This window comes from Melospiza georgiana, chromosome 4 (genome assembly GCF_028018845.1).
Source record: "Melospiza georgiana isolate bMelGeo1 chromosome 4, bMelGeo1.pri, whole genome shotgun sequence".
In the NCBI taxonomy this organism is placed as follows: domain Eukaryota; kingdom Metazoa; phylum Chordata; class Aves; order Passeriformes; family Passerellidae; genus Melospiza; species Melospiza georgiana.
Window position 1 is genome coordinate 10,129,175 of NC_080433.1, and position 61,268 is coordinate 10,190,442.

Here is a 61,268-nt window from a genome sequence, read left to right on the forward strand (position 1 = left end):
AACTCCTACCCAAAGAAAATGGCTTACACTTACTGTGTACCCAAAAATGCAAGTCCTAGCAAGAAATGCCATTTATTTGTCTGCTCTTTTAACCTGTTCTTTCTGCTTTCCACTCATGGTTTGAACAAATGTCTTTTGGGAAGAGAAAGGGCAAATGAAAGGGGGAATAGGACATGAAATGTGTCTGGCAAGGCAGGGTTGAAGAAGGAATGGGCAAATCCTGACCCCTCTGAGCTCTCAAAGAGTTTGGCAGGCATCAGAGAGGGTCCTGAGCATCTCTGTGCCCCTCACCTTGTCCCTGCTCTTCAGTGCCCAGCAGAACACACCCCTCACACAGGCTTCAGAAACAGCTTTATTGCACCAAAAATCTGTGAGCTGGTGCCCTTGTGCTCCTTCTTTTATGAAAGAGGAATGTGTTTTGGCTGCTGAACAGGAACAGTAAAGATGGGTTGTAACAGATACAGTTAAACCCCTTAAACCAACTTTTTTCATTTTATCTCTTTGCCCTATCCCCCTCCATTCAATTCACATAACAAGCAAATCCACCCACTGAACACAAACATAAATAGATTTTCATGGGAAAGTTCATTAAAAAAAACCCCTCAAGTCTTTTTTTTTAATAATTTAATAGATATGTCAATGAGCCGCTGTAAGCTAAAATCATTGTCATTCTCACTCTTCTAACAAAATCAAAACCAGAATCTTCCTGGGTAATTCCCATCTTTGCATAGGTCAGATGCATAAATTATGTTATTTTTCCCTAGGCCTCCTCCACAGCCAGCACTAAGGATGAGCAATAAATTTCCTCACTAGATGGAGCAAGAGCATCTAGATAGTAGAAGGTGTGCCAAAGTTCTGTAATGGGACTTTCAGAACTGGGACAGCCCAATTTCCTTTAGAGGCCTTGGAGAACCACAGAGCTCCTGCCTTTTATTCCAGCAAGGTCAGTGCTCTGCTTCAGTGGCTGAGCAATGCTCAAACATCACAGGGATTTACTCTGATTTGAGCAATATTCAAAAGGGGGAATTCCTTGATATGGTAAATGTCTTCAAACAGAGAAGGGTTCTTGCCACCCTGGTTCCCAGCCTAAGCAATGCTGTGGCTGACAGACCTACACAAACCATGCTCAGGCTGCCTTTGTTTCTGGAGGAATTTTTGGTGTCTCTTGTCCAGCTCAGCCCCCATGGGCAGGTTTGAGTTACCAGTGGTGCAGGTGTGGCACTCACATTTTCTGGAAAAAATGCCTTTGCCCAGGATTTTTCTCCCGGGAACCTGAGAAGCCTCAGAGAAAAACGAAAGCAATAATTATCTGATTTGCTTCTCCTGTGTTTTGCTCCTTTGGAATGTGGTTGGACATTGTTGGCCAACAGGTGATTGTTCCATTGGATTCTGGAGTGAGTTGATTTGACTCAATGGCCGACTGGGGCCAAGATGTGTTCAGGACTCTGGAAAAAGTTACAAGTTTTCATTATTATCTTTTTAGCCTTCTGTTCTGTATTCTTTAATACAGTTTAGTATAGCATTCTTTAATATAATATAGATCATAAAATAATAAATTAGCCTTTCTGAGAACAGAGAACATCCTTCCTGCCGCAGGGCACCCCACAAATGCAACAGTGCAGGGACACCTCAGCTACTGCAAACCCATGGCAGGAAGCTGATTTGATTCTTGTAGCCACTGTTGGTTCTCCCTTGCTGAAATAAATGCCATTTTCAGTCCCTGGTGAAACTCCTCCTGGGTATTACCAGCACAGAGGGTTTAGTATGGATTTCCACCATTTCAGAAATACCTGGAGAGCTGCAGGGTCTCTTGGGGTGGGAGCTGCTGGTTGTACTGATGGATGGAGTGATATTTTCTGCAGGTTGTCTGGCAGCTCCAGTTCAATCCACACTGAGAGTTATTCCTGTTTTCCCATATCCTTAAATCTGTGGCAAAGTGTCAGAGTTTAACCCCAGCTCCCTGCCAGCCCCGGCACTTCTGAGGCAAACTGCATCCTCTCCTCCTCCTTCCTGAGACCTTACAGTGGAAAACCTGATTATTTCCTAACTGGAGATTCAGCAAGCCCTTTGTGACCTGGCATTTGGTATTCTATTCTGAGAAACGCTTCTGGTGCGGGCAATAACACCACCATTCTCTAGGGCTGAAGTTCAACAAAATTATTAACAAAACAATATAGGATGTACACAAGCCTAAGGATTTATTTTTAATGTTTGGCAACCTTAATTATCAGCCCTGTTGCCACCAGAGGAAATGACAGGACAAAGGAAATCCAACACACAGGCACAGAAAGTTACAAAGTCCTACAGAAACTGTGTCATGTTAGCGACAAATCCTACAACAAGGATCATTTCTCCCCAGTGTTTGATAACTGAGGATTAAAACAAGTTTTTTGGTGCAACATGAGGATAAAAAATCCCCTTTCTTCCCAGCTTAATCCACCCCATAACCCAGCCCCACCCTGAACTTTCAGCCTTTGGAGAACTGCAGTTTTACACAGAGATTTGCAGTTTCCCAACACGGGAATTATTACATTAATTTAATTATTGGTGTGAGAACAATCATTTGGCGAGATGACGTACGTGCTGTACTTCTGAGGAAAAGACAACTCACAGCAAACATTCCTAGTGGGATGAAATTCCTCTGTGACATATTTCTCTGCCTTCCAGAGAGCTGCAGCGCAGTGATTTTCCCCCAGGAATGCTGTCTTGGGACAGGAGCTGTCCTTTTTGCCACCTTCCTTTCAGAGCGTGACGTATTTCACAAAATGCCTGGGTAAATAATATTGCATGAAATTACAACGAACAAGAGGCAGAGCAAGATGCAAACAAAGGCATAAAAATGTTCTTAAAATGCCAAGTATTTTTGTAGCAGATGACAATGGCTTTTTTTCCCCTCCATCTTTGTGTCCTCACTAAATGTTTTCCTGTTGGACAAAAAAACTGAGTTTTTTCCTGTTTTCTTAGATGATTTTCTATTTAAAAAGAATTCTGGAAAAAAAAATAAAAACCCTTCCCAAAATAATTTCCAGCTTTTATAAACAAAATATTTATACCCCAAAGTTGTGGTTTCTCATTTCATTTTTTTTTTAATCTGTGGGGAAAAAAAGAAAAAGAACAAAAATCCACTTTTGTCTTCTGAAATACTCTAAGGAGGAAAATAAAACCATAACCAGCTCTTCACAATAGCAGCACATGATTGTTTCTGCATTCTATTATTTAGAGATAGGCACACCTTGCTGCAGGATTAGATGGGAGACTCCCAGGTCACACAGGAGGATTTCTGCAGCAGAGGGCAGCTTGCACACCTCAAACTGCTGCATTATCTCTTTTATCCCAATAAATATCTGTGCACACACTCAGGCTGAGGTCTCTGACTCAGATTTGCTTGGGTTCTCACTGTCAAACTTTGTGCTGCCTTTATGCTCCTGCATGGGGAAGAGGTACCTATATTCATTGTCATATGTATGCTTTTTCAGGAAATACCTTTTATCTCCACCTACTCATATTTTGCCTGTTTTATGTGGAAAATGGGGTTGTTGGTTGTGCAGTTTGCCCCTGCCCCTGATATATTTTGAAGCCCCCTCCATTCCTGCATGTGTCTATTACAAGTTGCTCCTCATTATCCTAATTAATTAACCTCTGACTTTGAGCAAAGCAGCTCCCAAGCATAAACCATAGTATCACAGAATGGTTTGCCTTGGAAGTTAAACTGACTGCAAAGTAATGACTGGATGCTGACATTAATACTGCAAAATGTGTTTTACAGTTGCAATTGCATCAATGAGAACTGTAATACACCAATTTCCTGAGGCTGTTTTATTTACTTCAAGTGGTTTGAGCTGGAGAAACATAACTGGGAAAGCATAACAAATGCATATTTCTTGGTGGTTTGCCTAGATTGGTTACAAAGTTGAAATCTAGACACTGGTCGAATGGTTCTTTATGGATATTGGTCATAGGTCTTTCTTTTTTACTTTAATTTCCTGTTACATTTCTATTCAGAATTTGAAATTGTCTGTCCTGAGAATTTCCCTTGTGGTTGCTCCACTTCAATCAGAGAAATTCATGTGGGCATTTTCTGGGAGCTAAGTATGCAGGTCTGAACTTTTTCTCAACTGTTCAGGTTGCAGCTTTCAACAGCAGAATTCTGCAAAACATTTAACACTCCAATAATGAGAGAAAAGAGCTCCCTCCTCCACTTTGACCCGTCTCCCCCGCAGGACCTGCTGGAGCCTGGAGAAAATGAAAAGCAAAGTTCTGTGAAGCATTTGGCTTTCTAAGCAAAGATGTGTTCCTCTCCTGGGCCTGATGAAATCCTCCTGGCTTGTGCAATCACAGAACCAGGAGCAGGGTCACATCCCCAGGATGGCTTTGAACACTGGATTTGCCTGTGCTGCAGCTGAGGAGCAAAGGCATCAGCCTGCAGACATCCTCTCAGGGTGGTTTTGGGCAGCACAGGACACTGCAGGAAAGCCATGGTCCTAAATGGGGTGGAAAATAAGCTAAAATCATACACAACACCAGGTTTGCTGGGTCATCTTTATGAACAACAAAATCCAGCTTTGGGACAAATTATTTCAAAGGGTATAACTGTATAAATCCATGGGTTTGTTTGCATGCTATGTGTATCACCTACCAAAATCAACTCTGCAGCTCAGAAACCAATTTGATCAGGCCTGGTGGTGCCTCTGTGCAGATAGAGGCTTCTGTAAAACACATCCTAAATCAGATCTGGTCACACTGGAGCACCCTGAGTCACTGGAGAGAAGAAAATAGAGGGAGGCCACTATAAATCTCACCTAAATGAAATGTCTAAAATAGGTCTGGTGATTCACACCCTAAAAAGGACTGCTAGTCCTTCTTATCAATGGAAGGAGCAAGGGAGAGCCTTGCACAAGTGGGGATATTTGTGCTGCAGCATGTCCAAGGAGGTGAGCTAAAGCCTGTCCCATCCGTGTTAACACACTGTTAGCAGGCACAGACCTTGAATTGCTTCATCAAAACAGGCAGGAACTCTTCCTCCACTTCCAACTTGGCATCATGGATGTTTAAATTGAACTTGGAAAACTTCCTGGCCATGTGCAACAGCATTACAAGAACTTGTGAGAACAATCTTCATGCCTTTTGCAGAGCTGGAAGTTGCCAGGCTGTTTTTGGACATTGATTTACTTGCATGAATGAACTCTTGCAGAGACACCCATGGCATGGTTCTACCAAAGCAATGTGAATTGCCACTGAAGACTCTTGAGCTCTAGCCTCTCTACAATTTTTACAGAATAAATGCTTATTACAGCTCTTGTAGCATGACTGAAGAGGCAGGGAAACTCCATTTTAAAAACAAATGAACTTTTAAGCACATTGCAAAGATAAAATGCACAAAGCTGTTGTAAATAGAAGGTCAGGTGAAAATCTCAAGCTTTCCCAGAAACCTCATTTTATTACTCAGAGCTCCATTATGTTGATGAGCAGGCTAGAATTCAGGATTATTCATGCTTTGCAATGTCTAGCCCTCTTCCTGTCTGTCCATGGAGGCTGCTGTCGTTAAGGGCCCTCTCAGGAATCTTGCAAGAAATTCTCTGACAAGATACAAAGGTTGCATTTCAAAGGCTGCTCTTTATTTCTGCATCCAGGGGGAAAAAGAGCTGGTGGGGAGTCTGTCCCTCTCCCTCTGCAGAGCTGGACCTCCACAATTTACTGCAAGGAACACAAGGATCAGGGTCCCAGGTTATAAGAATCCAGGTGAACATAGCATACAGCTTTTCACAGATTCAGCTTTGCAATATCTGATGGGAGCCCAAAAGAAAAATGGAGAGGGACTCCAAGGGCAGGTAGTGACAGGACAAGGGGGAATGGCTGCAAGCTGAAAGAGAGCAGCTTCAGGCTTTGTTTTCCCTAAACTTCCAAGGCAAACCATTCTGGGATTCTATGATTTATGCTTGGGAGCTGCTTTGCTCAAAGTCAGAGGTTAATTAGGATAATTAGGAGCAACTTGGAATGGACACATCCAGGAATGGAGGGGGCTTCAAAATATATCAGAAGCAGGGGTAAGCTGCACAACCAACACCATTTTCCACATAAAATAAGGCAAAATATGAATAGGTAGAGATAAAAGGTATTTCCTGAAAGACCCTACATACAAAAGGAGAGTACAAAGAGCTGAATTTAGTTTTGTGCTTCCAGTCAGGAGTTCTGTGGTCACCAGTGGACACGTTGAGCACAGGAGGGCTGAGCACTTGTCCAGCAGCTGCTCCTGCACACCAAAGGCTCCTTCTCCTTTCCCTGGGCTGTGTCAGAGCTGGACACCATGACACATTCACACTCTGCATCCAGCTGAGACAGCTCTTCAAGTGACCTGCTTTTACAGAAATGCTGAGCTCAGTGGAAATTATTGTGCATAACACTCAAAACCAGGGACATGGGAGGCAAACCTATTAAGCACCTTCTGAACCAAGACCAAATAACCAGGGTTTGTGGAGCATTTTTCCTCATCTCCATGAAAACCAAGTCAAAGCTACATAAAACTGGAAAATAGATTGCCCAGTGTTTTGACAGCCTTTAGCTGATCCTTTGGGGAGCACAGGCATATCTAATACAGCACCCCTAATATTTCTGTAATTGATTTTTCCATTCATTAACCCAACCAATCCTTCTTCATTCCTGGCACGCCACCCTTGGACACTGAAGGAATTAACATCAAGCAGTGCCTGTTGAGTATGATGCTTTTTTGGAGGGGTATCATTAACAAAAGACCTGATCCATGAGGTGATGAACAACCACAGATCTCAGCAGCAGTGGTGGAGGCACACACTGCTCCTTGGCCAGCCACAGCAGCACAAAGCCATTTGTCATGCAGCACCACAGAGACACACTGCAAGAGCCCCTGGGCATCGTGGTGGGGGAGAGCTCCACTGCAGGAACACAGAACAGAACAAGCAGATAAAAACTGCTCAGAGGAAAACAGGTCACTCAGTGCTTCTCTCACGTGGGTGGCTTTTTCCAGCTCAAATATAAAAATCCTTGTTTTCCCCCGTGCATCGTTGGAATGCAGACAGCACTGTAAAATACAAAATGCAATCCAGCTGGAAACCCATACCTCAGCACAGCAGCTCTCAGGCTTTTTCACATGTATCTCCCTCTCAAGCCTTTTCCACACTTGACCCTGTCTCCCCCCATCTCAGCACCTCGGATAAGCAGCCTGAAGCTGGCAGGACACCCCAAGGAGGAAGGTGTCATGGAAGGAGGTGTGTGGGAGCACCTGGAGGTGCTTTGTGGTTGGATGGAGAAGTTCAGGGCAGGGTCACATCAGGGAACAGGGAAAAAACACAAAATGTGAGAAACACAGTAGCCAAAAGCATCACCCAGAGCCAAGTGATAACTCTTGTCCCCAAACAAACATGAAGGACCACATGAGTTTTCAGCCAACTGGAATTTGTTTCCTCATTGTGCAGACAGCACCTTTCTACGGAAAAGAAAATTCCTATTTGGTACTTCCCAGTGTTCTTTTTTTTTATTTTCATTGTTCTGAACAAAGATGTCAGTATTCCTGGTGGATTCTGACCAAATCTGACTCATGCTTTCCAAGCTAAGAGAAAAGGACCAAAATCCAAGCTCCTGTGGAATTTGAGTTCTAAGGTATCAGAAGGGAAGGGCAGAGAAGTTAAATAAGGAACTAGAGGACAATAGGATACAAAGTACTAGTGCTAGTTAAAAGGAGGTAATTCTGGCCCTGGAAAACATTCAAGCCAACCACACAGAAGGGAAAGCACAGAATATAAGATTTCCAGTATTGAAACAAAGTACTTTTCATATCTGTAGGGCCTCCTAAAGCTTTCACCTGAGAAAATGAGCTCTGGGAAAGTTTATTCTGTTTTGCTGTTGTCCAACAAAAATTACATATCTATTCCCACACCATCCCATGAAACTGAAATGTGTTTGCTACTCAGAAAATTCCTTTAGAGATATGGGTTGAAATATACACCAAGTGCAAACACAAAGCTCATGAGTTTTGTATCAGTAACAAGCACTTTTCACACTCATGTATTTGGGGAGGCTGCAGAACAAGAATGAGAATTCACTTTGCAGGAGTCTTTTTTTCTATCAACTACACCTACAGGCTCACTCTACTTGGATAACTCACATCAGTCTACATATTTCAAGATATGACAAGATGTAAGGGGGGGTCTGAGCTGTTCTTCTCAAAGCTCAATTTGACAGCATGCATGCAAAATGCTTCTAAATTTCCACAAATTCTGACAGGGAGAGAGAAGAATAAAAGAGGCCTTGGAAAAAATTAGTACAAGAGTATCTGAACTCAGATCCCTGAAATCCAAGGCAGCTTCCAATTCATGTTCTTTTTGATTTGGCATTTGCTCATTGCCGAGCACCTTTTCTCACGCAGCACTGAGTGCTCTGGTGAAGCTGCTGATGTTACACTAAAGTAGCATTGATCTGCACAAGCAACCCCAGATGTGCTGCCTCTCAGGAGAGGCCGATGACACCTCTCTGTCCCCATGTGCACACAGGAGTGTAAAACCCACCCCTTCTCCCGTGCATCCTTCACCACAATGCACTTGCTCCACCTGTTGTCCACTTGCTTTCCTACAAGCCCATCTGCAGCTGCAATTTCTGCAGTTGCTTTTCCTTCAGGGATGCTCAGGGATCTTTGTGCCTGCTTTCTCACCCCTAGCACAGCCACCATCACTGCCTTCCATAGAGATTCTGGAAAAAAACAACCTGCAGTTCAGGAAGAGCTGAGGAACCACAGATGACTTAGAGTCTAGCTCGGGTTTAATCACAGTAGTTACTGAAAGCCAGGCAAGTGCCTGTCAGGAAAGCAGGATGCATTGGGGAGTTAATTAACAGCAAGGCATCCCCAGTCTAGGTTAAGGGATTAATAGCACATGTACATTCCCACTTTCCAGCTCTTCTGCTAAGTTATCACCAGGAACAAGGAGAAATAAATTAGTTTTACTGCAATAAACAGGCACTTCCACTAAAGAGCATATTCAGTTGTGCCATTTGCTCCTCATGGGCAGACATGACCAAGCTGGAAGGTGGCAGCAAAGTCGTGCCTGGCTCCTCTGAGGCCAGCAGCAGCCCAAACTGACAGCATCTGCTGCCTCTGGATTCACACTGCTTTCCTAGGAGACAGAATGCCTTTTCCCAAATTTCATGCAAGAACCAGACCAAAGGTGAGGTGCTGTGCAGAGGGGGTGCTGGGACAGACCTGAGGAAGAAGGCTCTGTTAATAAGGCAATAATGCCTGCAGACACAACATTTGTAGTGCTGGGGTCCCATTAGAGCCACAACTGCTTTCTGAAGCCTGACAGGAGTAACTGCAGCAGCACAGCAACAAGCACAGAATAATCTGTGTTGGAAGGCAGCCACAAGGATCATCCACATTGTCACCTCCAACTGAGCTGTGGGTCAATGTCTCTCCTTGCAGAAGAGCCAGCAGAAAGGAGAAAAAAGGACCTAAATCCAAGCTCCTGTGGAATTTGAGTTCAAAGGTATCAGAAGGGGAAGGGCAGAGAAGTTAAATAAGGAACTAGAGGACATCCAGGCCACTTCATTGCCCTGGGAGGGACAGCACAGCTCAGCACAGCCTTAGCCTGGTGTCTGCTGCCCTCCCCTGCTCTGCCAGCAGAATGGGAACAGCAAGGACAGGGAGCCTCCTCCCCTGATGCCTTTTTCTCTGCAGTTTGGGGACACAACCTGGCTGCCAAACTCTGCTGGAACAGCCCCAAGGCTGGAATAGCTGCTGGGTGACAAGGGATGAGGCAGTGAGAGGAGTGCCATGGCACAGCCATCCCAAACTGTGCTGAACTGCACTTCCCTCTCATAGCACACACACCCAGAGCCTCTGAACACCCAACACAAGGAAGAGGCAGCAACACCTGCTCAGCATAGCTGTCAAAGAGATCCCAAACCCTTCTGCACCCTCTATTTGAATCATCAGTCAGCTCCCACCGCAGCTCTGAGCTTCCTTGAGCAGCAGGGTTGTCATGTCAACCTCCTCTCCTGCCCATGGGAATTTAAAGCTGAGGAGATGCAAAGACAGGTAATGCAAGTGTCATTTATTGTGAACTTTGAGCACTCCCCACAAATTAAAACTAAAAAAAAAAAAAAAGGAAGTAAAAGAAGAAAAGCAAAGTTGTAATTTTGAAAATGTGGCTAAGTAGAGTCAGTCTCTCCTCAGGCTGTGCAGAACAGGCTCATAGCAAAGTCCTTGGCACAAAAGTATGGCAGACTGAAACCAAGCTGGTCTTCAGATGGTGTTCTCCCAACACAAGAAACAGTGGAGATGGCTCTGGAACAATGTGAGGCATTACTAAAGCAAAGTACAAAAGGTGACTGTGGGAAAGGGAGGGAATACACCATAAAATACCAGAACAATTTTGAATTGGTTGGCTTTGTCTCCAGAAGCCACAGCTTTAAACACACCACCAAAAGTGATGCTTCTTACTAAAAGGAAATGCAAGCATGGGAATCAGTAAGAATTTGTTTAGATACACTGTTCTGGAAGTAAAGATCCTTGTTCCTAAGGAAATGCCCCCATAGTTTTGAAGGGGTATGTATTCCCTCCAACTTCTTTACATGTAAACACAAGGAAGTGTTGGCTCCAGCACTATTTTAACCCAGCTGACTGCATGATGTGTGATAAACAAGTGTTTGAGAAGTTTTGGAATACTGAAGGTCAGTTTTATTTACTTACCAGCCCTGAAAAGGAAACAAAGGGGATAGGAGCAGAAGAAAAAAAATTACTGAAGCCAAATTAAATTCTATTTCAGGTGAATTTATTGAGTTAAAAAGAACCTGCCAGCTCCACCATATTTACAAAGGTTTTCAAGAGGATCTAGAACAATTACTGCTACTGGACCACACGTTAAAAATGCATAAACAAACCAAATCAACCACATCCATTATGTTAAAAACACCATTTACCTTATAGGACTGTGAGGCACACTCAAACATAGGGAAAAATGCTTCCCAACCACTGATCTCTACAGCAAGATTCTCATTTCTCCCTCTGATGTAGCTATGCCTGAAGATCTTGGTGTCTGACACCTTGGAACTTGTGTCTGTTCTTCACTAGACATGGTTTATGAATCAGGATTTTAAATAAAAGGTTACTTGGAATTGCAAGGCATTAAAATAATCCTGAAGAGCAGAATGAAATCCCCAATTCCATTTGATACTTTTGCAAGGTGTTATTGCTGCCAGATGTGCACATAAAATCCTGTCATCACTGCAGAGCCACAGTCCAAGCAAACAAAGCCAAACTTCCCAGAGCACTGTCACAAGCAGCACTGCAGAAACAGCACCTCCTGCAAACATCACACTGCTGCTCTCCTCATCCTGGCCACGACTCAAAGGATGATTTCAGCTGCAATTAATGCTCCTTAAATTCCCTCACCCACCTTTCCATTCCCCTCTCCACCCACAGAAGAGACCATGGGTTCTAAGGGGAGGACAGAGTCTGTCTCCAGCTGAGCTGGGGTCATTTCCAAGGACATTGCAGCTGCATGTCACATCCTGAAGCAGCTCTGCATTCCAATTCCACAGTGCCAAAGGGATGTGGACATGGCCTGTGTGCTCACACACCTGGGTGCACCCAGCTCCCACTGGCAACAGGTGGCTCTGCTTACAAGCCACAAGCCTACAGTAGCATTTACTTGATATTAAGCTTCACACATTATTTAATGTTTGGGGAAGAATTTACTCACTTGAGTGCCAGTGACCCTTCCCAGGGTTTTCACAGGTGAACTTTTGCTGATCAGCAATCTAACACTGTAACACTCACTTGGAAACTATCAACTAAGAGCCAGAGTTACTCCAAGCACAGAAACTAAAACCCCAGAAACTAAGTCAGTATCAAATCAAGTAGCAGAGAAGCTGCTAATAGCATTTCAGAGGGGGAAAAAAACCAAAACAACCAAAAAACACTGAAATATGTCTCTTGTACAAAGAAAGATGAAACCTACCAGCTTTATGTTTAAAAGAGAAACCTGTAACTTTGTTTCACAAAAACAAAGAGAAGCCCAAGTACCATTCATGCATGAGAAACTACTCTCTAGCAAGAAGTCTTTTATGGAGTAGGTGCTACTCTAATGTGAGCTGGCATCAGACCTGCAAAGTCTTGCTCCACACATCAGCAAGACTGTCAGAGGCACACCACACTGTCACACTGCTCTCTTCAAAAGGAAAAAACATCCTCTCACCTTACAAAGCAAGCTACAGAGCTGCTCACTGCAAAGCAGGATTTTAAAACTTTATACTCATATCAAGGAAACTCCCATCAACACTGAGATTTGTAGCTGGGCCATGCTGAGAACACATCCAGCTCAAGCAGCACACACACAGGTGCCTCCCATGTTGGTATCCAAGGTCAGAATCAGGTGCTCAGGTGTTGGCACAGTGGGTCAGATGTAAACTTTTTATCAGTTTCATACCTGCAGGTAAGATTGGGAGCAACTCTTCAGAAGTGGAATTACCCTGGTGCTGATGTACATGAAGAGAACACCAGGCTGCCACACTGCACCCAAACTCAGGGTGAACTGGTGACATCCAGTGCCAAACACACAGCAGGAATCAAGCTGTGATTGTAAGGAGAGCTTTACAGAACTCCTTCAGGCATGGCAGAATAGCTTTCCTTACCAGCAGGATGGCTGAACAAGCTGCAACACTTGTGACATGCTGCATGCACCTCTTCCAGCTCTTCAGAGAACTGGACACAGATAATGCCACATTGATGTTACTGTGGAACACATTTATCAAGATACCTTTGCAACTCAGGAAAGCTTAGAGGGGTTTTTCCTATGTCACTTTGGCTGAGGTGAGCAGGAATTATTTATCAAATGACTAAGGGGTGATGAAACCTCTGGTGCACCTTACCAAAGTGTTTCAAAGGTATTCAGGTCCCTCACTAGGAGCTACATAATTTAAAATTTGAGCAAAAGAAAACCTTTGTGCTTCTTTTGTGGACTAAAGTCTGACTCAAATCCTATTACTGCAAGCCAGCAAAATGCAGTGATGGCTTTGCAAAGATGGTGGAGGAAAAGGGATTCCATCTGCATTCCTTAAAAACCAGAGTGTAAAAAAAGGTAACTATGATAACTCTAGTAGTCAGAACATCTCTACAAAAGTCTCTGGATTGTGAACTGGCCACAGAAGACTCAAAATAACAAAGGCAGAGAGTTGTCGAGATGAACAAACTGACACAGCTACTGTGACACAGAAAAATCCTAGTTGGTAACAGTGACATTTTTGTCAGTGACAGTTTCAGTGCCTGTAACATCCTGGACTTAAATTAGTCCAGTAAGCTGGTGCTTTTCTCCTTACCAGATCAGGACTGATTCCTGTTGACACCAGTATCACGTCCCTTTATTCCTCTGGGCCATCCTCAGTGTGGATCAGGGGCAGGCTGCCCTGCCAGATTCCTTCACCTGAATCATCTCTTCCTTTTCCAGTATTGAAAACCTCACACACTGCAATCCAAATTCCAGTTTTTGAAAAGGCAGAGGGATAAGCTACCAACCTGAGACTCGACAATTGTCCCTGCCAATTATTTAGTGCTTGAGACATTCACACAGTGCAACCTAGCAGTCATTCACACATCCTCACACACTGAACACAGCTGTGTTAGACAGTGGGATTTAACTTCTCAGCAGATTTCACTTTCCCTTGATCTTCCACTTTTTTGATGGCAGCTTGGATAGCTTCCTGATCACCCAGAAACTGGTGAGGGCCCAGAGGGTGCAAATTCTCATCAAGTTCAAGCAGTATGGGCACACCAGTGGGGAGGGTGACGTTGATGATGTCCTCATCGGAGATGCCTGCCAAAGAAAAACAAAGCAGAGTTACACCTGCAGCCTCCTCACTGCCTCCTGCCTTATTTCTGAGGTTACCCAGTCTAAAAACAGTCAAGGACACCTTCCAGCCTCCATGGACACCACCAGCCACTCAAGGGTCAATTCCCAGCTAGGCCACAGCTTGCCAAGTCCTTTAGGAACAGCTGAAGAGGAGAATTCCCATCCAGGTGAAGAAGTGTCTTCACTTTTTCAGCCCCCATGTGTGAAATAAACAGGAAGAGATTGCCCAGGAGACTACACTGTTCCTTTCATACAGGACATGGAGCACAATAGGTTCCCCTCCATCATTTCCCAACTCACACATCACAAAAGATGGGAGCCCACATGTGCTACTCCAACATGAAACAACCTCTGCTACACAGCCCATTAAAGAGGCAGGGTAACGAGATTCATTTTTCTCTTAAATTTTCTGGGCAACTCTTATCACACAAGCTGTCACAAAAAACAGTATTTAATTCTACTTGTGTGAGAATCACTCCTTGCCCACATCTGATTTCTCACAAGCAAGTCCACAGTACTGTTCTCAGAATTCCTGCACATAAGATATTCATTTCCACTTTCAAATGAGGGGAAGAAAAAGGAGGCAGAAAGTCAACTTGTACAGCTTGGAGCATTCTTTTTTTTTCCACTTAACTAAAGGAATGTGTACCTGGAAAATAATATTTATGTTATGCAGACATGTAATTAAAATATTCTGGGCTCTCATCTCAATGAAATTGCTGTTTATTTTTATATCAAACACACATCCAAAGCCTCCAAGACCAAACATCCTGGTGAAGCTTCCACGCAAAGTTTAAATAATTGAATTAAAAGCATTGACTGCAAAGATATTATCCTTTAAAAAAATCAGGCAAAAGCAAGCTGGTGTCATTGGGAATGTCAAGATTTCCTTTTCCACCCCTTTTTGGAAGCACTAGGGTCCCAGCAGCAGCCTGCTGTTGTGAGGCAGGGCAGACTTGAGTAATTCTCTCAGAAAATGCACACCACGAGCTGCTGAAGTGATGACACCACATGGACCAGAGCAAGGTGCAGCAAGCAAACATCCTCCTGCAGCAGCTGACAAAACAGATGGTCCCCAGAAGACAGGGGTGTAAATTTACCAGAGATTTGCACATTAAGTAGAACAGCAGAGCCATCACATTAACAGGAAAACACACACGAGTCAAGCAACTCAGCAACAGTGGGGTGACAACAGGCCAGAAAAAACAGAATTGTTCATGAGGTGAGGATCATGTACCCCTGCCCAGAGACTGCACCAGCACCCAGCTTTTGGGGTGATCTATTCTTGCTTCATGCTCAGCACTTGGGTGAGCCCTAAGTTCCAGAAGGGCATGGAGCACCAGAAACAAACGTTGGCAAAGAACTCACACCTTGATACATATTGAGCATCAGTCCACTGAAACAAGTCACACTCAGATAGCTCAAGCAATTCTTGCATACAAGGGACAAATAATTCACCTGGTGTAGGCCACAGAATCAGACCTACAGGGAAAAACCTCAAAGGATACCTAGAATTTAAAATGGCACAGAAATGGATGGGGAAAATAATGCATCCATTTACCAGGCCACTGTTCTCAAGGACTTTGTTTGCAAAACAAGCTGCCTGAGCTCTTATTTCAAGGATTCTGAAGCATTAGATTTTAACACCCACATCCCCATGTATATTCCCAGGGAATCCATGCCTAGGAAGTGATCTGGCCACCTCCTAAGCTCAGTCTCCCAGACTAAACCAGTCACATACACACACAGCAGATGAGGTCATGCAGGAGAGTTTAGGCAAACCACATAATGTGGTCAGGAGACATGATATTTAAAAGTTTCCTCTGGAGACGGATTAAACAAAACTAGCTGTAGCTACACGGATTCAGAACTGCATTTTGCTGTTTTTACAGAACACAGAGTGACCACAATGTCAACTAGCATTGATTTACAAAGCAAAACAGTGCAGCCTAGGATAAACACACAGCAGCAAACATGATGGTTTTCTCCTCAGGAGTTTTCCCCACAGCCAGAAGTCTGGAAACACAAGCTGAAGTCAGATGAAAATCCTAAAGAAACAACAGTGCCTGTTTCTGTGTGTGGCATTTCTGTTCTCCAGGAAGCAGGAGGCTGAGCAGGCTGGTCACACAGGCTCTTTAGCTGCAGGAGAGCTCCCCAGACCAGTCCCCAGCCAGCAGGACAGGAGGACACCAAAGGGATCACACCAATGGCTGCAGTGTGAGCTGAGTGCTATCCAGTTACCCCATGTGCTGTAACCAGAACCAGCTGACCTTTTCCTGAGCTCCATCTGAGCTGGCCTGAGTCACAACCCAGCCCATGGCACAGGGAAGAAGGGTGAAATCAGGGCAAGACCCCAACTGCTGGCTCCAAGGTGCAGTGGTAAATAAGACCACTGAAGACATAACATGCTTCCCTCCAGTTTAATACCAAAGCCTGGCTCTCAGCACTGCTGAAATATTGAGCTGCTGGAAGCAGCTTTTACCCAAGAAGGTTTAAAAAACAGGTCCTACCTACTTATAGTTGTGAGAACCCACAGACATTAGTGGAATACTCAAGATGACTTCTTGAGGAGCCCAGGTAAAATGCTGTCTAGGCAGCTGCACCCTCAAGTGAACATATCCCATGCTCTGTCCTGAGAACACTGCTCCCCACCTGTGAAGTCAGGTACAGAAACACTACAGTAACCTGGTACAGCACTTTTTATAAAAGAGACCTTTCAAAATCACACTCAGAATTCCTCCCCAGCTCACTTACTCTCCATTTAACCAAACTGGGTAACCAAACACACAAATTGGAAATAACTCCAGGCAAGTTTAAGAATTCACCTTCATGTGGTAGCCCATGGAGTGTTTTGAAATATTTGGACCTTGCAAAGTCCTACAGAGACAAATCCCAGATTTTGAGCACCTACAGCACTTGCAGAGGGGCTGGTTCAGCTTCTCCTTCCCTCTCACCTGTTCTTACCAGGTTCCTCCCTCCTATTCTTATGGTCAGAGGAAGCCAAAACCCACAAGAGCTGTTGAGAATAACAACAGCCCTCCTCTCTGCATGTCCAGATGATTCATCCAATAAAAGATCATACACAAGATCAAATGCATCAATTCAGCCACAAAAGCTTGTTTAATACTGGTGCTTTGTAACTGAGTTCTAAACCAGGTCATAGCATCCCATATGCTTAATGAAAGCACCAAAGCTTTAGCCTGGTAAGGAAAATATTCAGAGCCACTTTCTGCCCTCCCTGCAGGCTGAACAGATCTAACTTCAACAGAGCAGAGGAGGGAAACAAGCACAGTGTTAGAATCTGGCTTTTCATCTTGACAGACTCTTACCTTGCTGTGCAAATTTTAAGTAAAGAAAGATGGGTGGGCTACAACCATGGCTGTAGTGTATAATTTACATTTGTTCCACTCATGTCTGCCAAGACTTTCTGTCTGTATCAGGTTTGCACACCAGGCTTTAGTAGTAGGGGGCTGCAGTGGGGCACCAAAAAAGAACTGTGGTGGGTTGGTGGTGTGGCTGCTCACCAAGCTGCTCTATCACTCCCATCCTCAGCTCTATGGGTGGGGAGAAAATATGCAAAAATAACTTGTGGGTCAAGATAAAGGCAGTTTACTAAAGCACTAGTAGAGGCCAAGCACAGAAGCAAAGGAAAGCAAAGGATTTATTCTCTACTTCCCATCAGCAGGCAATCCAATCACTTGCCACTAATCAGGGCTTCCGTGTGCACAGCTACTGCTTCAATGCCATCACACATGCCCTTCCTCCTTTCTCTTAGCTTTCCCTGCTGGGCAGGCATCATAAGGGCTAAGGAATATCCCTCTGGTCAGTTTGGGTTATCTCTCCTGGCTATGTCCCCTCCCAGGATCTCTGCTGGAGCCTACACTCAGCTGTCACCATGCCACCCCCAAAGGGCTTGGCCAGCATGGTTTCATGGAGCTGGTTCAGCTCTTGGGAGGCAGGGGAGCCACCAGATCCCCTTTCCCCTTCTTCCTTTATCATTTCACACAGTGTGGACAACCACTGTGGCCACATCATGAACTGACTGAACCAGCCCTTCCTCCTCCATCCATGATCTGCACCCCAGGATTCACAGCCTCTCTAGTCTCAAAAGCCATTTGCACCTGCTCATTTCACACCTTGCAGACTCCTGACTGTTCCAGCATGGCCAAATGCAAAAAGTAATCAGCAGGCAGAGCCATAGAACAGAGGACTTTAAAACTAAAAAAAGCCCTGAGTGGACACAATCCAGTCTGTGCATATTTGTAACTGCAACTACAACTACAACTCTTCCAGGACTGCAGCAGGTTGCATTCACACATATATAATCACTGAATCCTGCTCTACCCACAAAGAAATTAATAAAGTTCAACTTCCAGTTCAGGATGGCCGAGAAGCCAGGAGATGAAAGAGGAAGAGAGGGAAGAATCTAACAATGAAAAGGATGTTTTTTATCATAAAGTCCCAAATAAGTCATTTCTAAGACCAGTTCTGGGTCAGTAACATACTGACACTAGAGAACACCACCTAAAGCTCCAAGGCATTGAGCAAGGAGAAGAGGGGAAGGCTGAAACAGAGGCCCTTACCTTCCACGTGCTTCAGCAACGCCCTGCTGCTGTTGCCATGAGCAGAGATAAGAATCATTTTGCCACTTTTCAGTTCTGGCACTATCTTTTCATTCCAGTAGGGAAGGAGTCTGTCAAGCACATCTTTGAGGCTCTCGGCCTTGGGGAGGTTCTCCTGTGACACATCACTGCATTTGTAGCGGCGGTCGTTGTAGATCTCGGCGTAGTAGGGGTGAGATTCAGAGATGGGGGGCGGGGTGACATCGTAGCTCCTCCTCCAGATCTTCACCTGCTCCTCGCCGTGGTTCAGAGCCATCTCTGCCCTGTTGAGCCCGATCAGGGCTCCGTAGTGACGCTCGTTCAGCCTCCAGGAGCTCTGGATGGGCACCCACTCCTGGCCCATCTCCTGCAGGATCAGCCAGGCAGTCTGGATGGAGCGGCTCAGCACGGAGGTGAAGACCAGGTCGAACTCAAAGCCCAGGGCCTTGAGGTGCTTGCCACAGTTCTGAGCTTCCTTTATGCCATCACTGCTCAGCTTCTGGTCCACCCAGCTGCAGAAGCGATTCTCCTTGGTCCAGGCTCCCTCCCCATGTCTCAGGAGAACGAGCCTGTACTTTGCCATCTTGGTTGCAGCTTGGCACAGAGGGCAGCTGGTCTGGCATCTAACAGCGACACATCTGGACAGAGACACGAGACAGACACGTCAAACATTCTACAGACAACACAGTACAAGTAGCAATGAGGCAGTGAAAAGTAAACAACTATCAGAATCAAAACAAGCAAGGAAACAAGTGCCTGCTGAGCGTGATTTTACAACTGAGAGTGGGAGGAATTCCAAACCAGGAGACTCCATGTGGGAAGGAAAGTGCCATCCTTCACCCAGCTTGTTGCAACTAGCCCACTAAAACCATTGATCAGGAGCAGATTGGTACAAGCTGTTCCAGCCTACAGTTTGCCTCAAATGTTCAAACAGAGCCTCACTCAGTATCCCAGCCTCCCAGAGCAGCAGATCTCCCTCACTGGGATGTCACAGGAATCTTTTATGAAAAATCCTTTCCTTAGGATTTTTTCTACTGAGAAGCTGAGAGGCCTCAGGAACAAAATGTAAACAAGGGTTATCTGCTGCTGTGGAATGCAGCAGGTGCACCTGGGATTGGTCTCATGTGCTTGTTTCTAATTAATGGCCAATCACAGTCAGCTGTCTCAGACTCTATCCAAGCCACAAGCCTTTGTTATTCATTCTTTCTTTTTCTATTCTTAGCTAGCCTTCTGATTAAATCCTTCCTTCTATTCTTTTAGTATAGCTTTAATATAATATATATCATAAAATAATAAATCAAGCCTTCTGAAACATGGAGTCAGATCCTCATCTCTTCCCTTTTCCTTGGACCCCTGTCACACTGGGGAACTCTGAGGTGCCCCAGGCAGCTGGAGCCCAGCAGGGCTCTCCAGATCCTCTCTGCCCCAAGGGAATGCAGGCACAGAGAGCAGCTGTGGCCCTCAGCCAGAGGAACTGCAGAGTGGCACCACAGGACAGCAGCTGGCAACACACAAAAGCTTATCAGCTCTTCTCAAAGGAGGTGTCAACACAGTCACACTCTGCAGAATTTCCTCATATCCCCATCCTGTCCTGCTAATTATGCCAGTCTATGCTTGACTTTTTCCCCAGGCCACCCCCTCCATCATGCCTCCACACTCACGTGTGGCAGCACAGATACTCTGGGATGCAATGTACAGCCAGTGAGTCCTCATTTCACTGAATCCCCAAGTGACCTCACAGATTATCCCACCCTCTTCCTGACTTTCAAGTCTATTTCTCCTCTCCTGTCTGTGAATTACAATGCCAGATTCTTAGGCACCAGGATGTTTTTACTTTTGGGGTGGGCACAAAAGGCCTGTTTGCTGTCCTCATCCATAAGGTCAAACAGCACCTTCCTCTTTTTCCTTTCAAGCAACATCTCCTCTGGACTGTCTTCAATGGCAGATGCACTTTGACCACCCACCCAAGGGTCTGCCAAGGTGGGCAATGATCTGCCAGCAGACACTGGGATGCCTGAAAGATCCAACACAGGACTGCAACTCTGAAAACCCCACCTGATCTCTCTGACCTCAGACAAGGCTAGATGGCAATGGACAGAGCAGGGGAAAAAGTATAAAAATACAATTCTCTGCACTGGGGACACTGCTGTATCTCAGATGAATATTAAGTGCTCTCAAAACCACAGGCAGTGGCAGACTGAGCTCTGATTTCTGCACTCCCAGCCTTGGGCTGAATTTCCATGACACACTGAAGGAGCTCTCCTCATCTCAAATCAGTTGGAGCTGCTTCAGTCACACTCCAAGAGTCTCAAATTCAGGCCCTCTGTGACCCTGAATTAGGTCAGCAGGATGGGGTAGGCCCATGCACTCTGGGTTTTGGGAAACACCCAGCACAATACCAGCATTCATTTTAACAGGCTTTCAAAAAAAAGTGTCTAGAAAAGTTGAATTCATTAACAGACTCAGGAATCTGATCTTGCTTGTAACAGCAGCTTAGCTCTCCTCTAATCTTACATTAATACAAAGTCTACATCAAACCAGGACACTCTGCAAACCCCCCCAATGCTGATTTCTGCCTAATGGCACAGCTCAGGATTAAAAAGCCTTTGAGGACTGAAATTTTTACAGAATATCAGGAGGTATTGTTTGACACCCAACAGACAGGTAAAAATACAAAAGAAAGTCTCATTTCATGCAAAGGCAGGCTGGGATTTGTGTAGGGCAAGAAACATCTCAGACAAAACCCCCTGCATGGTCCACTTTTCCCACTCCAAAAAATCAGCTGCACTTTAAGCAAAAAAATCAGTTATTGCTAGGATTCAGGTGTCACATCAGACCCAACACTAACCTGCACCCTGTAAGCTCCTAGGTTTATAACAAACACAAGTATTTGACAGCATTTCCACCTAAAGCAACCAATCCTTACTCAACATACTAAAGATACAATTAAAAAATTGCAGCGTGTTCACAGCATGAGCTACTACACATAAAATAGCTGCACAGAAAGCTCTATCTCTGCAAATACTTCCCTATTCAGATTAATTGATTCTGTTATCCACAGGAATAGATTACATAAGCTACAAAACCAAATTAAGACCCAACAATAGGGGTGATGCACCTCTTTGCCAAAGTTTAGTTGGCATTTTAGCCAAAAACAATAAAAAATTTAGTTCATATAAAAGATATACTTATACAAAGACCAAACAGTATCTGGGTGCTATAAATTCCAGTTCACTTATATAAAACATTAGGCAGAAATACAATTCTCAAACAAATTTAGAAAGAACTAGCAAGTCACAGTGTTGTTTGAATATCAGTCCACTTCTGGAAGCATTTAAACAGGAAAGCCTTAGAGCAACACATGGAAATAATCCTACTCACCTTTCCTACAGCAAAGGAACAACCTACACAAATCCCAGCACAGGCTCAAGAGCTGCTTTATACCAAGGCCAGCACACACTCCTGGCTGGTTACCTGCAGGGAAAGAATAAACACCAGTGCTCACAGAAAGAGCTCACAAGTGCAAATGGCCATACCAGCACCATTTGCTCTCAAAGCTGTTAAAAAATAGAGCACACACTGCTTGTATGGGCTGGGAAAGCCACCAAATACCTTCTCCAAAGAAGATGCCACAGCTCCTGCATTTCCATCAAGGGAAAGTTTCTGCTCTCCCACATGCCCCGGGACATCATTTGCTCCCTAAGATTTGTTCAGGCTGCAATTACCATAGGTTTAGTGTGCAGAAATCTACTAAAATCTCCGGAGGACCAGGGAGGATATAGACAGCAGATGTGGAGCCAGCACAGAGGCACTGAACACGCTGTCCAGAGAAGGTGCTGTGGGTGCCCCATCGCTAAAGGTGTTCAAGGCCAGGCTGGCTGGAGTCTGAGCAATGTGGTTTAGTGGAAGGTGTCCCTGCCCATGGCACAGGGGTGGAACTAGACGGCCTTTAAGGTCCCTTCCAACCCAAACCATTCTGCGGTTCACTCTATGACAGAACAGAAACACAGAGCTGCAGCTCAGCACAGCAGCGCACGGTGCTCAGGACAGATAACACCTTACACCGGCCAATCTCTGGGCCAAGCACAGCTTTAAGGTCCAACACCAAAAGCGGTCACTTCCAGGGCTCCTGCTCCAGCCGGGTCGAGCTCATCCCTTTCCCAAGGCGTCCCTGAGCGGAGCACCTGCGTGTCCCAGCCCTTCCTGAGCACGGGGCCTCGGCCACAAGCAGGGCAGCGCCTCCCGGAGCCGCGCAAACAAACACAGACACGGCCACGGGCTCGCAGGGACACGGGCACACAAACACGGCCACGGGCTCGCAGGGACACGGGCACACAAACACGGCCACGGGCTCGCAGGGACACGGGCACACAAACACGGCCACGGGCTCGCAGGGGGTGCCCCGCAGCCACCGCCACCGCCCCCTCCCCCGGGGGACAGCACCACCATCCCTCCCAGGAGGGCCGGAACAGCCCCGCCGAGGAAACCCCCCCGAACCCAGGGCCGCCGCTCCTCCTCCCCTGCCCAGTCCCCCGGGAGTTACCGGGCTGACGCCGCGCCGCCGCCTCACGGGGAGCGCCGGAGCCGCGGCCGGGCCGGGCCGGGGCGGACCGCGCGTCTTATTGCGGCCGCGGCGCCTCCGCGCCCGCGAGAGCGGCGCGCGCTGATTGGCCGGCCGGGCGGACTGGCGGCGGGCTCAGCCAATGGGGGCGGCGCGGGGCGGTGACGCGGTGACGGGGCGGGCCGAGGCCGGCGCTGCCGGGCCCGGCGGGGCTCGGGGGTGCCGCGGCCGTCGCGCCCCGCCGAGCCCGGCCCCCGGAGCGGGTCCCCGTGCCAGGGACTCCCGCAGAAATGCTGGCTGCCCCCGCCCGTCCGGGCACGCAGAGCACGACCCGAGGCGTCCAAACCTCCCGAAACCGCTTTAGGACCTTCATGTTTTGGTGAAAAGCAAGGGGCCAAATTCTGATTACTATAATGAAATCACTAGCCAAAAAAAAAAAAAAAAAAAATAGACTTGAGTCTTCCTAAAGATCATGCATGCAAAAAAAAAATAGACTTGAATCTTCTTAAGAATCGTGCATCCCTCATTCCCATAGGCTTCTAATCCCAATCTGAAGTAAATAAAAACAAGTGGATGGAGCAGCTCTGGTTCAAAACAAGAGGGAAGTGGTGTGGGAAGGCAGTGTCCTTCTATTGCCATAGGTCTGATTTTATTTCTAAAAATTACCAGAGCACATCTTTGATACCACATCAGTCACATTTTCTTCTCTAAATGCTTACCCCTGAACAGACACGAGGTAAAGCTCAGAGGGCCACAAACTGGATGTACACCAAATGTGCTCTGTCATCCTTCCCTACTGGGGACAGAGGTGATCTTCCCTTTTTAATAAGTTAAAAAGATAGTCCATGAAAATAAAAGATGCTGATTCAGATTCTGATAGGAAAGAATGACAGGACTAAATTCAAGAAAATTTGGGGCAGAGGTATTAAATAATGTCTCTAGTGTGCTGTGAGGAAAAATTTTACTTTCTTGTACATTTACAAGGATTTTACTTATACATTTACAAGGATATCCAGATGCTAAGATATCAGTGGGAAAGAAGGCTAATCCAGATGAAACCTGCTTTGCTGGGCTCACAGCACCAGCCAGGCTGCTGGTGAGCAGCATTCTGCTTCTCTTTGGTGGCTACTGCACTTTGTTCCTCATTCATTTGGGAAGCTCCAGAAAGCATTCAGCATCTCAGGGAGAATACTCTCAGTGCCTTTCGTGACAGAGCTGTTCCTGACCTCACCACAGAACCACAATAAAATCTGCTACTTCTGCAGAATATTTCTACTGGATATGGGTTTTTCTTAACAGTTACCCATAAAATCCTTTTCACCTCACCCACCAACTTTAATATAAACAGCTACATTTCATTTCTGTCAGATTTATCTAAGCCAGAACTTAGAGCATTAACCCAGTGCAGCCTGTGTAATTGAAGCAGTACTCAAGTTCAGTGTGGAAGAGTTTGATTTGCCACCCATCAGCTCAAGCTGGTGAAGAGAAATGCTCCCAAATCCACATCCAGGTGTGCACAACCACACACCTGCAGTCACCATGCCTTCAGGCAAACTGGTCCACTGATTTAGCAAGGAAAAGAAGCAAAGTTTCTAGAGATAGAAGGAAAAAGTGTCTTTTCTTGAATATCAGCACTGTAAGAATACAATTAACAGAAAGAAACATTCTATGCCAATATGCAGTTGTTAGTGAGTAGACAGTAACCCATGCCACAGTCCAGGACCTCTGTGGCCATTAAATACAGATTTTTTTTCTCCTTTAGTCTTTAGGCAAGACCATTTCATTAGCATGGCAAAAGCAGCCTAATGACTTTGATTATTCACATTTCAAAATATCCAAGGACAGACGGGTCCCAGCCACATCCCTGTGGGTGACTCCTTGCAGACAGCTACCCTCACTTGGCAGCTATTATCTCTCACACCAGCTGGGTTGTGTTTTTCAGGGTCTCTGCTCTGGAGCCCTTCCAGGCTGTTGCATTTAGCTGGAATGTTTGTGGCAGAATGAGTCCAGGAAACTCCTTTCCTCAATGCACAAACTCCTGCCAGGGCACCAGTGCAACTGCGCCACTCAGAATAAAGTCCTGCAGCTGAGCAAGGCAGAAGCAGAAGAAAACAGAACTGGAAAGAAGAAAGGCTGATTAATGATTGATTAAAACTGTGGCAAACAGGAGCGTTCTTCAGTGATTATGCCCTTGGTACTCTCTCACAGAATAGTTACTTTGTTCAAAGCCAGATCCAGTGGTTGCCCCAGAGCATTGCAGACATACCCATTTTAATTTCCAGAAAACCCTCAGCTCTTTGTTTACAAGTATTTGATGCGTGATCTGTCTTCATTAATAATTTCACGTTCAAAATAAAGTTCTGTAATCAAGTCCTTGCACTCTTTAATAACCCTGAAATCCTCTCTCTAAAAGTTCTCCTGTGTGTTTTCCTACTGCATGAATTTGTCTCCTTTTCTAGAGAAAATTTGTCCCTATTCCTTCCCAGCCCATTCTCTCTGCCACCCAGATGTGTGCCCAGGGAATCCTCCCTCACCTTTTTCTGGGGTGCAGGCCCATTCATTTTCAACACTTGACTTTTTTTCCCCTACAAAAGACCTAGATACTGTCTGCTGTCCATGCTGTTGTCTCCCATTCCTATTCTATTGATTGTCACCATGATATTTTCTGGAAATATCCTCTTTGCCCAGGATTTTCTCCTGGGAAGCTGAGAGGCCTCAGAAAAGAATGAAAAAATGAAAATATAATTATCTGATTGCTTGGGAATGTGGTCTGGAGATTGTTTACCAACAGGTGCACCTTTGATTGGTTCCATGTGAATTGTTTTTAATTAATGACCAATCACAGCCAGCTGTATCAGACTCTGAGGTGTCATGAGCTTTCATTGTCATTCTTGTAAAGCCTTCTGATGTATCCTTTCTCTTGCTTTAGTATAGTTTCAGTGTGTAATGTAAATAAATCAGCCTTCTGAGAACATGGAGTGAAATTCTCATCTCTCACCTTGTCCTGGCAACCTCACAACACCGCAACTGATGATGGCCCATCAGACAAATTTGTATGGAGGAAGTTCTGGGAGTCTAACACACTACAAAGACAAAAACACTCTTACTGCCTCCTGAGCATTCAGAATTACAACACTGTAAAACGACCCTGCCTAAATCCATCTCTTTCTACATCTCTACACACCAGACCATGGACCAACACAAAGAAAATGAACGTTTTTCCTGGCAAGGACGTTTTTCCTGGCAAAGGCTCCCTTCTCTCTGCTGGAGCCACACACCCCCTTGCAGTACCCACACCTGTGATTCTTTCTCAGCATTTCCTTGGCTCGAGCTCACCTGTGCGTGGGGAATTTTTCATCACACACCTCCCCCTGTTTGTCAACATATCACACCAGCACATCTTAAACCCAGCCTAGGATTACCGCAAACTTGGGGTGCACCTGACAGAGCCCAGAGGCACACCTTGCACACCAGGTAGCCACCCAATTGCAATTTAAGCTCCTTAGCAAAGGCCCTTTTGCACCTTTTGTTTTACTGGTTTAGGCACTGTTTGATACCTGCTTAATATTAAAACAATGCTGCTTTAGTGTTTTAACACAGTGGGACGTTCATCCTGTTTGGGTATGGAGGCAATACACAACTTCAGTAGATGCTCTTTATATCAAAACCAGAAGTGTAAGGCCCGTGTGAAGAGAAAATTAAGTACTCTACCTTTTTTTTTTCTTCTCTCTCTCTCTAACTGCATTACTTGGAGGGAAAATCTGTTAAAAAAAAAGGTGAGTGTGTAAGCACTCTGCATTTGTCACCAGAATCAGAGCTTTAGTCTTTAAGTAAGTGCAGAAGTTTTTCTGAGTCATTAATACCAAATAAATGACTGAGAAGGAGGAAGAAAATACATAAAAGCCCTCATTATATGCAAAACAGATGGAGGGAAACTGCTTTGGGAGGCATCATATTCTAAACTTGAAGTGGGAACTGAATTTTTTATGTAATCCCAATGGCTAGGTAATGGTAATGTTATTCTGAAGTTTAAAAAGTGACTTCTGTCTGTTCTTCTGAAATATTAACTAAAAAAAATATTTTTACATATCCCAAGCTGAGAACATATGCATGGGGAAAAACTTTATATTCTCTATGCCCTTAAAACCATTACATTGTCATCTTCAAATAAACACCTCAGCACAGCAGGTGCCTAGAACATACAAAAAAGTGTGTGGAACACAATGTTCTGAAGAAATTGTCATGAATACAGCTCTAGGCTTCAAAATTGCCTCTAAAAAAAGTTTTACAAGGTATCAATGGCTGGGAAAACAAATTTCTTTCTCACAATCAAAAGTTTTCCCATTTCTAGAGCCAGAGACACAAGAAGATTTACAAGGTTCACTTTGAAACTTTGTGGGTTAGGAGAGTTTACATTTCAGATTTTGGGTTGGAGCATTTCACTGGCTTTTAGTCTCAGTATTGTACAAATTAACTTCTTGTAGCAGCATCAAAAGCAAAGAAAATCCTGTGATTAATCTGCTTTTTTTCCCCCCATGATAAACAAAGTGCTCCAGACACCAGACGTCAGTAAGGAACTGTCTGGGAAGAGATAATTTTAAAGGGCTTTGAAAAAAAGAAAGCAGCAGGGTGGTGTCTAGTCATGATAAGTTATTTTGAAAACAGACTGGATAGTGCTGATACTAGAGCATGATGACAGCACATAACAATCTGGGCAAATACAACCAAAAAGGGTAAAATGGGAACTTCTGTGTCACTGTAGAGAATGGTGAGAACAACAAACACGCACCACACATACTCAAGTTTGTGTTTATTAATGTCTTTAATATAAAAAATGAATGGTTCACCTCAAAAAATTGTTCTAAAGTCTTTTATTTCCATGTTACAATGAACCGTGGGTTAACTATCACCTTGTTGATGTGTGTGTGGAGTTATCTCTGTCTGTATTTATGATGTTTGTTTTCTCACAAACACTCTACAAACCACAAAGACCTTTCTTATGTTTCTGCCCGTGGTATGTGGCTCTCTTGCATCATAGCAGTTTACAAAACAAGACTGGCTGAAGCTCACTTTGGTTTTGAATGGAGCACAAAAATGAGTTTCCTACATGAAAAGTCTGCCCTATGTGTCATAGTTAAATAATATCAAGACAAGGATTGAGTCACACTGTTCTTCCACTTTTACTGTAACTCCTCAGAATTCACTGGGGCTGCTCCTGACCGTAAAAAGCAACAAAATCAGGCCTCTCTTTTACAGGATTTTTTCCCAGGAAACTTTAGGAGTTAGGTTGCTAAATAAATAGCTGTGTATCACAAGTTAATTCATGCTTCCTCCCCCTCCACCCCACCTCATTTCTTTAACAAAAAAGGAGCATGAGTGGAAAGTCAGACAGGACTAATAAATCATGCATGATGGGGAGTCAGAATATTCAACTTCCCAGAGTTTTTCAATTCTAATTTTCATCTGTTTTACTTACATGGGAAACCATTCACTTAAATAATTTTGTGCCTGACTTCTACTCTTTTTCTATTCAGAATTAATCTATTCCTCTATATTGTCACCAGATCTAGCTATCCATGGAAGGGCCAGGAAAAAATATTTTGCCTGTAATTTAGTATCTCCTTTTTATCTTAAAAAGAAAGTGACTTTTCTGCTTCAGCACTATCCAACATTCAGCATTTTGGATGGGTCAAGTATACCTGCTTAAACATTCAGTATTGCTGTCCTTATTCTTAGCTGTACAAGTCTGCATCTGTAACGTGTCAAACAAGGGACTGAGCCAAGGTCAATGCAAGGGATGTGTGAGGGACAAAATGGGCACTATGGTCCTGCCCTTCTTAAGAAGGAATTTACTGAAGTGGGTAACATCTGGCAACAACAGTGTTCTTTTTGGGGAAGGGTATAATGTCTCTAAAAGACACCACAAAATGAGGTCCACACTGTTGGACCTTCTTGCCCTTCTCAAGATACAGAAACTGTAGAGATGAATAAGCCATTTTATCTGCTCTTATGGTTGCGTGTGGTTTGTGGGGGCAGCTGGGAGCGCACACAGGCCAAACCAATTTTCCTGATTTTCCTGGCTTCTGCAGCAACCCACACATGGCCACCATCCCTTCCCAGCCCCTGGGGCTCCACACAGGTCCTGCTTGCAGGACAAGCAGAGTCCCCAGCCAAGACCATTGCTGGAAGCCTCATGCTAGAACAATGTTCAGCTCATGGCCTCCTCCCTGCCACATTCACATTTTCTGAAAAATCCCTTCGCCCAGGATTTTGCTCCTGGGAAGCTGAGAAGCCTCAGAGAAAAAGGAAAACAAATTCTTATCTCATTTGCTTCTCCTGTGTTGTGCTCACATGTGGAATGTGTTTGGAGATTGTTTACCCACAGGTAAACAATTGTTTCATTGGATTTCTGGTGTGAGTTGTTTTGACTCAATGACCAATCAGTGCCAAGCTGTGTCAGGCTCTGGAAAGAGTCACAAGTTTTTCATTATTATCTTTTTAGCCTTCTGTAAGTATCCTTTCTGTATTCTTTAGTATAGCTTAGTATAGCATTCTTTAATATAATATAGTATCATAAAATAATAAATTCGCTTTCTGAGAACAGGGAGTCAGATTCATCATTCCTTCCTATGTCTGTGGGCAACCCAAATACAACCTCCCTGCACATCCTGAATTCCTTCTGGAAATGACAGATGCTGAGAGTGCAGGAGCCCATCTGACCAACCCTAGAGCAGACCTGGAGCACAGAGTGCAGTAACTGCACAGCCATGGATTAGTGAAGGACAATGAGCCCAACTTCTGTGGCAATCACTGGACCTTCCCCGTCCCCACTAAATGTTCAGCTTGCCCACGGGTCCTGCCATGTGACGGGAGAAACACCACATGAGGTTCTGCTCTCGGATTTACAAAACCTGAGTAACCCAGTCAGCTAAAACCATCTGGCTCCCCTGTTGTGTACGAGTTCAGGTTATAAAGCAATTTCTATTCAGCTCTAACTGTACAGATCCCACACTGGTAGTTTTCATGTTGTTCCTAATCAAGATGAACTCACTCGTTTTACTGCGTGCTTCATTTTGTTTTGTTTTTCGAACATGAGGAAAATAGCAATGACACTTTTAAAAACTTTTGTGTTTTTTCAAAGGGAAAACATGTCTCTTCCTACACTCTTAGGACATTCAAAGCATCCCTTTCCTTGTCAAAACCAGACATGACTTACTGCTGAAACTTGAAAGGAAGCATGAAAATATTTTTCCATGAGAACAAGAGCCTCTACTTGGCAAGAAAAATAGTCAACTGTTCTCTAAAGTGATGAGCTTTGGAAAACCTACAGTCTGCATATAGGAGAAAGGAAAATCCCATTCCTGTGATAGCCATGCCTACCAACAGAACTGGACAGGAATGTAGGTCTGGGATGGGCAAATTTTCCATTTATAGATGAGATGGGTTTGGATGCTGGCCATGGTGTTCTTCCTATTTAATTGAGGTTGCCTCTCCCCTCATTACAAAGCCCCTTCTCCCACAGAAACAACTGAGAAGGTTTGGTCTGTGCTGATGCTTTGGTACCTTTTTACAGGGCTCAACCTAGAGAAAATCAAGCAAAGTATTTGCCAGTCCCACATTAATCCACCTCTCCAGTCTGTGATCAGAAGGTTTCTTTTTACAAGTTAAAGAAAAGACACAAAAGACACTGACATGTTTCTGCTCCCACAGCAACCAGTCCTGGCCTGTGCAAGGAAGTTACAGTTTAATTAAACCATTTCAAAAGCTGATGCTGTTAAATTAATGTGAAGTCTTTAGGAGGATGGATGTCATTTTGCTGGAGTAGTTTCTACTGTTTTAACTGAAGTGGTAAGGAAGGGATTTAAGCTAAATCAATACACAACATACTTCAACTGATATGTGTCCAAAAAAGGCATTTGCATCAGCATAATGAAAAAGTGCAAGATTTTCATGTAGACAAGACTAAGAAGAAAATATAACTATATTATTCTTTGGGAATATCATGAACATGCCTTGTTTTGCCCTTGTCTGCTGTCAACACCTCCTCCACTGCCTCCAGGGGTCTGCTCCCCACTGCCTGACAGTTTTATTAACTATATCTTCCCGTCCTGTTTACCCTCAGGTACCCACTTGTTGGCAAATTACACTTCTCTTTATCACCAAACCACCACCCCATTTGATGTAGTTCTCAAGAACTGCAGCTTCCTGCACTTCTGCTAAGTTAAAAGGTTCCTCTTCAGGGTAGTTTCAACTTGGTGTTCCCCAGATTTTCCCCTTTCCTCTATTTGCAACAGGAAAAGTTACTCCAGCTTCAGAACACAACTGGCTGGATTTTTCTCAGAACCCTAAATAGATTCAGTCTTTTGAAACAACTTCTGAAACAACTTCTGCTGTGCCCAGTGCTTGTAAAGGTCAGACTTTGACTATTTCTTCTGGAAAGCCCTTCTTGCTCCAGAGGCTGACATACAGCGAGTGAGAGAAATTATAAAAAAATGCCATTTTGAGCAGCCACTTCCTCAGCTTTGCATGATATCCCAGCACCTCTTGAGCTCACTGGTTTAGACTGCAGAGTGGGGAATGTTCTTGGGAAGAAGGAAAAGGTCAATCCTTCTTCTTTCTGTTCTTGGTTTGTCCCCCAGAGGCCAGCATGGCCAGGCCAACACTGGGATGCAGAGTGAGGAATTTTCTCTCCCCATTTTGCTGAGCCACCACCGCTGCACTGTGAGCTGCAGGGGGAACACAGGGGATCTCTGGGGATGAGGCACAGTGCTGAAATCACAACAGGCAGCCACTCTGAGCACACCAACATGCAGAATAGGTTAGGCAGAGTTTGGTGCTGCACTGATAGAACAAAGAGCTGACACTGTTGGCAGACATTTTAACAAATGGCTCATTTCCATGCTGCTGAATCCATGGCAAACTTCCCAAGGGAAGCAGCCCCTGGCTGCAAATGTCAGTTAACAGCCCAGGTCTGTGCAGCACACTCTGCTTCCCACCAGCTGCACATGGCCCACAGTCCCCACAGCTTTAGGAAATCCAACCACACTAAATTTTAGGTAGTCCTCCTGCTTCTCCTCAGACATAAGTGTTGAAGGTAAGTGTCTTGTTAACAGGAGGGAGAAAACAGACTTGATTTCCCCTCCACGTGCATAACAATGCTTAAAAGTGCAAGTTTGGGAACATCTTTGAGACAGAGTGGTGAGCTGAAGCAGGAGACTGTCTCATACATTTCAGTGCAAAAGACAGCAGGGAAAAGGAAATTCTTTTTTGTGTCTTTAATTTAAGGATCTGATTGGTATGTTAGTGATAACTGGCTAATTTCCTCAGGTTTGTATCTTTTGAGTCCCTACCAGAAAGTTTTCAGGTCTATTTATTATAAATGTAAGCCACCTTTATTTTTTTTCTTCCTATCCTTTTTTTAGGAAAAGAGGCAGAGGAAGAGAGACCTTCCTACTTCTCCTTATTACAAAATCTAAGGAATACAATACCCAATTCAATCTGCTGAGTTAGGACTGAAGAAATGTAAAAGCTGTGGCCACACACAAGTTTAACTCTGCCCCCGTGTGTGCAAACGTTAAAACACATCCATCCACCCTGGATCCTGCTCTGGTGTTGTGCTAAAGGGTGTGTTAGTTTGTGGCAGTAATAATAAATGGCATTCCAAATGACTATGAAGCTATAGGACACCTTTTCTCTTCTACACTCACATGTCTTTGCATTATTAAACTCCTTTATGACTGCACTGGCTGCTAAAAAAAACAAGTCATAGAGATATGCCTGCTGCTCGCAATAATAAAACAAGGAGAAGTGAAGAAAAGAAGAAAAGAAAGAAGAAAAGAACGAAGAAAAGAAAGAAGAAAAGAAAGAAGAAAAGAAAGAAGAAGTTCTGGAATTTTACCAGAGGGTAAAATGATCCTGTTAAGACTGGGGAAAAACAGGGATTTAATTTTACTTCCCACATTTGGCATGCCTGCCCTGTGTGAACTTCCCTGTTCTACACTGTGCCTCACCTTTCAGGCTGTGGAGTGGCTACCAACACCTTTGGAGAGGGTGCAAAAAAAGGAACTCCCACCTCTGCAACCTCACACTGAGGTTTCTCCAGCACCAGCACACAGAGTGACAAGGCTCTGTCAATGGGAGACCAGCCCAGGCCACCAGCACTGTGGTGGGGACACAAGGGCTCAGCCCACACTCACACACCCAGCAGTGAGGGAGCAGCTCTGGAAATGAGGGGCCTCTGCATCACACCCTGCCCAGGGACTGGGCAGGAATGAAACCTGGGCACTTTCACTGCAGGAAACCTTCTCTCTCAGGAAATCTATGGGGGGAACTGGAACAGGGCATCAGAACACGCAGCACATGGCACAAGAGAGACACAGGGACAGGACAGGGCACTACAGGAGCTGATCCCAGCAGAAACACCAGCCTGATCAGGACACACCTGCCCTCAAGCCTTATCGTTTGATAAGGGAAAGGTCCGCAGGGCGCGCTGCTGCCACGCCCCAAGTAAATCACCTTGTCAATTTTTAATTGATTTCAGCTTTCACATTAACCTTTGTGAGCTGGGTGTACAGGGGAAAAGCCACAGCCTTGTTTGCTGGATATGGGAGGACCCAGAGCTCCAGTGACAGCCCAGCATTGTCCCCTGCCCTGGCCAGTGGCCACTGTCAAACCAGACAGGCAAGAGGCAGCTGTGGTGAGGCAGCCAGGAGGGAGTGCAGGACCATGGCAGCCCATGTGCAGCTGAACACCTCTGCCAAGATGCCCCTCGTGGGGCTGGGCACCTGGAAGGTAAGAGAGAGTAAAGCAGCTGCACTGCAGAGCTCCCGAAAAAACTGCAGTGCCCCTGGCCCAGCTCTGGAGAGCTGTCCTGCTGCCTGGGGCTCTGCTCTGCCTGGCTCTTGGGCTGAGAGTGAGTTGCAGTGGAGCTACAGATAAATGGCTGCAGGTTGATTTCCAACCCTGGAGTCCATGTTTATCACTGCAAGAAATAGTGTTTATGTAAAGGGAAAAAAAACAACCCACCAACACGGATTGGGGGGGGATTTCTTTCCTTAACATTGTTTTATTTTGCTAGAATACAAATGTTTTACAAGCACTGCTTTGAGATTCTTAATATTTATGCATTTTTGCAGTCTGCAGCTGGGCAGGTAAAAGCTGCAGTGATGGCTGCCATCGATGCCGGGTACCGCCACTTCGACTGTGCCTACGCCTACCTGAACGAGAGTGAGATTGGGGAAGGGATCCAGCAGAAAATCAAGGAAGGGGTTGTGAAAAGAGAAGATCTCTTTGTTGTCAGCAAGGTAAGGATCCAAGGTTCCTGGAGCACAGCTGAGGGAATGCTTTGTGTGGAGTATTTTCCTAGCAGGAAGGTAAGTAACGGAGACAAACTTGATGCGGTAGGATAAAGCAAATCAGAACAGCGCTCAGGTCACTCCTGACACAAGCTGACAGCTCCACCCATCCTGCAGGGAGAGTTAGGAAGGATACACTGTGTCTGCACCCTGCTGTACCCAGCAGTCCTGGGGGATGGATTGATTCCTGCAATAGAAGGGAAGCAGGAAAAGGCAGAGGGACGGGGTAGCCCCAAGCAAGGTAGTGATGCAGAGGTCAGAGAGCCCTCAGTGTCATTTAGCAGTTTGCTGATCACACCCTGCTGATGCTAAAGCACAGCAGAGCACACAGGCTGTCACTGCCTGCTGCTTGTTCCAACACTTGGGCTCAGAGCACTCCCACAGGGGTGTCCCTGACATGGCAGGAAGTGTTCTGGGCACCTTGGGACACTAATCAGCTCAATACATGTCCTGGGGAAGGTGGAATTGGGGGGTTTTCTTTCCTATTACAAAAATCAGACTACTTAGCTGGAATCTGGAGTTAATTCTTACCTAAGGTTGGTGGCAACCAGTCTTTGTGACTCGTCCTGTACCTTCTTGGCTTTGCCTGCTACATGCAGTGCAGAGCTCTGTGCATGCTCAAGAACAACACTCAGGTACAGCACTGCCTCTGGAAGCCCCCTACAGCCAAGGCACACCCTGAGAAAAGGGGTAGCACAAATAATGGGTGAGCTCATGGAACCAGAGACTGGCACTGACACTGCCCCCAGAGCCACAGGCCAGGCCAGGCCCAGCCCAGAGCCTGCCACATCTGACAAGCACTAGGCTGGCCTCATGTCACATCACCTTCCCAAGAACAGGGAGCATTCCTGTGCTGTGCAGAAGAGCACCCAGAGCATTAACCAGGAGCTCACATCTGCCCTTTGTGTCTCCAGCTGTGGTGCACCTTTCATGAGAAGCCTCTGGTGAAGGGAGCCTGCCAGAAGAGTCTTGCCAAGCTGAAGTTGGATTACCTGGATCTCTACCTCATCCACTGGCCCTTTGGCTACAAGGTACAGTAGCAGCAGGTCCTTTTGAAATCCTGGGAGATTCCAGGGAGAATTCCTGGGAGAGCTCCTCAGCAGAGCCAGGAGCACTGCTCCAGAAAGAGCCTGTGCCTGCTGTGCCCTGATCTCTGCCCCAGTGCTGCACAGTGTCCTCTGCCCTCCTGATAACACAGAGGCAGCCCCAGCAACAAGGTCAGGCCTCTGGCTGCAAGCAAAAGCTGTGCCTCTTTCCTTTACAGAGGGGTGCATTTTGATGCCTGACAAGAATTCTTTCCCCTGCAGGTTGCAGAATCACACAGTGCAAGTAAACACTTCCATTTCCCATTTCTCTCTTTGATCACCAAATTGTTAATACAGTACAGATGGAGCTGACATTGCCTGTAGGAGCCTTAGTGTTGTTTCACAGACTTTGGATTTCAAAAAGATACCTGTCAAAATCTCTATTCTCCCTTATGCTTTTGAGCTCAACTCCATTCCTCCAATATTGTTTTAGTCAGCCTTACATGGACAAAGTTGTCAAGTGAAACTGCACAATATTGGGCCATTTAGATAATTCCAATAATTCAAAATACTTTGGCCATACTGTCTAGTCACAGGCTGTTATAAACTTTCTAATACAGCAATTTCAACAGTGAGCCTCCTCATGGGACCTGTGTCAGCAGATGCACTCCAGTATAAATGTGTTCACAGGGCCAAAGTCAATCCTCCACAGAGCTTTTTAAAAACACCTAAAGAACCTGTTATTTGAACAATACACGGAGTGAACTCATGTAAGACTCCAGAACATGGTTCTATAAGTTAACCACTTCCCTGCATGCACTTTCTGGATCATCACTTGAGAGGGTCCAGCAGAAACACCTGTCTTTATTGGGATAATAGATGACAAAAATGTATGAACTAAGAAGTGACTGAAGAACTAGCTAAGTTATGGTGAGAGTTATTTGATTTTTTAATGCAATATTAGCTTTAGCTCCTTACATCCTTGTTGGGTGATTTCACACAGCTAATGTCTCAGCAGAGATTATTTCAAGCCTTCTCTCTCTCTCTAACAGGCTGGAGAGGAATTGTTTCCCAAAGATGACAAAGGCATGGCCATACCCAGCAATAGTGATCTTCTACAGACGTGGGAGGTAAGTTCAGCCACAGCAGAAGAGGGATGCCCTCTGTCCTCATCAGTCTTTGCCATGCTCCCATTACCTTCAGCAGTCACGGATCTGTTGTCTTGTTCACACAAAATTACCTGGAAGGAACATAAGCCAGCACAAAATAGCTTTTCATAATGGGCATGCTCAATCCTTCCCTGGTTATCCCTATTCTCTGAGCTCTTACTTAACTGGAGCTGCACAAGCACTTCCAGTGGAGCTGCACACCAGACTGAAGCTAGAAAAAGTTCACTGTGGAACAATAACAACTGTACAATTGTTTTCACCACTGTTCTTGGGCCTTTCTTGAGTTGCTCAAACAAATTTCACAGAAATAAAGACATTTTAGGTTGAGATCTGGCCTATAATGTGTGGGACAGCCCTCCAAAGCTTGCACAACAGTGGATTACCAAGTATCATCATTCTTCTCGTGCAACTCAGTGTGAATTTCTTTACACTCAGGGAATGAGCATTTGGGCTTGGGTGAGATGGCATTTATGTGCCAACACCTGTTTTTCCCTCAGAGAACTTTGCAATTTCTAACTTTGTGCTGCTCATGGTGGGAAACAAGTCTCATTAGGAAGAGCATCATCACGAGCTGCCTTGCACATTGGATGATGATTTTGCTGTTTTAGGCCATGGAAGATCTGGTGGATGCTGGCCTGGTAAAAGCCATTGGATTCTGCAACTTCAACCGTGAGCAGATTGAAAGAATCTTGAACAAGCCAGGACTGAAGCACAAGCCTGCAAATGTCCAGGTGAGCTGCAGAGTGACTGCAGGTGACTGGATTTGTGGGATTGTAAAGATCCCACAGTGGAATGAGATGGGAAAAGGGTGAACAGAGAAGATACAGCATGTACTTTAAATCCCTCTCTATGGACATTTCAGAGTACACCACTTGGACACTCCTATTTTTTTTATCACCTTGTCCAACCACTGTTTAAGGATGCTGGAGAAGTTCCCTGAAAACAGCCTTTCTGGAATAATAAAGAACCCAGAGATGAGCTTTGTAAAACCCCTCCAGCAAAAACTGTATAAGCCCTTTGTATCAAAATAGGTGGCTTAATAACGAGGATGGGTATCATCATGCAAGGATAAGGTCAAATTAGGGGGGAAAAGCAGACTCTAATTGGACCAGGAGATAATTTATGAAGCACAACAATACTGCAGCAGTTCTGCCACTGTCAGACTCTTTGTTTTTGTGTTGGCAGATTGAATCTCATCCATACCTCACCCAGGAGAAGCTGATCAAGTACTGCCAATCCAAAGGGCTGGCTGTGACTGCATACTGTCCCCTTGGCTCTCCTGACAGACCATGGTAAATTTGCTTTGCAATCTGCCAGGGAGCTGCTGGGGGTTATGACTGAAGCCCTGAGACTACACATACACCACTCACTTCTTATTTAAACACAGACCTCTGTTGCTGTGCTGGATCTTTCTGTGGAGGTTTCTGGCCACTGATTTTTTCCTCTGTGTAGGGCTAAGCCTGGGGATCCTTCCCTTCTGGATGACCCCAAGATCAAAGAGATTGCAGCCAAGCACAACAAAACCCCAGCACAGGTGGGTACTCCTTCCCAATGCAGGAAAACAGAGCTCCAGAAAGTGTCTCTGTCCCTTCCCCAGGAATTGTGGCACTCCTCTCATTTTTCCCTAACAATGCAGATTTTTTTTATTGTATTACCTCCAGGACACACTATTAACTCTTTGGCCATCAAAAAGATTCTTCACCACCTTCAGATGTCACTTCCCCTCTATAGTAGTCACAGGTGACCACCAAGGCAGGAAATTATTGGTATCTGACTTTAAGGCTTTGGAATGCTGAACACTCCTTTCATTAAAATTATATTATATTATATTATATTATATTATATTATATTATATTATATTATATTATATTATATTATATTATATTATATTACATTATATTATATTATACCACAGTATATTATAGTATAGTGTATTATAGTATAGTATATTATACCACACTGTATACGATACATAATATATTATAGATCATATATAATATATATTATATGCTATATATTATGTATTATATGTTATATATTATATATTATATATTATATATTATATATTATATATTATATATTATATATTATATATTATATATTATATATATGCTACAAAGGATATTTAAGAATACTAAAGAAAACTCATGACTGTCTCCTGACTGCTTGGACTTGATACACTAATTAACATAAAAAAATTCTACTACAATCTAATCAAGTAATCACTGTGGGTAAACAATCTCTAGAACACATTCTAGATGAGTACAAACACAGGAGTAGTAAATGAGTTAAGAATTGTTTTCAGTTCTTTTCTCTGCTTCTCTCACAGCTTCTCTCTGTTCAGAGGGCGTGTGAATACCACACCCCTCTCAAGTCCTCTTGCAGAGAATGTAAACCTTGCACAGACTGCTAAAATCCCAAACAAAAGGAATGGAGTGCCCCAAACCTGGATGGGAAGGGAGGTTTCCTGTGAGGCTTCACCCCTTCCCTCTTTGCTCTCCAGGCAGTGCAACCTGGACTGCAGGGCCAGGGATGGTTTGAAATGCAGCTCCACAGAAGTGGGGATATCTCAAGGAAAGCAGCTGTTGGAACAGGAGCAGTGATTCAGTTGTCTGTCCTTGCAGGTTCTCCTTCGCTTCCAGATCCAGAGAAATGTGATTGCCATTCCCAAATCTGTCACCCCACAGCGCATTGTGGAGAACTTCCAGGTGAGGGATCAGGAGTGAGCAGGGGCTGCCCTCAGGGATGGCTTGGATCCTTTATCACCCTTGTCATGGCATCCTGCAGCAAGAGGGATGGACTTCTTCCTGCTTAATACACTTCACTGAGTGTTAAACCAGGCCTACTTCTTGAGAGTTTAATCAGCAATCTTTGCATGATATCATTCCCTGATCCATGGCTTGTGGATGGATGTGTGTGGTGTTTGTGAGGGTCCCCAGGATGAGGGAAGAGATGAATCTGACTCCATGTCTCCGAAGGCTGATTTATTATTTTGTTATTTATATTATATTAAAGAATGCTATACTAAAACTATACTAAAGAAAGAGAAGGATACATCAGAAGGAATGAATAATAAAAACCTATGACTGACTCCTCAGATTCCAACACAGCTGGACTGGGATTGGTCATGAATTAAAAACAATTCACATGTTTGGATAAACAATCTCCAAATCACATTCCAGAGTAGCAAAACACGCAGAAGCTGAGGCTTCTCATCTTTCCAGGAGAAGAAATCCTGGTGAAAGGATTTTTCAGAAAATATCACGGTCACAGCTTACTTGGAATCCCCACACAAGAACTTGCCAGAAACTTATCGAGAATCAGCAATGTTCATAAAATAATCCCTTTTGTCCATAAAACAAGTTGTTCTTCATAATTCGGTGGTCCATGTGTGAAAATGGAGCAGTGTGGAGCTGCTCTTGTGTTTCTCTTAGGTTTGTTCAAAGAAGTGATTTCCACTTGTATCTCTAATTAGGTGTTTGACTTTGAACTGACTAAAGAGGAGATGGAAACTATTCTGTCCTTCAACAGAAACTGGAGGATCTGTCAAATGAACGTGTAAGTGATGCTGCTTGTTTTCTTCTAAATCTTAAATTCTGAATATTCTTTACAAGGAATTTTGTGTCACACCTTCTAGGTAACATGAAATTCAAAAATTTTTTAATTGTGCCAACTCAAACTCCAACTGGTTTTGGTTTGTCCCAAAAAAAATCACATTTTCAGGAGAGGGCTTAATATTTTCATTCTAAAAAAAAAAATCAAAACTTAAACCAAAATACAAAAAAATTTTTAAATATCAACATTTTTTAAATTTTAAAAAATCAAACCAAAATTTAAACCAAATTACATTGTAATTTTTAATTCTTAGTTTTCAAGAAACTCTCTTGAATTACAAAAAAAATGGGATGTTTAACTCATCTCTGTGTGTATTAGAGAAAGGAGAACATGTATCTCCACCTATTCTTGCTGTAACTCCACATCACATTTAGATCATGGGTGAAAATAACATTGTCACTTTCATGTCTTTCAGGTCCAAAAATCTCAAGGAATACCCTTTCCATGCAGAATACTGAAGGTGCTTGTAATGTGGCCTTTACCAGACCTCTGGTGCCATCTGCCAGGGAAGACATAGGAGTTTATCCCACAACATTTAGGGCTTTTGGAAGAAGGAAAGAATATTTTCTACAGCACCACTATTCACTGGTTGCCTTCAGTCTTGCATCAGCAGAAACCAGATGTTGACAAACGCACCCCACAGATCCACAATTTCATCAAAGGTGTCATGCATTTTAAATAAAATCAACTTTAAAATGCAAAAACCTAATTGGTGGAAAGTTTTATGTCTACTGTAGGAAAAGCCAAAACCCTCCCACCCAGAGATGCACAGAGGGATGGGTTGTAGTCACTGCACTGTGGGGACACAGATCCTGCCTGGGACACTCAGCATTTTCCCCTGCCATCCCTCAGCACCCACCTTATCCCCCTCTCACCAGCCACAGCCCTGTTTTTAACAGACAAATACAAGAATTATCACAGATCCTGCAAAAAACCCCTTGAGAAGACACAGAGAGATTGGTGGGACCTCAGAGGATGCTCCTGGCTTGATCTGGACTCAATGCAAGAAAGAGGCAAATGTCTTAAAATCAGATTAAATCTCTACCTCCCTGTTTTATTCCTGCCTTAACAAGCATCTGGAAGTTGAGCCAATGCACACCATTTAGCAATGTAAATATTCTATTCCAACATATACTCTATTTTCAAAGGCCCTGCCATCATCTGACAGCCCCAGCCACACCTTCAGGACAGACACAGTGTCACCTCCCGGGGATTGGCATGGTCTGGGCAAGGCAAACAAAGCAAAACACAAAGCCTTCTGCCCCAAATCCTCTCTTAAAACCTTAAAACCCCAAGGTGAATCTCACAGCATGCCTTGGGAAAAACAAGCACCAGCCTTCACAGGAGAACATCAGTTCACAGAATGAAGTGAGCGAAGGACAAATTGCATTTCTCAGCCCTGCTCTCCTGTGTGGTTAAACTGCAACACCACATCCTGCAGAGGACAGCTGACAGCGCTGCCAGAAACCTGGGGGAACATTTAATTAAAACTAATTATCTTGTCTGCCTTCAGTTAAATGAAGCAGAAAAATCTTGGGTGGGAGAGGCATCCCGAGAAAACAGTATATATTTTAGATTTATGTTTGTACCTGAGGGAATTCCCCAAGCACAAGCAAACAGAAAAGCCTCCTAAGCAGCCCTGACGGGATATTATGGAGAACTCGGAGAATCCTGTTGATAAATTAATTTCTTTTTCATTGCACTTTCAACAACCAATCCGTATAGCATATTTTGCCTCTCCAAAATTGCAAAGTCAGTTTCTAAAGTGAAATGAAAAGGCCGCCTACCGTTTATTTGTACACTTGTATGTTTCCTTCTGAAATACGGTCTGCATTTCCCTAAGGCACAGGGACAATGCGAACCTTGTGATATTCGCTGTAAACTCAGCGTTCTTCAGGAGTTTTGAAAACACATTAAAACACACTTTCCCTTAAAGGAAAAGCGTTGAAAAGGAACTGATTTGTACTTATCATTTCCGAAATGAGTCGCAAACACCCTTGAGTGAAACTGCTTGTGCCATGTTGGTGTCACTCTCAGGGAACCGAGCGAGCGTCAGAACACCCGGGGACATGGCACGAGGAGGATAAACACGGACACAGGGACAGAGCGCTGCAGGACCTGATCCCTGCAGGGACACCCCTGCGCTCAGCCTTTATCCTTCCGTAAGGAATTTCACCCTTCTCCCTGGGGAACGCCGGGATTCCCTCCCACACGGGCTCCCTTCCACACGGGCTCCACCCTCACTACATCCCCCATGACCGCCCAGCGGGCTCCATTAACTGCCGGCTCAGCTGCTGATTGGCTGGCGCGGCGGGCTCCCGCGGGGCGGCGCCGCTGATTGGCTGCGGGCGCGGGGTAAACATGGCGGCCATGGCGGGGTACGTGCGGCTCGGGGCCACCGCCAGCGCGCCCCTCATGGGGCTCGGCACATGGAAGGTGAGGCGGGCACCGCGCTGCGGGACGGGGCAGCGCCTGAGAATCCCTCAGCGAGACCTGTCCTCCCCTTTTTTCCCTCCAGTCCCCCCCAGGGAAGGTGACAGCTGCGGTGATGGCTGCCATCGATGCCGGGTACCGCCACTTCGACTGTGCCTATGTGTACCAGAACGAGAAGGAAGTTGGGGAGGGCATCCAGCAGAAAATCAAGGAAGGTGCTGTGAAACGAGAGGATCTGTTCGTGGTCAGTAAGGTATGGATCAGATGGTCATGGATTATGGACACACTGGTTTTACCTGTGCTAGGAGCATCTAACATTTAACACAGTTAAACGCCGTAGCACTGGAAAAGTCTGTAAAGTAAATGAGTTAATTCTTGATACCCTTCTCTTGTTTCCTGCGCTGCCACACAGCCCAGGCTCGCTGCGTGTGAAGAGCACTGGGCAGGCCTCATTCCACAGCTCATTCCCAAGAACAGGGAGCATTGCTGTGCTGTGCAGGAGAGCACTGTGGAGCTTCCCCCAGGAGCTCACATCTGCCCTGTTTTTCTCTCCAGCTGTGGTGCACCTTCCATGAGAAGCCTCTGGTGAAGGGAGCCTGCCAGAAGACTCTTGCAGACCTGAAGCTGGCTTACCTGGATCTCTACCTTGTCCACTGGCCTTTTGGCTTCAAGGTACAGTAGCAGCAATGCCCTTAACTTCTTTTCTTTTGCCTGGCTTAACAGCCCAGCAATTGTTCTGGCTGGTAATTACATGCCTGTTATTTGTGCCAGCACTGCTCTGGTGCTCCTCTTGACCCTGTGTGATTCAGGCTTTTGGTCTTTGCTCCAGAAGCAGTTGTTTTCGTACCCTTTTGATCCTGGGAATGATGGCCTGAAAACCAGAGAAACTAGAAACAGCTCTCCCAGCTCCAAGCATAAGACAGACTGCTTTCCTTTTCCCTTGCAAATCCAATGTGTGTTAATCTAAAAATCACCCCTTGTGGGAACAGGATTGCTTTTTGCTGCTTCTCTGCAGTTTTCCTTTGTGTGCTACAGAATCAGAGAGCAAAAGAAAGCATTGCTGTTTTCCATCTCTCTCTTTAATCACCAAGTCCTTAATGCAGTACAGATTGAGAAGCCTTAGTGTTGTTCCACTGAGACAGGAATTTAAAAGGTGAAATTTCTGTGAGAGTGTTTAGGAGTTGATGTCTGAGTGAAGGAGTTTATGTCTGAGTTTGAATATTTCTAGTCACAGCCTTTCTATCCTCTCAGTCTGATCCCTCCCCATTCTACCTTGTTGCCTTTGAGATGCTCATCTTTTTTGCATGCTTTATTTTAACTTTATATGAACAGAGCCATGAAAATTAAACTGCCTCATGGTGACAGCAGCAAACAGCTGCTAAACACAGTTCAATCTTGGCATCTTTTCATAACTTGTACACAGAGCCTCTTCCAACTTTTCTAGTGTTGGTGGCTTTGCACTGAGTGTTGTTATGGAAGAACTGTTAGTGCACACAATAACTCTTTTCAGTAGATCTGGTGTTGTGTAGACCAAAGTGTTGATGCCCTCCTGGAAAAAGAATAAAAGCATTTCTTGCTAAGGGGGAACTAAAGAGCAGCCCCTGAAGGGAGCACATGTGAGCCTGGAGGCTGCAGCTCTGACTGGTGTGTTCCCTGTGGGTGTTTGGATGAGCCATCACTTCCAGGGGTCCAGCAGAAAAACCTGTTCTGCTGGGAATGGCCACAGGCAAAAATGCCTTAAATTCCTTCCACTTCTCAGAAGGAATGACTGAGTGTAGACAAGGACCAGCACTCTTGCTCTAGAAGTTTAGGATGTTGTGGTTGTGAGCACTCAAGTGGGTTTGTCAAGAGATTTTCAAGCCCTTTCTGTGTCACTGACAGGCAGGAGAGGATCTGTTCCCTGCAGATGACAAAGGCATGGCTGTCCCCAGCAACACAGATATCCTGCAGACGTGGGAGGTGAGTTCATCTCAAGTGGAAAAGTCACATCTCCTGTGCTCAGCAGTGCTGTTGGCTTCAGCAGCTGCAGAATGTTCAGCCATGGATGCAGAATTAATTGGAAAGAACTCACGGAAATACACGGTTTTAAAAATGTGGTTTAAAAAAATGTTCATTTAAGAAATTGTTTAAAAATTTAAACATTTCTTCCCATGAAAACAAACAGAGCATGTCAGGAAAAATGTGTTTAGTCATGTCTTAACCCACTGCATGCTGACTGTGCTCCCCTTTCTGCCAGGCCATGGAGGAGCTGGTGGATGCTGGCCTGGTAAAAGCCATTGGAATCTCCAATTTCAACCGTGAGCAGATTGAAAGAATCTTGAACAAGCCAGGACTGAAACACAAACCTGCAAATAATCAGGTGAGCTGCAGAGTGACTGCAGGGCAATACTTCTCAGGGATTATAAAGGTCCAATTACAGTTGAATGAGGAGGTGGGAAAAGGGAGAACAAAGTAGCCAGAGCTTGTACTACAATTACAATCTTGTATTGTCACATAGGCCACCTGCAGGGTGGGGTGAAGGCAACCTATAATTAGGAAATTAGGATTCAGAAAAACCTCTGGAGCAAGGGAAAACTACAGTAGTTTTACAGCTCTAAGTCTATGCTTCTGTGTTGGCAGATTGAGTCTCATCCATACCTTTCCCAAGAGAAGCTGATTGACTACTGCCACTCCAAAGGGATCACTGTGACAGCATACTGTCCCCTTGGACGTCCTGATGGGTAATTTCCAAGTGGGTTCATGTGATTTATGACTAACTGAGTAATGGTGCAGGTGTATAAATTTTTTCTTTTTTTATTCATGGGGCTAGATAGAATCTCTCTGAAGTGATTCTGTGTTGTTTCATCCTTTTCTCCCCCACTTTGTCTAGTTCTAAGCCAGATGCACCTTCCCTTCTGGATGACCCCAAGATCAAGGAGATAGCAGCCAAGCACAACAAAACCCCAGCACAGGTGGGTAGGTGCCAGACAGTGGATACCCCTTCCTGTAACAGAGAAATTTGAAAACCTGTCTGAGGAGAGGGAACAACCTCTGTGGTGTTACCTGTGAATAATGCTGCTTTTTTGTCTTGTTAACAAGCAGTGCAGGCTGGACATTCTGTGGCCTGCAAGATATGCTACTACTAACTCTGGCCGTCAGTCAAGAAAAAACTCTTGACTCATCTTCAGTTATCATTTCTCAAGTTGTTTTGAAGAAATGAAAACCTTGCATGTAGTGCAAAACTTCTGGGTGCTAAGGAAAGGAATTGACTGGCCCAAAGCCAGAATGGAAAGGAGACCTTCCATTGGGGGCTTCCACCACTTCCAGGGCCAGGGATGGTTTGAAATGCAGCTCCACAGAAGTGGGGATATCTCAAGGAAAGCAGCTGTTGAACAGGAGCAGTGATTCAGTTGTCTGTCCTTGCAGGTTCTCCTTCGCTTCCAGATCCAGAGAAATGTGATTGCCATTCCCAAATCTGTCACCCCACAGCGCATTGTGGAGAACTTCCAGGTGAGGGATCAGGAGTGAGCAGGGGCTGCCCTCAGGGATGGCTTGGATCCTTTATCACCCTTGTCATGGCATCCTGCAGCAAGAGGGATGGGCTCTTTCTGTCTGTCTGGAAGTCTACAGGCTACAGTGAAAACTACAGTGAAGAATGGCCAGAGCTGTTAGTTTTATCAGCACACTGTTTCCATCAGGCACCTTACATGGTGTCTCCTGTTCTTCTGTTTCTTCCCTCTGCCAGTAGAGTCTAGAAAATCCAAAAATATTTCTTTTCCGTTCTGTGTTCATGAATCCATCATTTGTACCCAGCATCCTTTCTGATATGAACTTGTTCTTTAATCTCGTGAATCTTGCTTCTGATTTGATTTGTTCAAATAAGTAAAATCCAGCTGGTTTTCTCCTTTTAGGTGTTTGACTTTGAACTGACTAAAGAGGAGATGGCCACCCTTCTTAGCTTAAACAAAAACTGGAGGATCTGTGCAATGGTCACGTAAGTGACAGTTTGTGTCCTTCAAACTCTTACATTTTCAATGATCCTTGTCCTGATCTCACAGGAACTGGTGTAGCTGTTGAATTGGGTATATTTTGAAATCAGAAATAATTTTGGGCATGAAGCATTTATTGTTATACTTCCACTGTATTGACTGAAAGGCAAGTGTAAGTCATGCAGCGTGTTCATTGTGAATCCATTCTCCAGGAAACTTTGTATGCCTGGAATTCCAAAATGAGAGTTCTAGTTGGTAACTTTGGCTGTGTCCATATGGGACAAGCGAGCACTAGGCAGTTTTAAACTTTGGGTAATTGTTTTCTGTGGGGTATTATAAATTGATGTCAGCTGTTACCCAGGTGGTTGTGGTGGGGAATGACCATCTGTTGTGCAGTACAGAGCACAGCTGCTTGCAGAATGTGCACCAAGACAGGAAGTCTTGGCTGCAAGGCCACAGAAACTGCTGCGGTCTGTAAGCAGTGTGAATTTTAATTCTGTATCTAAAAAGTAACTTGGTCCCACCACTGTTCAGTGCCTGAATTACAAAAGAAGGCTGGAACTTGTTGATCCTGTAGGCTGTTTCTATACTATCAAGTCTCTTAAGTTTACTCTGCAGTTACTCAGTTCAGAGCCTCCTTTGAAGGCTCCTCTGTACACCCACTGTTGTTCTATATAGCAATTATTTTAGCCTTGAGTAATCCTTCCTCTTTGGTTTCCTCCAGGTGCAAAAACCTTAAGGAGTACCCTTTCAATGCAGAGTACTGAAGATGGTTTTTTTCCTGGCTTCTCTCAGGCCCCAGGGTCTAATGAGCTTCTACCATTGCCTCAAACTGTGCACTATGTAGCTGACACACTGTATCCCTCCTCCCAGCAAAGGCACAGGATATGTGTTCAGTGACTTTGGAGTTTCTTCTTTGGTGGAAGGGAATTGTACAATTGTTCTGAAGAGCAGAATGTGGGCTGTGATAATTCTCATTGCATGAGTGTCTCTGCATGGCTGTAATAGCAAAGGAGAAAACAGATAAGGGAACTAACAGCTGATTTTTATCTGCTGTCTTGCATCAGCACCACTTAAGGCTGAAGGGTTAAGGATATGTAAGTGCAGGAGAAAAATCCATCCTGAATAATCACATAATCACTGACTGAAGGTAAAAGACAAAATTAACTTCTAGAGTACAGCCCAAAGCTTTCTGGGAAATAAGAATGAATGGGAGAAGTGTCCAGACCTATAGAGGAATAACAACTCATACTGGGCCTTATTTCAGTCCCTTTTTTACAGGCTGAAACTGCATAGAGATTGATGTTCAATTTCATTCTTGACCAAAATAAAAATATTTGAACAGCTGCTGGTTTGGAAGTTCTATTCTTATGTTAAAATTAACAAACCAAGAAGCTTGCATTAACAATGTAATTGGGAATAATCATCCCTATTCAATTTTCAGTTATGTCACAAGAGCATTGAGACCTTGTCTTGATCAAAAGTTGAATAATTTGGTATAACAAGCATTGACACAGCAATGCTGAAAAGAACAGTTGAGCAGGACAAGCCTGTCACTGACATATTTTATGAAAATCCTTTTTCTAGGATTTTTCTCCTGAGAAGCCTCAGAAAAGAAATGTAAACAATAATTATCTGCTGGCTGTGCTATGTGGTCTGGAGATGGTTTACCAACAGGTGCATCTTTGATTGGTCTTGTGTGGATTGTTTTTAATTAATGACCAATCACAGCCAGCTCTCTTGAGGCTGTGAGCTGTCATGGGTTTTTTATTATCATTCCTTTCTAGCCTTCTGATGTCTCCTTTCTTTAGTATAGTGTTAGTACAACATTTTTAATATAATTTATATCATAAAATACTAAATCAGCCTTCTGAAACATGGAGTCAAGATTCTCCCTCTTCCCTCATCCTGGAGACCATCGAACCCCATCGCACAAGCCTTAGCATGGACTGTGGGTTAACAAGCAACAGGAGACCAACACCTGAAACTGCTGGAAATCTCTGCACTGATTTGGTTGGTACCCAGTGCTCCTGTCTGGCTGTTAAAAGCCCAGAGTAACAGAGACTGGGGGAGATCAGCAGTGTTGAGCAGGTGTCTGGTGCAGCACAGAGGCAGAGGGTGCCTGGTGGAACTGGTACCTGTTAATGTTCAGATGCTGCCCAGAGCATCATCCCACCTTTGGAGGGAGCCCAGAGCCCGCCCTGCAGCTGCGGGGGCCCGGGGAGAAGAGAAGCAGCGCTGGCCTGGCCCGGCCCGGCCCGGCCCGGTGTCCCTCGGGCCGCGGGGCTGCGGCTGTCCCGGGCGGGCGGGCGGGGCCCGGGACGGGGCGGGCACGGCTCTGCCGTCCTTAAAGGCTCGGCGGGCGGTACCTCCGGGCAGCACTCCCGGCTGGAGCCATGGCCACCTCCCTGCAGCTCTGCACCGGGGCCAGGATGCCCCTCGTGGGGCTGGGCACATGGAAGGTAACGGGGACAGCGGCCGCTATCAGAGGGGCGGGTTCCGCTCCCGGTGCCATCTCCCCGGGAGGGTCCGGAGCGCTCGGGGGTGGGCAGGGAGCGGGGACGGCTCGGTGACACGGCCCCGGTGCCATCCCCAACATCCCGCCCGGGATGCTGCCGGGGATGCCCTGTCCCTCCGGTGGTCCCCGCAGGCACAGCCCCGGCTCTGCTTTCGAAGCCGCTTTCCCGGCCGTGCCCTCCGTCCCTGCCGTCCCCTCCTGCGCGGGGGAGAGGTGGCGCTTGGGTGTCCCCAGGCTGGGAGAGGCGGCGGATCCGTCCCTCCCGTAGCCGCCAGGGATGCGCGGATCCCCTCCATCCCTCCCCTGCTATCCCGGCCAGGCTCCCCGGGCCCCTCTCCCTGCCCCTTCCCGTGCCCTGCACTGGAGCCCCTCCCTGCTGCTCCCGTGCTGTGCAATCTGGGCGAGGTCCCCGGGAATCACCCGGTGGCTTTAGAAGACCATTCATGCGTTTTGAGCAAGTTCTGACAAAGAGGTTTGCACCGTTGTTACGATGGCTACAAAACCACTGATCTGTACAATGCCTAGAAACAAACATTGCTGGATTTGTGTGAACAAGATATGCCAATATTTCCTTGTGCACAGTTCTTACACGCCCTTGCAGGGTACAGAAACACACAGAATTGCACACCCCCAATTACACGTGGGATGTGCCCCAGGACAAGCTGGGCTAGAGCACAGTGTAACACTCCAAAGTGATGTGGATGACTAAGGTGTAGACCACTGCCCTCCCCATAGAGCTGAAATTCTCCCAGCTGGGCCATTTGGCTGTTTCTCTTCCTAGACACAGCACTGAGAAGTGAGGAGCATTGAGCAAGGGGCACTGCAGAGCTCCCTGGCACAAAACTGGGCTTTCCCTGATCCATCTCTGGCAGTGCTGGGAGCTCTGCTCTGCCTGGCTGTTGGCTGAGCCTGCTTGGGACTGGACTTATGGCTAAATGGCTGGAGGCTGGCTTCAAACTCTGCGTTTGTGAGATGATGAATGCTTTAAGAACGTGGCATGGAAAAACTCTACTTAATAGAAACATAAAATCAGCAAGATAGCTTCTGTTGCAGTGTTGGAAACAAAAAAGATTAATAAAAGGCAAAATAACAAACAGAGAAAAACTGAGCCAAGTGCAAGAGGTTCTTGCTCCTGGTAAAACACCTCACAAAAGCCATTAGTTCCTTTCTTCTCTTCTTTTTCTAGTAAATTGCCCAAGCGGGATTTTTTGGCTTCTGTCCAATTAGCTATCCTTAAGTTTGAGGTGAAGTCCCCTAGGTCTATGAAGTGGCTTTTTCACTTAATTGAAGAAAAAAAAACCAACTTCTGAACTTCTTTCCTTTTTGAAGGGACAAAAGATAGTGTTGTCACTTTGTCAACAAAGAGCACATTCCTATAGCAGCCTGCATCTTTAAGATGATGGGTGCTTTAAGAACATGGCATGGAAAAATTTTACTTGAATTGTGTGTTTCTTTACTTGCTAGATAACTAAGAAATGGCCTGTATGCTTTGATTTGGGATCTTCTTGACCTTCTTTTTGCAGTCTGCAGCTGGGCAGGTAAAAGCTGCAGTGATGGCTGCCATCGATGCCGGGTACCGCCACTTTGACTGTGCCTACGTGTACCAGAATGAGAGTGAGATTGGGGAAGGGATCCAGCAGAAAATCAAGGAAGGGGTTGTGAAAAGAGAAGATCTCTTCATTGTCAGCAAGGTAAGGTGACCTAGGATTCAGGGGAAAGCTTTGTGGCAATATATGCATAGGGGGAAATTCAGAGTAGTGGGGAAAGGCTGTGTGCTGTAGAGTGGAGTAATTAGGAGAATAGTTCAGGCCCATACTTGGTAAAATCTTTTTTTTTTTTTTTTTTTGTCACTGTATTTTATGGAGTGTTATTTAAGATGTGTTCCACATTCTCCATTTTCATGGGACTGTTCAAAAACCATATTAAGCAGAAATGGTCCCAGAAAGTGTGCTAGCTTTCTTTCCTTCTTCAGGAAAGAGCTTTAAGCAAGGAGGTCACAGTCTGGCTTGATTTTTTTTTTCTCTAGCTGTGGTCCACTTTTCATGAGAAGCATCTGGTGAAGGGAGCCTGCCAGAAGACTCTTGCTGACCTGAAATTGGATTACCTGGATCTCTACCTCATGCACTGGCCTCTGGGGTTCAAGGTACAGTAGCAGCAGGGCCCTGGGTTTTCTGTCCTGGGAGAGCTCCTCAGCAGAGCCAGGAGCACTTGCAGCACCACTGCTGCTCCAGAAAGAGCCTGTGCCTGCTGTGCCAGCCCTGCCCCAGAGCTGCCCACCCTGCCCTGCTGTGCCAGCCCTGCCCCAGAGCTGCCCACCCTGCCCTGCTGTGCCAGCCCTGCCCCAGAGCTGCCCACCCTGCTCTGCTGTGCCAGCCCTGCCCCAGAGCTGCCCACCCTGCCCTGCTGTGCCCTGATCTCTGCCCCAGAGCTGCCTGCACAGCGTCCTCTGCCCTCCTGATAACACAGAGGCAGAGGCAGCCCCAGCCACAAGGTCAGGCCTCTGGCTGCAAGACTGACTCATGCTGCTTAACTTGGGGCTAAATCATCCTTTCCTGCTTTGAGGGAAGGAAGGATGTACTTTGCTGCCTGACAGAAATTCTTTCCTCTGCGTGTTACAGAATCACAGAACAAGAGAATGCTTCTGTCTTCCATTTCTTTCTTTAATCACTGAGTTCTTAATATGCACAGATTGATCTGACCTTTCCTGTAGGAGCCTTAAAGTTGTTCCACAGACCTTGGATTTCAAAAGGTGAGACTTTCTGACATCCATGTCAGAAGTACATGAAATACATCTCATCCTTCATGTACTTCAAAGGATCTGATATCTCAGTCTGTGTCTAGTCTTGGCTTTTTCTTTCTGCTGCAGACAGGTTAAGACCTCCATCCTATCTGTTGCTTTTGAGCTTGTCAGCTGTTTGTCACACTTGCAAAGCTGTCATGGTTAGTTTTATGGGAACAAAGAGCTTGAATAAAAGTGTCATAATACTCTGACATGGCAAAATACTCTGACAGCTGCACACTGGATGTGAAGCAATGTGCAGATGTGGGGTTCTGTTTCTGAGTTTGTACATCTGGGGTGTTCTGATTTGCCACCAGCTTAAGATGAGGCTCCCCTCACAGGCCACCTGTGTGTTTACATAAAACCTTCTTCAGTAGATGTGGCTCAGCTTAAACCTGACTTAAATGTTCCTGGGACCTTAACAGATCCTTAAAAAAAAAAAAACTACCCCAGTTCTCTCTTAAATAGTAGAGGACTACAGGAAGCTTATTTGTTCCACTGTAAATAAGTCAATTGTTTTTCTGTATGTGTTTTAGTGAGTCACTATTTTGCTTGGTCTAGGAGATACACTTGACATTCCTAGTAGGATTGTCAAGTTTGATTATGATTCTGCATAATTCCTATTAGGAATAATTGCTGGCAAAATTTCCAGGAACAATGTAGACAAATATTAATGTTTTCTGTACTAGTAGCTAAAGCCATCATGGTCTTCAGTTGTCTTGGTATTAAGTTGATATTTAACTAATAAAAAGAGTGAGAGTGTTTAAATTTTTTTTTTATTATTTTTTTTACTGACAGGCAGGAGAGGAGCTGTTTCCTGCAGATGACAAAGGCATGGCTATACCCAGCAACACAGATTTTCTAGATACATGGGAGGTGAGTTCAGCCAGGGTGGGAAATCGTGTTTTCTGTTGCTGGCAGCCTTTTCCATGTTTTCATTGCCTTCAGCAGCCACAAAGTTCTTCTGTATTTATTGCACCATATACAATGCAGCTTTTTTAAAACATACATATTCAATCAAGTTGATAATCTTTAGTGAATCTGCAAGCCAGACTGCTTGACCATAACAGAACTGTCCTCTCCACTGTTCTTAAATTGCTCAAATACATTCTACTGAAATAAATTAGTTGTGATCATACCCACAGCCTGCACAACAGCCCTCTGGTGCTGGCTCAAGAACACATCATTGATCATCCTTATTTCCGATGTGAAAATAACTGAGAGTGAATTTCTGCCATCTCAAGAAAGGAGCCCTTGGGTTTGGGTGAGATGGAAGACATGGCACACATACACCAGAGGTCACTCTCCCCCAAGAGACAATCTTGGCAGCTCCAAACAGTTGTCTTTCCCTGCCCATGAAGGGAAATGAAGCCACACAAGGAATAATTCCTTCATGGCCTTGTGTATAATCATATACAAGGCTATAATAATATCATTAATAATTCCTTCAGGGTCTGTCTTGTACACTGGTGCTGACTGTGCTCCCCTTTCTGCCAGGCCATGGAGGAGCTGGTGGATGCTGGCCTGGTAAAAGCCATTGGAGTCTCCAACTTCAACCATGAGCAGATTGAAAGGGTCTTGAACAAGCCAGGACTGAAGCACAAGCCTGCAAATGTCCAGGTGAGCTGCAGAGTGACCGCAGGTTTTGTGGGATTATAAAGATCCAATTACAGCTTGTAATTTGCATGAGGAGATGCAAAGAGGAAGAACAAAGCAGACACAGCATAATTGTGCCCTGAGATTATTTCTGAGTACTCATAAAGATGTTGTAGATCTGTGTTCTGATAGGGAATGAAGTTGTGGTACACAGATTACACCAGAACTTCTTAAAGTAATTGTTCTGTTATTAGTAATGGCATCAATCTGTTATTAATAGAAGATAATTGTTCACACAATTATCATGTGGGTTTTGTCATGTAAGAATCCACAATTCAGTCACCCAGTTGGAAAGGGAGGTCAGTTTTAACTTCTATACAGAAGCAGCATTTACTGACACACTAGTGGCTTCCTGGTATCTACCCTGATTTATGTAAAATAAAAAAATAAAGTGTTTTTAAACACACACACACACATATATAAATCACCTAGTCTTTGTCTGCATACAGCAGCCACTGCCTCTTTGTATGTAGGAGCTGCAGAAGTTTATCCCTTCAAAGGGGCTTGGACAGACTCAGACAACTCTTACAGTTCTGAATTCAGAACTTTTTGCATATTCACTAAGAGTACTGAGTTCCCTCAGTCTCCAGAGCCTGCCAGTTCTTCCTCTGCATGTAGTTACAAAAAAAGAGCATGCTGAAAGGAAAAAAAAACACCATCTTTTTCCTACCTATGGCACATGACAAAGGGGCACCAATTCCTGAGAAAGGGAGCTCTGATGTCTAGAACAGATGGGTGGGAGAACAGAGCAGATGCAGCATGTCCTTCTCATCCCACTCCACATTATTGCTGAATATACAGGGCATTGGGGTCTTCAATATTTGCTAAGCTACTGCTTAGAAATCTGAGAAGGACCTCAGAACATGCCAAAGAACCCAGAGGTGAGCCTTATGAAATGCAGAACAAAGACCCAAACATACAAGAAATGTCACTGTAGAACTCTAGAGCTGATAACACTTTGCAAAGAGTGGCCCATGAGGACAAAGAGCAGCCTTTAAGGAGATTATTATCATTAGGGGATAATCCCTGCAGTGAGGTACAGCTGGATTCCATCAATCTCTACTCTTCTGCTGGCAGATCGAATGCAATCCATACCTTACCCAGGAGAAGCTGGTGAGCTACTGCCAGTCCAAAGGGATTGCTGTGACAGCCTACAGCCCCCTGGGCTCTCCTGACAGACCATGGTAAGGCTGCTTGGCGATTTGTGAGGGAGCTGGCATGGGTAATGCTTGCAGCACTGAGACAGTGAGTGTACTATTAGCCATTGTTCTCAAAACAGACTTTGGGTGTTATCTCTCCACTGTGTAGGGCTAAGCCAGAGGATCCTTCCCTTCTGGATGACCCCAAGATCAAAGAGATTGCAGCCAAGCACAACAAATCCACAGCCCAGGTACATGGATGCCAGATGTTCATATCCTGCCCTCTTTCAGAGCTTGGTCTGATATTCTTCCCATCAATTTATCTGACTTTCTTATTGCATTTCTCCTCCTGCAGCCTGTGAAGTCACAGCATATGTATTCAGTAATCATCTTCTGTTTATTCTTTCTGAAAGAAACAATAAAGTTTCTCCAAAAGAATAAAATGGGGCTGTAATCATTTTCTGTCAAAATGTGGATTGGGTAATCCACATTTAGCAAGGGAGAGACTTTGAATGACACAGACTGTGGCTACCCCTTCCTGTAACACAGGACAGCTAATGACAACGTAGAGGACAGGCTGGCTCTTTGTTCCCCATCACCTGTGGTAAGAGGCAGCAGCGCAGGTTCTGTTTTCTGTGTGGCAATGTACACTCCCTAAGTGTGCTCTTGAAGTGTCATCATGAAACATTTTCTTGACCCATCTTCAAGTGCTGCAATGTTTCAGTCTTCATCTCAAGTCCTCTTGCAGAGGATGAAATTTTGATGGAAGTCTGGGAGAGCAGGAAGGCTTGACTGGCCCAAACCTGGATGGGAAAGGAGCCCTTTCATGTGAGGCTCCACCACTTCCCTCTCTGCTCCCCAGGCAGAGCAACCAGGGCTGCAGGGACAGGAATGATTGGAAACAGGGATTACAGCTACTGGAACAGGCTCTGTTTCCTCCAGAGCAAGAGGAATGATTCAGTTGTCTCTTTTTGCAGGTTCTCCTTTGCTTCCAGATCCAGAGAAATGTGATTGTGATTCCCAAATCTGTCACCCCACAGCGCATTGCGGAGAACTTCCAGGTGAGGGATCAGGAGTGAGCAGGGGCTGCCCTCAGGGATGGCTTGGCTTCTCCCTGCACAGCAAGGGAAAAGATCCTTTATCATTCTTCCCTGCTCAGGCAAGAACACCAGGCTTTTTGTCTGTTTACACACTCTCCTAAGGGCTAAACTAAAGGTTACAATTGGAGAGCAGGAATCAACCAAGGCTTTTTTTAGTATGCTGATAATTCTAACAGTCACTTTATGTGGTGTCTTGTATATGTGTCTTATGTCTATGTACATAAGCCACAAAAGGCTTATGTAGAGCAAGCAGTGTTAAGAAAACAGCTGTGGTGTTCACAACCCATGCTGCTCTATTGTTAATTCAATGGTCTTTGGCTGCAGCTGGTCACTGGGATTTCAAAAAGCCCAGACAGATTAAGTGAAATATGGCAATCTTGTAGATGTGCCTGTGGAACAGGACAGAAAGATGCATCTCTCACAAGTGGCAGGTGCAAGAGCCTGCCAAGTGCCCTGCAGCAGCTGGCATGTGTAACTTTCAACTTTGGATGAATTTTTCTATTCCCTCTACCAATGCATTCTTGGTGATACAGAGATGCCTTTCTCATGAAGCAGTCAACTCTTCTAACCAGCTACCCTCCCTTGCAGACTTGCTCTTTAATTTTGTGGATTTTGCTTACAGCCTCTGTGAGCTTACCACCTCTCTGGTTTGCTCAAAGAGGTGATTCCCAGCTGTTTCTCTTTTCAGGTGTTTGACTTCAAACTGACCAAAGAGGAGATGGCAACTATTTTCAGCTTTAACAGAAACTGGAGAGTCTATACAATGAGCATGTAAGTGGTAGCATTCAGTATTCTTCTCCAAACCTCTATGCTAAGAATACTATATACACAGAGATTTTATATCTAAATACTGCCTAGAATGCAAAGAGCCTGAATGATGAAGTAATTGGGATGTTCCAAGTGCACAAAAAAGACATGGTATAGAGGAAAACAATTCTGGACTGAATCCAGCCTTCAATTTCAGAGTTCAGATCCCACCTTAGTGGCTTCTTTAAGCAAAACAAGAAAGGAAAATCATGACTAAAATGAAGTCTTCTATTCCCTGCAGGGGCAAAACTCACAAGGACTACCCATTCAATGCAGAATACTGAAGATGCTCAAATCCTGCCCTCCTTCAGAGCTTGGTCTGATATCCTTCCTATCAATTTATCTGACTTTCTAATTGCATTTCTCCTCCTGCAGCCAGTGAAGTCACAGCATATGTATTCAGTGATCATCTTTTGTTTATTCTTTCTGAAAGAAACAATAAAGTTTCTCCAAAAGAATAAAATGGGGGCTGTAATCATTTTCTGTCAAAATGTGAATTGAGTAATCCACATTTGGCGAGGGAGAGACTTTGATCTACACATTGACATTTTTAATTTCTCTTGCTTCAACACAACAGGCTGAGGAGGATAGTTGGCAGTTATGGGAGAAAAATCTGAGCAATGTGAACTAAAGGCCAGGAGCTTTATTACTCCAGAAGTAACTGAGAAAGGAGATTTTCCTACTTAGGAAAAACCTTCCCTTAGGGGAAAAAAAAAGCCAAAAAAACCCCACAACTTCATAAGCAGAAAACAGACAGGTGTGTGGTTGGCAGTATTCTCAGCCAGGTTTCCTCCTGAGCATGTGGATTTTCCCTGGGACAGGGACATTCCCCTTCCCCTGCGGGCAGCAGAGGGCGGCCATCCCTCAGCCACCCGCGCTGTCCCCTCCCCGCAGTGCAGGGACTGATGTCCCTGTGTCACACAGCGCGGGGAGCTCGGCCCCCAGAGTGCCAGCATCCCCTCTGGCCCTGCCAGCCTCGGGGCCAAGCTCCCCCTCCAGCTCCATCCTCCTCTCCTTCAGCCCGGCCACTGCCCGTGGTGACAGCCCCAGGTGACATCGGGAGCGATTTGCTTTTGGGGCCGTGGCACCTTTCCATCCCAGCGCCTGGGCAGGTGGCCAAACACAATCGTGAAGTTGCACACAGTTTCAAGGCAAAAGATCAAAAACTTTGCTGAGGAAAATGAGCACCTTGTAGACTTCTTTCCAAAATTTCCACTTTCAATTCATGAGAATGTAATCCAAGAACGTTTGTTTTGCAGCTTCCTGAAGGAAGCAACACATAAAACCTTCTGTAATCCCCAGACTGAGGTGAGACTTAGCTCTGCAGAAATCAAATACACATTTTTATTGAACAATAAAGGTACAATGTTACTATGATACACAAGTCTTTTTAGAGAATACCTTCTCCAGCACAGGTTACCTAGTGCCCATATGGTCCCCAGTGGTTTCCTTGTTCAAGTATAACTCATCCACCAGCTGCAGTCCCCTTGGAATTAAGTCCTTTCAGCATGGATCTCCTTCAAAAAGTGCACCTGGGTCTCCAGAAGTATTCCTGAGTCACAGAACTGGGAGCTTCAATTCTGGCATGGGACAGGGTGTTTGTTTCAGTGGTCCTCACACAGGTCACCACTGCCATCCCTTGATGCCATCTGCAATCTATGTTCTTTACATCCCACCCTGCACTTTATTGAAAGATGTGTTAAGAACTGTTTCACCCTTATTCCAACTCCATTTTTAACATAATCATCATCTGACTGCATATTCACTACAAACTCCACCCCTTGCCCCTGCAGACCAGTGTAGTTAACACCTCACCAGTGCAAACATAAGGCACATATCCCAAACCCAGCCCTTCTCCCACAGACAAAATTATCAGGATCGGCACTGCAACAGTCAACATCTCTTCCAACCACTTCTAAAATGCTTTCCAAGCTGAACTCCCAGCACTGTCCTTGCTTGTGGCACTCATCTGCCCATCTCCTGGCATGCACCATCCAGAACAAGGCGTGTGAGTTACTCTTTGGGGTCCCAAAAGCTTATCAAGGGACACCAGCAGTAACTGTGCTCAGACCTTGCAGCTTTCAGGCAACAGCATCAGTGATCACCTCTCTTTCAGGGTCCCTTTCCCCTTGCCTGTAAACTCAACCCAGCACTCCAAGCAACTGCAGGGGAGTCTCACCCGTGGGATCAGCAGAATCAGATGATTTCTCCCCACAGCCCTTCACTGGTGGGTCAAAAACCTGTATGCCAGTTTCTGAGCATGGACACAGCCACTGCAGGTTCAGTTCACTAAGTGTTCAACATTTCTGCAATTTCATTCTGAGCAAAGGACTGTCAGAGAGCCCTCAGATTCTGGGGAGCAGCACTCCCACCTCCACAGGCCTACCTAACCTAGCAACTCGGGCTGCCTGAAGAGGCTTTGTTTTCATTTGCTATCAGCTTTCAGAAAGCATCTGTTTCTCTCTTCCAAGTCACTTTCCCACCCAGCACTGGTCTGTTCAGGTGCCTCCTCTCTTCAGGCAACTGCACACTGTGTGTACTCCCCCCTGGACATGCACTGGCTGCTCCACTTCCAGGACTGTGCATTCCCAGGATCATTGCTGCTTCCAGAGTTCTTCTCACTGCTCCACTTCTGGGCTGTGACTCAGGGTAACTGAGGAGAGAAGAACACAGAAGAGCAAATGAGTAAATGCCTTTGTCCCCAGGGTGATGCTGGGTGCCTGATGTTTCCTTTTACCACTCAGTTCTGCTTACTGTGTCCTAGAGCTCCTGGGTGGGCGTTCTGCTGTCCCCAGGGCTGCCCAGCAGGGGTGGCCCAGCCCACAGGTGCTGCCCTCCTTCTCAGTGGCCAGGGGGACTTTGGGGACGCACAGGTGCTTCCCATGTGCCAGAACTCAGTCGTCCCAGGTGCAGCACCAGTTTCAGAAACAGCCAGAATCAGCCCTGACCAGTCTGGGGCACTTCATGGTTCCCCCTGTCCAGGCTTCTCCTGCTGCACTAAACCTGCCCTTCCCACACAATAATCACCACAGAGGGGTGGCAAGATCACTTCCTCATCCTTGGCTGTGCTCAGGGCTTGTGATTTCAGCAGTGCAATTAAAGCACAAAAGCATGAGGACAAAAAGCTTTATCAGCTCTGAGGGAGAGCCACCAAGATATGCTCCTGGGCTGATCTGAGCTCAGAGTGAAAAAGTGGCCGAGGTCTTCTACAGCCAGGGCTGGCCAAGCCCCTGAGACCTGCCTCCTGGCATCCCGAGGTGGAACTGGAACCCCCACTGAGCAAGATAAATCTCCCCTCCAAGCAAAGCAGAAATTCCTGCTGTGCTTCCCAGTGATTCAAGCGTGAAACCTGCATGCCCTCACCTCCAAACCCTGGTTTAAGCTATGCCTGCATCTGTAGAGACCTCTGCAGCTCTTCCCTTTAGCTGTAGGTATGATCACACCTTACCACACTGTCACCTCCCTACTTTGCCTTCATGTGTTCTCAGTGGGTCTCTCTGGTGAACGCTGTCCATAAGGACATACCCACTTCCCTTATTTTGGGCCCTGTTCTCAGATTCCAAACACTGCTGCTCACCAAAGTCACAACTTGTGGGGAAATTACAGTTGCTAAATGCAAAGTCAGCAAAACAAACTGAAAACTCATTAGATTACTCCTCCTGTTCCAGCGCACGTGGATCAAGGAAAAAAAAAATAAGAAAAGAAAGCAAGACCCTCCTCCCCCTTGCAGTTCCTCAATGTCAGTGCTCTCTGTAAAGACATGGTCACGTTATCAAGGACACAGGGCACAAGATCTAGCAGGCTGGCTGTCACAGGATGACATGAGCAGTACTTCTTCTTCCCCCAAGGCCCCCACCAGACCTTGGGGAGAGGCAAACAGTGGAAAGCTGACTGGCCTTACAGCTCTGAGGGGAAAGGCTCCAGCTCACAAGAGCTAAACAAAGTACAGAACAGCAAAAACAAAATACAGAACTTCTGCCTGAAGCCTCTTGTGACAGGATGGAGGCATCTCTCTGACTTGAAACCACAAGGGAAAATTCAACCCAAGCACCAAGTTGTGTAAAGGTTTTGTGCTCCAAGTGAAAGCACATTGCATCCTGACAGGGGTGCCTGATGGTGCTGAGATGAAACAGGAGGAGCATTAAAAGGAAAACCAATTATCTTGCTGTCCTTAGCTAAATGGAGCAAAAAATATGAAGCTGCAGATAGCAGGGAGAGGCACCCAGAGCAAACGCTCGCACCTGAAGAAACTCTTCACATGTGAATAAGCGGCGAAGCCTCCCAGGCAAATCTGGGTTTTTCCATTGCACTGTGACGTCTTCAGCAGAACAGCAAATGCTTGTCTGCAAAAGCATCAAAGCCAGTTTCTGATGGGACACTGCTGGCCACTACTGCCTGCGATTACAATTGTGCATTTTATTCTGCAATGTCCTCAGCACCTCCCTAAAGGCAGAGGGACAGCACGATCATTATGTCACTCATTAAAAAGTCACTGTTCCTCTTCTGAGACTTTCAAAACACTTTCAAAAAACCTCTTCCAAAATTCAAAATAAAGGTGGGGGTTTTCTTAGATTCACTCTGCCCTAAATTACTCCTAACCCACAGCTTGCAGTGGAAGCTGCATTTGTCCCACTTGGCTGGCAGGAACAGCTTCTTCTGGCTCTCAGAAACC

At 45.3% G+C, this 61,268-nt stretch overlaps 4 protein-coding genes across 5 annotated transcripts; 3 read left to right on the forward strand and 1 right to left on the reverse strand.

The window, feature by feature from the left end:
- Positions 1-10,779: 10,779 nt before the first annotated feature.
- BPGM (bisphosphoglycerate mutase) lies at positions 10,780-23,078 on the reverse strand. The gene is made up of 4 exons (XM_058022085.1): positions 23,016-23,078; positions 21,854-21,946; positions 18,455-19,110; positions 10,780-13,835 (listed from the first exon to the last, which is right to left on the reverse strand). The coding sequence occupies exons 3-4, from the start codon at positions 19,053-19,055 to the stop codon at positions 13,642-13,644; spliced, it is 795 nt and encodes a 264-aa protein (XP_057878068.1). The 5' UTR covers positions 19,056-19,110; positions 21,854-21,946; positions 23,016-23,078; the 3' UTR covers positions 10,780-13,641.
- Positions 23,079-33,758: 10,680 nt separating this feature from the next.
- On the forward strand, positions 33,759-40,654 carry LOC131082304 (aldo-keto reductase family 1 member B7-like). Its single transcript, XM_058022084.1, has 10 exons — positions 33,759-33,824; positions 34,169-34,336; positions 35,302-35,418; positions 36,465-36,542; positions 37,190-37,312; positions 37,767-37,873; positions 38,034-38,115; positions 39,206-39,289; positions 40,057-40,139; positions 40,612-40,654. Exons 1-10 carry the CDS (start codon positions 33,759-33,761, stop codon positions 40,652-40,654), a joined length of 951 nt encoding a protein of 316 aa, XP_057878067.1.
- A 1,899-nt stretch (positions 40,655-42,553) lies between these two features.
- Positions 42,554-47,940, forward strand: LOC131082300 (aldo-keto reductase family 1 member B10-like). The gene is made up of 10 exons (XM_058022078.1): positions 42,554-42,632; positions 42,715-42,882; positions 43,185-43,301; positions 44,511-44,588; positions 44,866-44,988; positions 45,249-45,349; positions 45,499-45,580; positions 46,035-46,118; positions 46,520-46,602; positions 47,322-47,940. The coding sequence occupies exons 1-10, from the start codon at positions 42,558-42,560 to the stop codon at positions 47,362-47,364; spliced, it is 954 nt and encodes a 317-aa protein (XP_057878061.1). The 5' UTR covers positions 42,554-42,557; the 3' UTR covers positions 47,365-47,940.
- Positions 47,941-48,993: 1,053 nt separating this feature from the next.
- Positions 48,994-56,979, forward strand: LOC131082303 (aldo-keto reductase family 1 member B1-like). 2 transcript variants are annotated; one of them, XM_058022082.1, is made up of 10 exons: positions 48,994-49,059; positions 50,639-50,806; positions 51,142-51,258; positions 52,693-52,770; positions 53,392-53,514; positions 54,628-54,734; positions 54,859-54,940; positions 55,667-55,750; positions 56,478-56,560; positions 56,838-56,979. In XM_058022082.1, the coding sequence occupies exons 1-10, from the start codon at positions 48,994-48,996 to the stop codon at positions 56,878-56,880; spliced, it is 951 nt and encodes a 316-aa protein (XP_057878065.1). In that variant the 3' UTR covers positions 56,881-56,979. The 2 variants fall into 2 exon arrangements, with proteins under 2 accessions (XP_057878065.1, XP_057878066.1); XM_058022083.1 differs by lacking the exons at positions 48,994-49,059; positions 50,639-50,806; positions 51,142-51,258 and adding an exon at positions 51,790-51,864.
- Positions 56,980-61,268: the final 4,289 nt, after the last annotated feature.

Bases quoted from the DNA above. Each gene is read 5' to 3' on its own strand.
- LOC131082300 (XM_058022078.1), top strand. From the start codon at position 42,558: ATGGCGGCCATGGCGGGGTACGTGCGGCTCGGGGCCACCGCCAGCGCG. The intron at 44,589-44,865 runs GTGAGTTCATCT...CCTTTCTGCCAG, and splicing joins ATATCCTGCAGACGTGGGAG to GCCATGGAGGAGCTGGTGGA. The intron at 46,603-47,321 runs GTAAGTGACAGT...GGTTTCCTCCAG, and splicing joins AGGATCTGTGCAATGGTCAC to GTGCAAAAACCTTAAGGAGT.
- LOC131082303 (XM_058022082.1), top strand. From the start codon at position 48,994: ATGGCCACCTCCCTGCAGCTCTGCACCGGGGCCAGGATGCCCCTCGTG. The intron at 52,771-53,391 runs GTGAGTTCAGCC...CCTTTCTGCCAG, and splicing joins ATTTTCTAGATACATGGGAG to GCCATGGAGGAGCTGGTGGA. The intron at 56,561-56,837 runs GTAAGTGGTAGC...TATTCCCTGCAG, and splicing joins AGAGTCTATACAATGAGCAT to GGGCAAAACTCACAAGGACT.
- LOC131082304 (XM_058022084.1), top strand. From the start codon at position 33,759: ATGGCAGCCCATGTGCAGCTGAACACCTCTGCCAAGATGCCCCTCGTG. The intron at 36,543-37,189 runs GTAAGTTCAGCC...TTGCTGTTTTAG, and splicing joins ATCTTCTACAGACGTGGGAG to GCCATGGAAGATCTGGTGGA. The intron at 40,140-40,611 runs GTAAGTGATGCT...CATGTCTTTCAG, and splicing joins AGGATCTGTCAAATGAACGT to GTCCAAAAATCTCAAGGAAT.
- BPGM (XM_058022085.1), bottom strand. From the start codon at position 19,055: ATGGCAAAGTACAGGCTCGTTCTCCTGAGACATGGGGAGGGAGCCTGG. The intron at 13,836-18,454 runs GTAAGGGCCTCT...TTTCTTTGGCAG, and splicing joins GTTGCTGAAGCACGTGGAAG to GCATCTCCGATGAGGACATC.